Source organism: Anarhichas minor, unplaced genomic scaffold (genome assembly GCF_050575085.1).
Source record: "Anarhichas minor isolate MPS153535 unplaced genomic scaffold, ASM5057508v1 ptg000028l, whole genome shotgun sequence".
In the NCBI taxonomy this organism is placed as follows: domain Eukaryota; kingdom Metazoa; phylum Chordata; class Actinopteri; order Perciformes; family Anarhichadidae; genus Anarhichas; species Anarhichas minor.
In genome coordinates this window covers 2514708-2580282 of record NW_027466474.1, presented here as the reverse complement: position 1 = coordinate 2580282, position 65575 = coordinate 2514708, and the positions used below count along the sequence as shown (strand labels likewise).

Sequence of the window (65575 nt, the reverse complement as noted above, 5' to 3'; positions counted from 1 at the left end):
AATGCATGGACAAGTTTTTCCAAATCCTGTTGAGACATAAATCCTCTAATCCTTGATATATTCTTCAGATGATAGTAGGCTGATTTTGTAATTGTCTTGATATGGCTGTTCAGGTTGAGGTCTGAATCCATAACTACACCCAGATTTCTGGCTTGGTTTGTGGGTTTTAACGTCAGTGATTGAAGCTGAGCGGTGATTTTCAATCGTTCGTCCTTGGTACCAAAAACAATTACTTCTGTTTTGTCTTTGTTTAATTGAAGAAAATTCTGGCACATCCAGTTGTTGATTTGTTCAATGCATTTACCCAGCCCTTTTATGAGATTATAGTCCCCTGGTGACATAGTTATGTAGATTTGTGTGTCGTCTGCATAATTATGATAACACACTTTGTTGTTTTCCATAATCTGAGCTAGTGGAAGCATGTAGATGTTGAACAGAAGAGGCCCCAGTATTGAACCTTGGGGAACACCACATGTCATTTTAGTCAGCTCTGATGTGTAATTTGCTACAGACACAAAGTATTCTCGGTCCTTCAAGTAGGATTCAAACCAGTTAAGTGCTGTGCTAGAAGGTCCCACCCAGATTTTTAGTCTTTCTAGGAGTATGGCATGGTCGACCATGTCGAATGCAGCACTGAGATCCAGTAATACTAAGACTGAGCTTCTGCCATTGTCTGTGTTTAAGTGGATGTCGTTGAAAACCTTAACAATAGCAGTTTCAGTACTGTGGTGCTGTCGAAAGCCTGACTGGAAAACATCAAAGCAGTTATTTACAGCCAAGAAGTTGTTCAGCTGTTGGAAAACCGCTTTTTCAATTATTTTACTTAAAAATGGGAGGTTTGATATTGGCCTATAATTTTTCATTGTTGCGGAGTCTAAACTAGCCTTCTTTCGGAGTGGTTTAATAACTGCAGTTTTTAGGGCTTGTGGGAAGACACCTGAGAGAAGGGCTGTGTTTACAATTTGTAAAAGATCAGTGGACATGCAGTTTGAAATATTTTTGAAAAAGTGTGTTGGTAGAATATCCAAGCAGCAGGAGGATGACTTCAGATGTTGTATAATGTCTTCCAGGCTTCTACGGTCGATTGAATGAAATTGTGTCATGACATTTGAATGGATGTTATTTAGAGAAGGGGACAACACATATCCTGTGGTTGGTGTGGAGGCACTGACTGCTTGTCTAATTTTCTGAATTTTGTCAGTAAAAAAGGAGGCAAATTGATTGCATGCCCAGGTGGATTGGAGCTCAGCAGCTACCGACACTGGAGGGTTTGTTAGCCTGTCGACGGTAGCAAATAAGGCGCGTGTATTGTTATTGTTTTTGGTTATGATGTCAAAGAAGAAGGACTGCCTTGCATTTCTAAGTTCCAAATTATAATTGCGAAGTCTCTCTTTATAGATGTCACAGTGAACCTGGAGATTAGTTTTTCACCACCTGCGCTCAGCTTTCCGACACTCTCGTTTCTCTATTTTGACCAGCGTAGCATTTCTCTAAGGAGATCTTTGCTTACCCGAGACAACCTTCACTTTAGTGGGTGCAACGGCATCAATAATATTTTTAACTTTAAAATTGAAGCCATCTACAAGCTCATTGACTGAGATGCAAGAGAGGGCTGGTGTGGAGGAGAACTTCTGAATAAATAGTTCACTGGTGTTTTCAGAGATGTAACGCTTCGTCACAACCTTGGTTTGGACATTTGTGTGCAAGGAGATTGCACTCTCAAAGAAAACACAGAAATGATCAGAGAGTGCAACATCAGTCACAGCGACCTTGGAAATGTTTACACCTTTGGTGATGATTAGGTCCAGAGTGTGACCCCTGTTGTGGGTGGGTCCTGTCACATGCTGAGTCAGATCATAGTTATCAAGGACACCACATAGTTCTATAGACCCTCTGTCCTGGGGATTATCAACATGGATATTAAAATCACCAACAATAACAACACAGTCAAAATCAATACAGATTATAGACAGCAGTTCAGTAAACTCATCAAAGAAGGTTGCACAGTATTTAGGCGGTCTGTAAATGTTTAGGAATAAAGCTTGAGTGGAATTCAGAGCCACATATTCAAAAGAACTAAAATGACCAAAGGACATCTGCTTGCATTGAAGAGAATCATTAAATAAAATAGCAACTCCACCTCCTTTCTTATGCGCTCTTGTTTCACTCATGAAACTGAAGTTGTGAGGTGTTGATTCAATAAGCATTGTTATCTTGATTTAACCATGTTTCAGTTAAAAACAAAATGTCCAGTTTGTGCCTAACAATAAAATCATTGATTAAAAATGTTTTTCCTGACAGAGACCTGACATTTAATAAAGCTAAGTTTAATGTGGTTAAAGCTTTCTTTGCCCAATTTATTTGGACAGGCTGACGAGGAATGTATGTTAAGTTTGCCGGTTTACTATTGTTTCTTCGCAGCCTCACCTTTCTTTTTCTATGAACTATCAGGACAGGAATTGAGAAGGCTAGCTGCATACAGGGCCCCGACTTTTCCTGGAGAGAGTCATTGGTGTCATTAGCCTTGTAGCCTGGACCCAGAAGATATCAATCATAGCATCCAAGATAGTGGATCACATCACTCCAGCTCTGAGTCCTCCGCACCGGCCTGCCCTGCCTTGCCCTGCCTTTATCAGGTAGGGGAGACAGAGGATGGTTGTGGAGCCGAGGTGGAGGTGGGGGAAGGGCAGGGTGCTTTAACTTTGCCGATTGTGTCAAAACTGGCTGAGGACTAGGAGCCAGTTTCGGGGGTGGGGCTGGAGCTGTACGTCGAGGAGTGGGGCGAGGAGTGTGTTTGGTTCCAGCAATGACCAGCTCTTTCATGTGGTCAGTGAACTCCAGGTGGGGGGAGGATGGGGAGAGTGTGAGAGAGGAAAGGGACCTGGATGGAGTTTGGGGGGTGGAAGTAGGTGCTGGGGAGGGAGGTAAAGACTCCTCGTCTCGGAAGGGTGGGGAAAGTGGGAGATCGGAGGCGGTCCGTGATGATGAGGTTGGAGACTCCTCCTTTTGGCTGTCGCTAGGCGGGGGCATCCTTCCCGTAAGGTCTCCATGGCGATGCTGTGTGGTTATCTCTTGTTTAGACTCCTCTTGTGTCTTGTCCTTGGCAGTAGGAACAGACGGATGACGCAGAGAGAAAAATAGGTTAGAGGTAAACAGTTTTACCCCTAACTTGTTCAAGCAAACTCCATGTGCCTTAAAAAGATGTCTGCGCTCCCAGAAAAGGTAGAAATTGTTGATAAAATGTACTGAATGGTCAGTACATACAGTTGACAGCCATTTGTTCAGTGCATTCAGTTCATTTTGTCTCTCATGTTAGAGACCATATCTTTCGGAAAGCAGAGTATTTTGGTATTCTTGCTGCACAGTGTTCTGACATCTTTTACAGCATAGTCACCAACAATCAGAGTCTCAGGCCCAGTCATTAGCTTTGCCTGCGGCCTTTTACTCTCACATTTACTCTCAGTTCTTACCCTGCTTTGAGGAGATAGCTGCTTATCCAGGTCATCAGATGGAGATTTAGGATCCTGCGACAATGGAGCAAATCTGTTTTGAAGTTGTAGGCTTGGTTGTTGTGGAGGTTTTTTGCAGGTTTTACTTTTCTCAGCTGTCCTTAGCTTTGTCCGTCTGAGTGCAGGGGTTGAGGAGGAGTTCTGCCTGTGTGGTAGTGCAGGCCAGCCAGTCGCATCACAAATCTCAGGGTGCTGGGCTCTGCCTGTTAGTCATCCTCCCACATCCTGAGGGTATAATTTTCTCTTCGGCTTTGCACCGAGAGAGTTCCAGGGAGGACTACCATTTGAAGATTCATTATCTGCTCTCTCCTCCTGTTTCTTGGTAGGCCTGGTGGTGCTAGTTAGCTGTGTCTTAGCTTGCGTTTGTCCAGTGTTTTGAGTCCATGGTAAAGTGGTATCATTCCCACACAGTCCATTTACCTCCACATTTACTTCTAGTCAGTGGATTTTTGTTTCCAAGACTGCAATCTTCTGTAGGAGTTTGTAGTAGTCATCCGTGGAGAAGGGAGGCTTCTTGCTGCTACTTAGCTTTAGTTTAGCTGCTAGTTAGCATTAGCTAACAACCCAAATAACTCGACGATTTTCTGGATTTGTCTTCACTCAAACGTTGAAGAGTGATATATGTGATATATCTGGCAAGATATATGTGATATATCTGGCAAATTGAAGCAAGAAAATGCAAGCAGAGGCTAGCAGATGCAAGAGCAAGCGCTACAGAGCACTTAACGCTAAAACCACCAGACACAGGAACAGCTTCTTTCCACTGGCCGTCACTCTCATGAACAATTAATCAGACATACTGCAGTATTATCTCCATTTGCACTATTACCACCATTCTGCACTAATATCCCAAGTCCATTGCCATTGTTGTTGTTCTTTATGTTCATATATATTCTTGGATATATATTTATATTTATATTGTACATAGTAGTTGAATGTTAAAGCTTAGTTTCTCTGTTCTACTTTGTTGTCTTTAATGTCCTTGTTTCTATATTTTTCTTGTTTATTTGTATATTCCATGTATGTACGTTGAGAGCAATGTGTAAACCGGAGTCAATAAAGCTGATTCTCATTCTCATTCTGAGTAAGAAGAACAAAGAACAGCACTGAAGGCTTTATTTTTCTGTTGACCAGTAAAGAACCATGGAAACCAGAAGAAACTGTCAAAGAAGGTGTATTGTGTCACCTGTGTGCATGTGATTAAAATCAAAATATTGCTGCACATCGCGACCTTAAAATACACACATGCAGTCAATAAGACCGATCTCTTTTCTTCAGATCGGATTCAAACTTCAAAATGTACTGGTACAAGCAGTATCTTGGATATATGGTCCAACCATCGTTGCAATAGTTTTTGGGAGAATGACAGTTTGTGAGCAATTTAACAACTCATGGTTCACAGCAAAGACGACAGAGTAAAGGACTAGAAGTATCACATTTGACAAAGACAAAATGTGTGTGACAGTAAAATATCAGTGGGACGGTCTAAAACAAAACATTTAATCCAGATATGCATGAAATGCTAAATATTACATAATAGCCACATAGAACAGCCTTTAACTTTAAAAATAATAACATCAGCACACATACGGTACCAACTGATCTCAAACAGTCCACTTAACATGCTAATCCAACCCAAAAGCCTTAACAGCAGCATAGATCTTCTCTCTCTCCGCTGCTTTTGCGTTCCTCGTTCCACCACTGCCAGATTTCATCACGGTAAAGACGACAGTAGAATAAATCCATGTGTCTTCATTTCTCTGAAGAAATACATAGCATGTTATGTAAGATGACAAATACCAATAAAATACCAATAGTGATTTTGGATAAGTTGATCTTACCTTTAAATTCCTTTTTGCAACATTTTCAAGCAGGGAAACAGCAGCTACAATATGAAATAAACAAAAAGAATATAAAGAGATAAAAATGGATACGGATGCACTACTTTGTTACAACACTAATGATAATAACTAACTGTTAGAAACATATATTACCGTTGCAACGATCACACGTTTTCCTCATGATGGTATAAATCAGGAAGGCAATAACAATCAGACTCACAGCCAGAGCTGCAAATAGCAGAATCAGAACTGTGTTGGCCTTCTGCAAATCCCACATGTTGAGTTCTGAAACAATATGAAAATGAGCAAAAAATTGAAGTTAACAACTATTTTGACAAGATGATATAAGGCATATGGTACAATTGCTTTGTGATACATGATCTAAATTAATCTTGATTTATATGGAAATGTTCTGCCGTTACCTTCAATTTCCAGTTCTGTTCCGCTTCCAAATAATATCTCTCCACATGTGGCCACAGCGCAGTAATAAGTCCCGGCATCAGAGTAGCTGACGTTCTTAGAGAAGCTGTAGACACATTTCTGTAGAGAGTGAGGCTCAGGACTCTTCTCACATCCATCACTGGTTCCATGTGCATAAATGACACTAGGATAAGATTCATCTAATCCGGCTCTGAACCAGTACACACTCTGTGTTCCTTTCAAAAGTATCACATCAAGTTGGTTCACTCTTAAACAGTAGTAAACTCCAGTATCGCTTAGCTTTGCTTCATGAATATGCAGGAGAAATGTTCCAGGTCCTTGTTTTAATGTAATGCGAGGAGTCGTATTAACACCATCATTATCAAAATTATGTGTTCCTTTAAATAATTCAGGTAAGTTTCCAGAAACAAGCCTGATCCAAAACAAGGTTGCTATTTCCACAGATGTATCGCGAGCACAAGTCAAAGTCACATTTTCTCCAACACTCTTTGTCTCAATGATCAGATCATCTGTGCATCCTGAAAATATGAAGAGAAACATGGTTCAGTGATTATTAACAGAGAAATAATCAGGTATGTCCTGCTAAATTACTGTAAGAACATGACAATGATATAAATATATATCTGAAGTAAATCTGACATTGCTACATGTACTTACGCCCCACTCTGAGAATCAGCAGTAAATAAAATACAATCATCATTTTCTTGTTAATCCACTTGAGACTGCAGTTAAATTAGATCAAATTAGAAGATGATGCGTCTTAATGTAATCATATCATGTGGGAGGGAACAGTTTCAGAGCAATCTGATTGGCCTGTCATTATTTTCCAACCTAAAAATATGAAACAACACCAACAGCGCACTTTTGTTTCATGGTGGGTTTCTACAACTGACACTGACGAAATATGACATGATTTGATTTGATACTAATGTGAACCACAATTATCCAGAAACAATTTGGTTAAAAGAAAACTATTTTTCATTCACTCGTGTACTACCATATTTATGAGGGATGTAGCCTGGTTTCCAGAAACCCTAAACTAGATTGCTGGTGCATTTTTTTGTGATTCATGGGGTGAGATGTTATCCCTGTCCAGGATGCACGAAACCATTTCCTCCCTGAAAGATTAAGGTGTGGTTAAAGTTAGGCAACAATAAAGACTTTAAGGTTAAGATCATTGGAATGGCAAATTACCAAGATTAGAGGGGGAATGACACTCCCAAAAAGTTGGAGAACTTACAAGAGACGGATACAATTCTAAACAAAGAGTGACTTGACTCAAAGTTCCTACTTTGAGTCGAGCTCCAAAAACACTGGATCCTACGTTTCCTTTAGTGCAACTCAAAAGCGTCTTTCATTAGAGCTTCACTGACTAATCTAATTTAACTTAAAAGCTCCAGTTTTCAGTGCAGAATTTTAATGATATATTTCTCTCTAAACCCACTGATGGATGTAAATGACGAATTGCAAACAAGTCCAATATGAATGTTTCTCCAAAAGAGAACCAGACTGAATTACTGCCACTCATTATGTTTGTGTGTTAGCTTACACATTTAAGGATTGTAGCATTTATGCATCAAAACTGAGATCCAGTTGCTTTGTGCCTAACTCATGGCTCTAACATGTCCAGCTTTAGGATTCGATTCCAAGTGTGTAAAACATGCAAAACTATTTAATTCAAAATACTAACAGTTTGTCGGGATGCTGTCTAAAGAAGAGTGCCAAACTCTAAGTGCTTTACAATCCAGCGTCCCTGCCAATTTAAGCCTTTGTTTGTGTTTTCTTCACACAGTTGAGTGCTTGTATTTGTGCACATATTCAGCATATTACATGTCCTCTCTTTTCTGCAGTAAATGGCTCCTCTGTGTTAGACTGTTCCAACTCCTCCCCTCTGGTAGGCGCTACAGAGCACTGTACGCCAAAACCACCAGACACAGGAACAGCTTCTTTCCACTGGCCGTCACTCTCATGAACAATTAATCAGACATACTGCACTATTATCTGCACTAATACCCCAAATCCATTGTCCATTGTCATTGTTGTTGTTCTTTATGTTCACATATATTCTTGGATATATATTTATATTGTACATAGTAGGTAAATGTTAAATGTTAAAGCTTAGTTTCTCTGTTGTACTTTGTTGTCTTTAATGTCCTTGTTTTCATATTTTTCTTGTTTATTTGTATATTCTATGTATGTACGTTGAGAGCAATGTGAAAACCGGAGTCAAATTCCATATATGACTATGCAAATTCTACAACATTGTCTGCAGCACTCAGTTAATCAGGAATGTATTGATCAGTTTGATTTGTGTGCAGAAAAGAAGCATTCATCCATTTGCCATCACGATACACAGAGATAGAGACATGTTAAATGTTATGCACGCTAGAAAATTCAGACTGAAACTTCCATCACATTTGTTAGACCAGCTCGTTGTGGTTTGTGGCCTTCATCAGGTTCAACGTATTGTTGACAACGAGCCAAAACATGCTTTGTACTTTCACACACAAACGGACAGAAATAGACACACATTCACAGTCACCGCTGACAAACAAATGACGGATGGAAACTTAAGCATTGCTGTAGCCGGTGTTCGGGTTAGAACAAAGGATGAAGAGCTGCAAGGCCGCAGGACTTCTCTCTGCTGCGAACGTCTTACTGCGCACGCGCAGCAGAAAAAATGAGCTGGATCCGGTTCAAAATTAAAAACAATATTTAATGTACTACACAAAGTTCACTTACAAACTGAATTAACTATCAATAGTGATGTTCTCGAGAGCAGAGACCACATACACGCATCTCCTCACAGTCCGGCGCGGCCAGTTAGCTGAAAATGAGAGCTGCAGTGATCTGAGGTAAACTCCCTAAAACATTGTCTTTTGTATCCCCTGAGAGTCGGAAAGTGTCCGATACTGTCATAAAACGTCTGAATGATCCTCCGTGGCGATTAGTGATTGGCTCCATTTGAATCCTGTCCCCTCCCATTATCGATCCTTTAGCTAAACATCTTGGCTCCTCGCAAAACATCTTGGCTCCACCTCTCCGTCGTGGTCAGCTTTGGCATTTGACCGTCCCACTGGCCCCATCCTCCATCGATGAGGTCGCCTCCATTTGCTGCTGCATGTCTGTGTAGCCTCACTCAGAATCCCTATCTGACCCTCAAGACTTACAGTGTTTTAATACCTACAGTGACTATACTTCTATGATCTAATACATTCAATGAGTTAATATACTGTAACATATAATATCCTCTATAAGTGAGGATATTATAAACATAATACATTCCATATGGAAACATATTGTTTATATTTATTATTGTGACACTTCTACTGACCACTAGGGGTGTTATTTAATCCTACTAATAATGCGTTTCTAATACTGAAATTCTCCACACCGGGCCTCAAACTATTGTGTCAATCTAAACCTACCTTTCTCTGTTTTAGCCTCAGGAAGCTCGGCTTGAACGATGTTTTACCTTTTAATAACACACTTGTTTTGATGATTGTTATTAATATCACATCAACTTACAGGAGTAGGTTAAGGGTTCAGGAGGGTCGGACAAACGCACCCAGTCACGCTATGTCATGACTCAGGTGGTGAATAAATCTGCAGATTAAAACACAACATATTATATGCATCTGTGATATTTTAAGACTGCACATGCATACGGTCGTAGATGGTTGCATCTTAAAAACATGAAGGATAGACAGTATCTATAGTTTAAATGAACACAGTAACAAGTAAAAATAAAACAATAAGTTTGCTTGCTGAAGCTTATTGTAGCTCTTCCCTCACTACACATCCTGTTGAATAGTCTGTTGACAGTAAACAGTCTTGAAGGTGGTCAAAGTGTGCAAAAGTGGCCCACCACAGCTTCTGTCTGTCAGTGTAGCTGTTGCATGTTGCATTGCTTGCTCCTCTCGCTTCATGCAGAAGGGATTTACAAAGTGCTGTGAGACCAGACAGATTGACGTGTTTATTCAATTGAGTAGTTGTCCCCTTACATTTTTTACATTGTATATGTTTTAAAATGGAAACTAATTGTGTCTACAACATATAATGCTCAGTATGTGTTTTTGTTGGCCATACTTTGCTCTACAGTTGAGGGAAGTTGTGGTGGACAGCTACACAGCAGTTCACTGGTGAAAAACACTGACAGTCTATTTGATCCCTCTCACTTTGTGTCTTAATGTGCATTTCAAAGCAGACATTTAGACTTGTGAAACACACAAGTGTAACTAGTAACATCATTCATTAAATGGGCCTGTCCTTAATGTTATTGGTTTTACTAGTGCTTTTTGTGCTAAAACAAATCAAAGTATCTGTTATTAAAAAAGAGGAAATGATAAGCAAACTGTCACGAATTCCCCTTCATATTAGTTTGTTTTCATCCTGTCTGCTTGTTTTATTAACTCTCCTGTCATTTCAGATCCTACCATTCACACCCGATCAGCTCTCATTCCCCTCACCTGGTCCTCCACACCCATCTCACCTGCAGCCCATTCCCTCATTAGCCCTCACTATGTAGGTCCCCTCACTTGCACTTGTTCTCTGCCAGATTGTCTTGTGTGTTATTGCCAAGTTCTCCAGCGTACCTTTATATTGTTCATGATCTGCCTGTTCCGACCCTGCCTGCCTGCCTGTTTTTCGACCCTGGATTTTTGCCTGCCCCTTATTGGATTTGTTTGGATCTCTTTCTCCCTCTTTAACCAGTGACATTTTCTTTGTGGCTTTGGCCACATTTCGTCTCACCTTTCTCCACAACTGTCATTAAAGCCTGCAGGCTATGCTGTAGCTAATGCTATTTCAAAAGTCCTCCTTTTCACCTCTTGGTGTTGATTGGACGTCCAAATTTAGACAATTATCAAACCATTGGAATCCAGTTCCAGGATGAGTTTAGCCTAGCTTAGCACAAACACAGGAAGTAAAACATCTAGTCTACATTGAAAGAGGAAAACGCTGTCTCATTTACATGTCAGATGTCATTAGCCAACAAGCTGGCAATATACAATATATCCAAAAATTAATTCAGTCTTAGTTCAGTTACAGAAGTGTGTGAGGCCAGCAGGATCACTGTAAAACTGGACTTCAGCCAAGTTAGGCCAAGCAGTGTGTCAGCCACGGGCGTGTTTTAGGTCTTTGTGACACGACAAAAGCTGCTACAGCATCAGTTATATTAGTGTAATTCTGAATAGGGGCTTGGCCCCGTTTCATCAGATCTGGAGAGTATTTCTTCAGTGAAAGAACAAAGTACAGTGATGAAGACTTTTCTCGAAGGAGAGGGTGTTTGTTCCTGACTGACGGTGATACACAGATGGTTCATCCAATCACCTGCTGAGCACTTTGTTTTTGTTCTGTGTAACAAACCATCTGCCACTCCAAGTTAATTTGAAGTTATGGAATTGTCTTGCAAAAAACAAATATAAAATGTGTATTGTGTCACCTGTGTGCATGTGCATGCGATTAAAATCAAAAATATTTCTCCACATTGTGACCGATGAGACCGATTTTGCTGCTGTTGAAAAACTTTCAGTACTTGCTCTTAAATAGGCCAAAACACACAAAATGGTTATCACAGAAACAATAAATGTAGTCATGCAGTCTGAATAAAGACACTGCTTTGAAAATACAACAAATACTCAGAACATGTAGATTTCCTATCTCATGAAAATAGACCAAAGGTTGAAAAAATGAAGGGGGACGGTCATTTTCTATGTTTCAGCCAATCATTCTACTTTGTAAACCTTGATCACCTTGTGACTACATCTTCCACTTGGTTGTGTGACATCAGTAGTGCAAGACACGAGTGCTGTACCACAATGATCGGAGGACTGGTTGCTTTGATTCTACTTTGTACAGTGTGTAAGTGCAACTCTTAACTACTTTGAGAAAGACACGACCATGTATTAATCTTTGGAAGGGTTCATACTTTACCTGTTTACTTATCTTGTGCTTTAACTTTGTTACATTCTGTCTCTTTTCTTCAGATCTGATTCAAACTGCAGAGGATCCTCACCAGCTCTCTTTGACTTTGACTGAACTTGGTGGAAATGTTACTTTGCAGTGTTCAGTTTCTGAAACGGAATCATTTTACTGGTACAAGCAGCCTCTTGGATATATGGTCCAACAGGTAGTTACTGTTATTGTTGGCAAAATGACACTTAGTGTGCAATTTAACAACCCACGTTTCGAAGTCACAGAGCGGAACGCTCAGTATTTTCTAACCATCAGAAATATCAGCAAAGAGGACGAAGCGACATACTTCTGTGTCCATAGAGCAAGATATTCACAGAGTTTTGTTAATGGCACCTTCTTGGTTGTGAAAGGTAAAATACATTTTTCTTTTGCCACATTTAGTAATTGTAATTATTCATTCTTATTAATGTATTTTTACCTGAATCATGCAGATCGTAATCATCAGAAATCTATCTACGTGAAACAAAGTCCGGAGACTGAGTCGGTCCGGCCGGGCGACTCAGTGACTCTCCAGTGTTCACTTCTCTCCAAGAACAAAGAAAACAGAGTCCAGTGTCCAGGTGAACGCAGTGTGCACTGGTTCAGATCTGGATCAGGAGAATCTCATCCAGGCATCATTTACACTCACAGTGATGAACAAGAAGAAAGAAGTTGTGTCTACAGTCTGTACAGAACTATACAGACCTCCTCTGATGCTGGGACTTACTACTGTGCTGTGGCCACATGTGGAGAGATCCTGTTTGGTGAAGGAACCAAAGTGGAGACAAGTAGGTTTTTACAGTTGAACTAAAAGTATTGTATTTTCATATATTGTATTTAAATATTTAAAAAAAGTCATTAAAACGTCACAGCTAGCTAATGTGATGGCACAGACCTGTTACTCAAAGAGGCCACGCACTCAACTATGAAGAACATTTAGCCTTAAATAATATAAACCGCTAAGTTGTACAATGATTTAACACACCCACACCTCCGCACAACCCTGCAGAGGTGTGCGTTGCCGGATTTGTGGACGCTCCATCCTGTCGGCCCTGTGTGTTACTCGCTGCTGCTCTCAGTCAGACACAGATAACATCACTCTGCACACAGCAAGGAGAGAGAGAGGAGCAGGGGCAACACTGAAGCACATAAAAACACAGCGATGTAACAACCCGTTCTCATCCCAGGTTGTCAGAAATGGCCGCTTTGTATCACACAGTCGCTAAAGGGGGGCTTGTGCCTCTGTATCGTGACAAAGCGGTGGTTTTTGACAACCCGACATGGGGCTCAAAGGCTCTTTAATGACGCCCAACAACGTCGCAAACACAGCAAGATAAGAAGCAAAGAGAAAATCCAGGCAGAGGGCAGAGTCTCTGCAGAGACACCACCACACACTAGTGGGTCATAGTGATGATTGAAAGGGATTAATGTTCAACAGTCTACACATTGTTCTTGAGGAAAATGGTGCAAATTATAACTTTAAATTCATGAATCATCTCACAACTTATTGTTCCCTTCACACGTTTACCTGAAAGGTGCCCAACATTTAGACTTGAAAACCAATAAAGGTCTTCACTCATATGACATCATCTCAACTATGTCATGAAATTCAATAATTAAAATAATTGTTACGAATTATGATAAATTACAAATTACTAATCGGCAGTATTTAAGCTATTTACCAATGAGTCACCTAAAAGTCATGGATGACTTCATGGAAACAAGGAGTAAAGAGTTAAATGACATTTTTAAATTACTTTCAGGAACAATTCAGGATTGGGATCCAGTTAACATCATCCTTGGGGCGCTGTTGGCTCTCTGTGTGATTGTGATTGCCATCCTTGTTTTCTCAAGGAACTGAAGGTGAGTTTAGTAAACTGCAAAGACGGAGAACATAACTGGAATCAACAGATATTCTTGTTTATAAAAAAATCCAGGATGTTACAGGAAGCCTCTCTGATACCATTTACTCTTTGTCTTGTTGTCACAGCTCTGACTATTAAAACTATTATTTTTAGGATGGTGACACAGAGGCACTGAACTACTCCATCACTGGATCTATCTACAATGAAAAGGAAGAAGAAGGAGAAAAACAAGTCAAAGGAATCAACGATCGGCACTGATTTCTGTTTGAGTGAAATCCACTGATTGTAAAAAAAAAGACAGTTCAGCTCTTTGTTAGATTTTGGAAAGCCAACATGTATTATATGGATAAAGTGTGTGTGAATGATTTTATCTTTACATGACATTAGATACACAGAAATATTATACTCAAAATCCATGTGAGTACAAAAGACATGTGATGTGTGTTCAGAGGTGTCTGTGTGGCCTGAGTAGCGAGCTCCAGCCTTAACTTGTGTTTACTAATGTTGCTTTGTTGAAAGAAGAATGAATATATCTGTTGAGGCTTGGAATATTGACTGCATCATGAAACATTAATCAAAATTTAAATAAAAAAGGATTACGTCAGAAATCTTCCAGAGTCATTCTTGAGAAAATCCATGTTGCTAAAAGAATATCCTGTGTGCACAATAAAGTAAGCTGTTTGCATCATACAATGTGAGCAAGTGGGACGTATCCTGCTTTTAGCACTTAACCACGTATTACATTAGTTTAATATTGATCTGCTGCCGTATCGACATATGGGCGTTCTAATTTGACAACTGATAGTTTGAAAGCTGCTTTGCTACATTTTCAATGAGGCAAGTGGAATGCTAATTATACATTTCACAATAAAAGCGTGCAGGAGTACTGCAGATAAAGGTGCAGGAGGAGTTTGGACACAGAAAGGTGATACTAAGGTTATGGACTGTTGGTCACAGATTGATCTGACTGCACTTGTCTGGGGTTAGCAGCTTTTCTTTAGGGGTTGTTGGTGAGAGAAGGGAAGTGCACCCAGATATCTGGAGCAAGAGAAGAACATTTAGTTAACTTTCCCACATATACGAGACTCTCTTGAAAATGGGATTTTTAATCTCAATGGCACTATCCTGGATAATTAAAGGTTAAACAAATACTCATGTGTACGTAGAACAGATAACTGATATGATTCATAGAATTTGTGTAAAAATCATTCACTTTGGGCTTAATTAAGGTAAATTCAGCTTTTGTAATCTTAGCGTGGCATACAAGGACAACTCGAATGTGAAATGAGAAGCAACAAGACAAATAACTTTTGCCTCCTCATGATTATTGTAAATAGATCCGACAGATTTTGGTGACGTGTTGAATTTTAATTTGGCAAAATTAAAAAAGAACCTTCTGTTTTCGCAGCACAGCACGCTGACATTTAACGATTCTAAAACGGCAGATTATTCAATGATAACATTTTGATCATGGAGTGAGATAAAGGATGGTTAATATCTGGAAATTAGTTTTATGGGAAATACTATCGTCATTGTTACTAAAATATTTACATTAATCGTAGGTCTGAGATGATCTCTCTAGAATGGAAGTCAGACGCTGTGCACAGACATCGTGACTGATGTCTTGTTTCCATTGTGTTCCTTCAACATACACAATACTACAAAAACATACAATACACTATTGCTCAATGTAACATTTTCACAACAACCCTCAAGGTTGTGATAAACCACCTGAACTTATAGGTACAATCCTAAAATCATTTTTATAGGAATCACAACACATTACTTATTCAAATACTGTCTTTATTTGCAAATATATTTAGACATACAGTATAGTTTTGTTGAGAGGCTTGATAGTGTGGAATGTAATCGTTTTTTTATTTTGCCCTGATTATTTAAAACTGTTTTAATATTTAGATGTCAAGTTAATTTAGGGTTAAGACAGACTGTATGTCACATTGCTTTTCACTTGTGGGAATTATGAAAAATATATTTAATCATTTTTACATTTTTTACATTATACTAGAATATCAACAAAAGCCATTAAAACATGTAAAAATGAAACGTAAAATATTTTTCAAGGTTATCAAAGTAAAAGACTGTAACCGATATCAGATGTGAAGCAGCATATTAACAACAGTTTATACTAGCTTTAATTAGCAAATCCAGTAGATTGTTAATCTTTCACTAAAGTCCTGACATCAGTGTAGACGGTCTCTCCCTCTGCTGTTTTTACATTCTTTCTCTCTGCTCTGCCAGTTTTCCTCTTGGTGAAGGTTGGTGCAGAATAAACCAACATGTCCTCATTTCTCTGAATAAATATGAAAAAACATATTTTAATTTCTATATATGTAGAGTGGAAAATGCCAATAACTTTTCCATAGTGATCTTTTCTTTATAAACCTTACCTGCTGACCTTGGTGGTCACCGCTGGCTGTTGCAGCATTTGTTTGCCGAGCTGTGTTATAAAATAAAAACAGAGATTTAGGATGAAAGACCCTGAAGGTTAATTTACACATATCAGTTGTGTTAATTCTGGAAAGTTAGCTTTTGTAAGATACTGTTAGAAACTTATATTACCGTTGCAACGATCACACATTTTCATCTTGATGGTATGAATCAGGAAGGCAATAACAATCAGACTCACAGCCAGAGCTGCAACTAGCAGAATCAGAACTGTGTTGGCCTTCTGCAAATCCCACATGTTGAGTTCTGAAACTATATGAAAATGAGCAAATAATTGAAGTTAACAACTATTTTAACAAGATGATATAAGGCATACGGTACAATTGCTTTGTGATCCATGATCTAAATTAATCTTGATTTATATGGAAATGTTCTGCCGTTACCTTCAATGTCCAGTTTGGTTCCATTTCCAAATAATATCTCTCCACATGTGGCCACAGCGCAGTAATAAGTCCCGGCATCAGAGAAGCTGACGTTCTTAGAGAAGCTGTAGACACATTTCTGTGGAGAGTGAGGCTCAGGACTCTTCTCACATCCATCACTGGTTCCATGTGCATAAATGACACTAGGATAAGATTCATCTGATCCGGCTCTGAACCAGAACACACTCTGTTCTTCTGGACACGTTTTCTCCTCAGAGTCAGAGAGGACTGAACACTGCAGAGTCACGGAGCCTCCTGGACGGACTGGATCAGATGTACGCTCTTGTATGACGGCAGTGATATTAGGTTCTGGTCCTGAGAAATACAAACATGATAATAATGCTTTAGTGAGCATTGAAGTACTTAAACAATGTTTTTATATATAATGGCACACACTTTCCTATTGATAATGGAAACATGTACTATCTTTATACATACATGTTGGATAATTAAATTATGTAAACTACTTTTATAAATGTTTACCTCCAATTCTCAGAAATGTTCCTTTCAAAAGTACCATATCAAGTTGGTTCACTCTTAAACAGTAGTAAACTCCAGTATCGCTTAGCTTTGCTTCATGAATATGCAGGAGAAATGTTCCAGGTTCTTGTTTTGTTGTAATGCGAGGAGTCGTATTAACACCATCATAATTAAAAGTGAATGTTCCTTTAAAGAATTCAGGTAAGTTTCCAGAAACAAGCCTGATCCAAAACAAGGTTGATGTTTTCAGAGATGTATTGCGAGCACAAGTCAAAGTCACATCTTGTCCAACACTCTTTGTCTCAATGATCAGATCATCTGTGCATCCTGAAAATATGAAGAGAAACACGGTTCAGTGATTATTGACAGAGAAAGAATCAGGTATGTTCTGCTAAATTACTGTAAGAACATGACAATGACATAAATATACATCTGAAGTAAATCTGACATTGCTACATGTACTTACGCCCCACTCTGAGAATCAGCAGTAAATAAAATACGATCATCATTTTCTTGTTAATCCACATGAGACTGCAGTTAAATTAGATCAAATTAGAAGATGATGTGTCTTAATGTAATCATATCATGTGGGAGGGAACAGTTTCAGAGCAATCTGATTGGCCTGTCATTATTTTCCAACCTAAAAATATGAAACAACACCAACAGCGCACTTTTGTTTCATGGTGGGTTTCTACAACTGACACTGACTAAATATGACATGATTTGATTTGATACTAATGTGAACCACAGTTATACAAAAACAATCTGGTTGAAAAAAATATATATTTCATTCACTCGTGTACTACCATATTTATGAGGGATGTAGCCTGGTTTCTAGAAACAATAAAGAGTGACTTGAGTCAAGCTCCAAAAACACTGGATCCTACGTTTCCTTTAGTGTGACTCCAAAGCATCTTTCATTAGAGCTTCACTGACTCGTATAAGTCTCTTAAACTTAAACGCTCCAGTTTGCAGTGTAGAATTTTAGTTATACATTTCTCTCCAAACCCACTGATGGATGTAAATGACAAATTGCAAACAAACCAGACTGAATTACTGCCACTCATTATGTTTGTGTGTTAGCTTACACATTTAAGGATTGTAGCATTTATGCATCAAAACTGAGATCCAGTTGCTTTGTGCTAACTCATGGCTCTAACATGTCCAGCTTTAGGATTTGATTAGATTCCAAGTGTGTAAAACATGCAAAACTATTTAATTCAAAATGCTAACAGTTTGTCGGGATGCTGTCTAAAGAAGAGTGCCAAACTCTAAGTGCTTTACAATCCAGCGTCCCTGCCAATTTAAGCCTTTGTTTGTGTTTTCTTCACATTATTGAGTGCTTGTATTTGTGCACATATTCAGCATATTACATGTCCTCTCTTTTCTGCAGTAAATGGCTCCTCTGTGTTAGACTGTTCCAACTCCTCCCCTCTGGTAGGCGCTACAGAGCACTGTACGCCAAAACCACCAGACACAGGAACAGCTTCTTTCCACTGGCCGTCACTCTCATGAACAATTAATCAGACATACTGCACTATTATCTGCACTAATACCCCAAATCCATTGTCCATTGTCATTGTTGTTGTTCTTTATGTTCATATATATTCTTGGATATATATTTATATTGTACATAGTAGGTAAATGTTAAAGTTTAGTTTCTCTGTTCTACTTTGTTGTCTCTAATGTCCTTGTTTTTATATTTTTCTTGTTTATTTGTATATTCTATGTATGTACGTTGAGAGCAATGTGAAAACCGGAATCAAATTCCATGCCTATACAAACGGTAGATTAACAATGAACTTTTTTAAACTGTCCTGTCCCTTTGAATATAAATGCATGACATGTAATTTATCTGTAAACATGTAGGTCTATGTTTCTGGGCCAAACAGAAAATTCTACAACATTGTCTGCAGCACTCAGTTAATCAGGAATGTATTGATCAGTTTGATTTGTGTGCAGAAAAGAAGCATTCAGCCATTTGCCATCACGATACACAGAGATAGAGACATGTTAAATGTTATGCACAATAGCCAATTCAGATGCTCCACATCATGAATGATGACCCGCCCACTCCTGCCTGTCAGTCATATCAGCAGGAAGAGCACAGCGTACAGAGGAGGGCGGTTAAACCATCCCTCCTCTATACTCACATCACTTCTTTTCAGGGGGCTGGTGAGAGGCCGCAGCAGAGCGCCACTCTCACAGTATCACATTCACCTGGAGGCGATTTAAAGTTTCTGACCCGTATTTACATTAACATTAAAATGCAGCCCAGTACAACACCACAAACTCCAGCGTTAAATAATTATCAAAACAGCGTTAAGGTTTCCTGACAACTTGAAGGTTGTATGGAGAAAGAAATTAGAAAGACAACCTATCTATCTACAGTTTAGGACCGAAACTTCCGTCACACTTGTTAGACCAGCTCGTTGTGGTTTGTGGCCTTCATCAGGTTCAACGTAGCGTTGACAACGAGCCAAAACACGCTTTGTACTTTCACACACAAACGGACAGAAATAGACACACATTCACAGTCACCACTGACAAACAAATGATGCGTGGAAACTTAAGCATTGCTGTAGCCGGGCCTCAAACTAATGTGTCAATATAAACCCACCTTTCTCTGTTTTAGCCTCAGGAAGCTCTGCTTGAACAATGTTTTACCTTTTAATAACACACTTGTTTTGATGATTGTTATTAATATCACATCAACTTACAGGAGTAGGTTAAGGGTTCAGGAGGGTCGGACAAACGCACCCAGTCACACTATGTCCTGACCATTTCTCATCACACTCCTCTGCAGTGTTGTGCTGTTCATTTGTAATTGCTGTCAGAGGGGGAGGTGCTCATCCTTCACTGGACCCACTCTGGTCTATTTGTCTATGCAGAATTTTTAACCTTGATCTTAAGTTAAGTTTGCCTGATTATCTGCAAATAGGTGAGCCAGCCTTGCTTAAGTCTGTGGTGCAGTGACAGACTCAGGTGGTGAATAAATCTGCAGATTAAAACAAAACATATTATATGCATCTGTGATATTTTAAGACTGCACATGCATACGGTCGTAGATGGTTGCATCTTAAAAACATGAAGGATAGACAGTATCTATACTTTAAATGAACACAGCAACAAGTAAAAATAAAACAATAAGTTTGCCTGCTGAAGCTTATTGTAGCTCTTCCCTCACTACACATCCTGTTGAATAGTCTGTTGATAGCAAACAGCCTTGAAGGTGGTCAAAGGGTGTAAAAGTGGCCCACCACAGCTTCTGTCTGTCAGTGCAGCTGTTGCATGTGGCATTGCTTGCTCCTCTCGCTACATGCAGAAGGGATTTACAAAGTGCTGTGAGACCAGACAGATTGACGGGTTTATTCAATTGAGTAGTTGTCCCCTTACATTTTTTACATTGTATATGTTTTAAAACGGAAATTAATTGTGTCTACAACATATAATGCTCAGTATGTGTTTTTGTTGGCCATACTTTGCTCTACAGTTGAGGGAAGTTGTGGTGGACAGCTACACAGCAGTTCACTGGTGAAAACCACTGACAGTCTATTTGATCCCTCTCACTTTGTGTCTTAATGTGCATTTCAAAGCAGACATTCAGACTTGTGAAACACACAAGTGTAACTAGTAACATCATTCATTAAATGGGCCTGTCCTTAATGTTATTGGTTTTACTAGTGCTTTTTGTGCTAAAACAAATCAAAGTATCTGTTATTAAAAAAAGAGGAAATGATAAACAAACAAAACTCTTTCAGAGTGCTTGCAAGATCATCAAGATTTAGATCAGTTTGAATAAGTCCATTGTCCATTATGAGTTGATAAAACTGCAATGCTTTATCATAATTACAAATTGTACATTCACATGAGCCCTCTTTCTCCCACTTTAACCAGTGACATTTTCTTTGTGGCTTTGGCCACATTTCGTCTCACCTTTCCCCACAACTGTCATTAAAACCTGCAGGCTATGCGGTAGCTAATGCTATTCCAAAAGTCCTCCTTTTCACTTCTTAGTGTTGAATGGACGTCCAAATTTAGACATTACACTACATTACAGTCATTTAGCAGACGCTTTTATCCAAAGCGACTTACAATTCAGTATCTATCTATACACTGTAGGCACAGCTACGGGAGCAATTTGGGGTTAAGTGTCTTGCTCAAGGACACATTGACATGTGGCTAGTGGAGCCAGATCCTCTGATTGAAGGACGGCCCTGCTCTCCACTTAGCCACGGTCAACCCTGTGGCTTAGTAGACAATTATCAAAACATTGGAATCCAGCTCCAGGATGAGTTTAGCCTAGCTTAGCACAAACACAGGAAGCAAAACAGCTTGCCTATATTGAAAGAGGAAAATACTGTCTCATTTACATGTCGGATGTCATTAGCCAACAATACATCTAAAAAATCATATAGGATTAGTTTAGTTACAAAAGTGCGTGAATCCAGCAGGATCACTGTAAAACTGGACTTCAGCCGTTGGGCCGAGCAGTTGTTGGTCAATAAATGGCTCCAGTGTGTAAAAACTGCTCATTAAGCAACTGATTTTTTCAAGAATTCACCTTGTCAGGCTTCAAGTTATGCGTTGGTGTCCAAACCGATCTGGTTCGGACCAATCAGCATCCTGAGAGGATCTAGTGGCAGCAACAGGTATGTTTTAGGTGTGTGTAACGCAGTGGTGGGCCGTCAGGGCCAGCAATGCCTTCTCTGCTGGCCTCGACAGAATCACAGTTATAGCTATTTTATAATTTAATTATTTTTCATAAATATACTACATGTATTCTAAATATTTTTTCCCATTAGCTTATTATCTCATTGCACAGCTACTGTCTTCCTCAGTTGCGCTACGTCCAGCACAGCTTGTTTTAAGTAGAGCTTTTATCCAATCAGATTTGGCCCCTATGCTGTCTCTAAGCAAAAAAAGCTGCCCGGAGGCCTTCAGAATTACAAGTGAATCCTTTTGCAGTTTAAGTAAATGGGGTCGATATTGTTGATTGTCATAGTCTTCAACCAATCAGATTTTTACTTTGACATGTTGGGCGTATTCTTTGACATGTCAGATCCTTCTACCTGGCCTACAAGTACGTGATTGGTCAGTGGGCTAGCGTGACAGGTTGGGCGGTGACAATCCCAATATCTACTGCTTCTGATGAGCGGACATTTTCAACCCTCAAACGCATAAAAAGATATTCAAGAAATACAACTGGGGAGGCTCAACTGTCATCACTGGTGTCCATGGCAATCGAGAAGGACCTCTTGCTGGAACTGAAAAGATGTTCTGTACAACTGTGTCATTAAACTCTTTGTTAACAAAGAATGGAGGATGAACTATGTCTGCATTAAATAGTGAACAGCAGCTTTGGTAAGTGAACTGCCTTTGTTATTTTTTACATCTGCAGTAGCGTTACTACTGTGTTAATTTGTCTATCGTGTCGTTTTTATGATATGGTTAATATTGTTCTCTCTGATGTGAATAATATTTGAATGGCTCGTGCTCTTGAGTGTGTGGCGGAATGCGTTTTAGCGCTGCAGTTTGGCTGGATTGATTTGTCATTCTTTGTTGTCATATAAATATATGTGACTGGTTCTTGTGAGTTTGTTCTTGTCATTGTGTTAATGAAGTTGATTTTGACTATATGTATTGTCCGTTAATGACAAAGCATCCTGTCATGCGCGTATTCATGTATCTGCACTCTGCAGTTAGTGTATTTGTAGGTGTTGAGCTTCATTTTTACATGAAACAAATAACCAGTAGGGGTTAGGGTTCGGACATTTGATTCTCTGTTTGGGCTTTTGTTTTCTTTTACAAAGCAGGAATTATGGTCTAGAGAAATGGGGGTTGTGTGGCGATTACTTTAGCCATGTTTGAATCGGTAGGGAACAGCTACCTAAACCCTGCTGGGAGTTTGTAGCGTGTGTGCTGCTGTTAGTTTTCCTGCTAAGCTAGTTTAGTATAGTGGGCCTCCCAGAACACACGTGCCTCACCCGAGTACAATGTCGTTCTTCTGTGGTGGGCGTGTCAGACAGCACGTTGCCTGTTACATCGGGTGGGAACATTATATTTCCCACAATTTAAGCTTCTGCATTTTCCAAATGCAATATTCAAACGTATTGTTCGGTTCGTAATGCGTACCGAACCGTGAGCCTCGTACCGAACGGTTCAATACGATTACGTGTATTGTTACACCACTAGAAACAAATACTAACCTGTAGCTGTGGCGTCATAATGTGGTTATTGGGAGATGGCTCAACTGTGGTAGGACAGCACTGAAGGCCCAGGTATAAAATACACGGCCCGCCACACAGCTCAATGTAACTTTTTCACAACAACCCTCAAGGTTGTGATATACCACCTGAACTTCAATACTAAAATATTTTTTATAGGAATCACATCAACACATTACTTATTTAATTACTGTCTTTATTTGCAAATAGATTTAGACACACAGTATCGTTTTGTTGAGAGGCTTGATAGGGTGGAATGTAATTGTTTTTTCTTTTGCCCTGATCTCAAGTTCATTTAGGGTTAAGACATACTGTATGTCACATTGCTTTTCACTTGCAGGAATTATGAAAAATGTATGCAATCCTTATTTAATTTTTTTCCATTATACTAGATGTGGATTTTATTCATGCAAATTATATTTTCAAAGTAATCTGTACATTTTTTTGTCCAGGAGCAAATGTGAGCACATTGCTCTGAGAAGTCTTCAAAACAATGAAAATTGTTAAAATCAATGGAATTTAAGAGTGGTAAGAGATCAGCATGAGCAAAAACAATAAGCAATAAAAAAGGATTATGCTGTTTGAGCCTCCTGGTTTATTTCTGTAAAAGTATTGAACTAGTTTCTACTGCGCTGCAAACATTTAATAAGAAAATCAATCAATCTCCCTGTCTTATACAAGATCAACTAACTAAAGTTATTTCAAAATCAACAAATTATGACTAAACATTATCAATGAAATTATGCCATTATAAAAGAAAAGAGAAAACTTTTGAACAGACTGAAAACGGTACATCTTAGCATTGATACATATAGGAGAAGTTTACAGCCTTAAAACTGCACATCAGACGAAACACACAGATGGAAACTTTCCTCAATCCTCTGACACTTTTAAGGTCGGTAGTAGAATATGGTCAAATATTTGAACTAATTTCGCCAAAGATTTAATAAACAATGCATGAAATTAAACAAGAATTAAGAGATATGAGATGCTGTAGAATATCAACAAAAGTCCTGAAAACATTTTTCAAGGTTATCAAAGTAAAAGACCGTAACCGATATCAGATGTGAAGCAGCATATTAACAACAGTTTATACTAGCTTTAATTAGCAAATCCAGTAGATTGTTAATCTTTCACTAAAGTCCTGACATCATTGTAGACGGTCTCTCCCTCTGCTGTTGTTACATTCTTTCTCTCTGCTCTGCCAGTTTTCCTCTTGGTGAAGGTTGGTGCAGAATAAACCAACATGTCCTCATTTCTCTGAATAAATATGAAAAAAGCATATTTTAATTTCAATATATGTAGAGTGGAAAAAAAAAAAAGTCCAATAACTTTTCCATAGTGATCTTTTCTTTATAAACCTTACCTGCTGACCTTGGTGGTCACCGCTGGCTGTTGCAGCATTTGTTTGCCGAGCTGTGTTATAAAATAAAAACAGAGATTTAGGATGAAAGACCCTGAAGGTTAATTTACACATATCAGTTGTGTTAATTCTGGAAAGTTAGCTTTTGCAAGATACTGTTAGAAACTTATATTACCGTTGCAACGATCACACGTTTTCCTCTTGATGGTGTAAATCAGGAAGGCAATAACAATCAGACTCATAGCCAGAGCTGCAACTAGCAGAACCAGAACTGTGTTGGTCTTCAGCATATCCCACATGTTGAGTTCTGAAAGTATATGAAAATGAACAAATAATTGAAGTTAACAACTATTTTGACAAGATGATATAAGGCATACTGTACAATTGCTTTGTGATACATGATCTAAATTAATCTTGATTTATATGGAACTGTTCTGCCGTTACCTTCAATTTCCCGTTTTGTTCCGTTTCCAAATAATATCTCTCCACATGTGGCCACAGCGCAGTAATAAGTCCCGGCATCAGAGGAGCTGACGTTCTTAGAGAAGCTGTAGACACATTTCTGTGGAGAGTGAGACTCAGGACTCTTCTCACATCCATCACTGGTTCCATGTGCATAGATGACACTAGGATAAGATTCATCTGATCCGGCTCTGAACCAGAACACACTCTGTTCTTCTGGACACGTTTTCCTCTCAGAGTCAGAGAGGACTGAACACTGCAGAGTCACGGAGCCTCCTGGACGGACTGGATCAGATGTACGCTCTTGTATGACGGCAGTGATATCAGGTTCTGGTCCTGAGAAATACAAACATGATAATAATGCTTTAGTGAGCATTGAAGTACTTAAACAATGTTTGTATATATAATGGCACACACTTTCCTATTGATAATGGAAACATGTACTATCTTTATACATACATGTTGGATAATTAAATTATGTAAACTACTTTTATAAATGTTTACCTCCAATTCTCAGAAATGTTCCTTTCAAAAGTACCACATCAAGTTGGTTCACTCTTAAACAGTAGTAAACTCCAGTATCGCTTAGCTTTGCTTGATTAATATGCAGGAGAAATGTTCCAGGTCCTTGTTTTGTTGTAATGCGAGGAGTCGTATTAACACCATCATAATTAAAAGTGAATGTTCCTTTAAAGAATTCAGGTAAGTTTCCAGAAACAAGCCTGATCCAAAACAAGGTTGTTCCTTCCAGAGATGTATTGCGAACACAAGTCAAAGTCACATCTTGTCCAACACTCTTTGTCTCAATGATCAGATCATCTGTGCATCCTGAAAATATGAAGAGAAACACGGTTCAGTGATTATTGACAGAGAAAGAATCAGGTATGTCCTGCTAAATTACTGTAAGAACATGACAATGATATAAATATACATCTGAAGTAAATCTGACATTGCTACATGTACTTACGCCCCACTCTGAGAATCAGCAGTAAATAAAATACGATCATCATTTTCTTGTTAATCCACTTGAGACTGCAGTTAAATTAGATCAAATTAGAAGATGATGTGTCTTAATGTAATCATATCATGTGGGAGGGAACAGTTTCAGAGCAATCTGATTGGCCTGTCATTATTTTCCAACCTAAAAATATGAAACAACACCAACAGCGCACTTTTGTTTCATGGTGGGTTTCTACAACTGACACTGACTAAATATGACATGATTTGATTTGATACTAATGTGAACCACAGTTATACAAAAACAATCTGGTTGAAAATATTTCATTCACTCTTGTACTACCATATTTATGAGGGATGTAGCCTGGTTTCTAGAAACCCTAAACTAGATTGCTGGTACATTCTTTTGTGATTCATGGGGTGAGATATTATCCCTGTCCAGGATGCACTAAGCCATTTCCTCCTCTCATGATTAAGGTGCAGTTAAAGTTAGGCAAAAATAAAGACTTTGTTAGGTTATGATCATTGGAATGGCAAATTAACAAGATTAGAGGGGGAATGACATTTCCAAAAAGTTGGAGAATTTACAAGAGACGGATTAAATTTGTGGTCAAAATTGAAGCAGCAGAGGCAAAGACATCCTGATTCTTTGTTTCTACAATGAGTCAAGCTCCAAAAACACTGGATCCTACGTTTCCTTTAGTGCAACTCAAAAGCGTCTTTCATTAGAGCTTCACTGACTAGTATAAGTCTCTTAAACTTAAACGCTCCAGTTTGCAGTGTAGAATTTTAGTTATACATTTCTCTCTAAACCCACTGATTGATGTAAATGACAAATTGCAAACAAGTCCAATATGAATGTTTCTCCAAAAGAGAACCAGACTGAATTACTGCCACTCATTATGTTTGTGTGTTAGCTTACACATTTAAGGATTGTAGCATTTATGCATCAAAACTGAGATCCAGTTGCTTTGTGCTGACTCATGGCTCTAACATGTCCAGCTTTAGGATTCGATTCCAAGCGTGTAAAACATGCAAAACAATTACCGGTAAATTCAAAATGCTAACAGTTTGTCGGGATGCTGTCTAAAGAAGAGTGCCAAACTCTAAATGCTTTACAATCCAGCGTCCCTGCCAATTTAAACCTTTGTTTGTGTTTTCTTCACACTATTGAGTGCTTGTATTTGTGCACATATTCAGCATATTACATGTCCTCTCTTTTCTGCAGTAAATGGCTCCTCTGTGTTAGAATGTTCCAACTCCTCCCCTCTGGTAGGCGCTACAGAGCACTGTACGCCAAAACCACCAGACACAGGAACAGCTTCTTTCCACTGGCCGTCACTCTCATGAACAATTAATCAGACATGCTGCACTATTATCTGCACTAATATCCCAAATCCATTGTCCATTGTCATTGTTGTTGTTCTTTATGTTCATATATATTCTTGGATATATATTTTTATTTATATTGTACATAATAGGTAAATGTTAAAGCTTAGTTTCTCTGTTCTACTTTGTTGTCTTTAATGTCCTTGTTTTTATATTTTTCTTTTTTATTTGTATATTCTATGTATGTACGTTGAGAGCAATGTGAAAACCGGAGTCAAATTCAATGTATGACTACGCAAATTCTACAACATTGTCTGCAGCACTCAGTTAATCAGGAATGTATTGATCAGTTTGATTTGTGTGCAGAAAAGAAGCATTCATCCATTTGCCATCACGATACACAGAGATAGAGACATGTTAAATGTTATGCACGCTAGCCAATTCAGATGCTCCACATCATCAATGATGACCCGCCCACTCCTGCCTGTCAGTCATATCAGCAGGAAGAGCACAGCGTACAGAGGAGGGCGGTTAAACCATCCCTCCTCTATACTCACATCACTTCTTTTCAGGGGGCTGGTGAGAGGCCGCAGCAGAGCTCCACTCTCACAGTATCACATTCACCTGGAGGCGATTTAAAGTTTCTGACTCGTATATATTTATCTGTCCAGTGTGAACGAGGGACAAAACCCCAAATAAAACAATACAATCAATAACAAGGTGATTATCAATAAACAATCCTGGGTCACTTTATTTACAGTTGACATCCTCACACTAACATTAAAATGCAGCCCAGTACAACACCACAAACTCCAGCGTTAAATAATTATCAAAACAGCGTTAAGGTTTCCTGACAACTTGAAGGTTGTATGGAGAAAGAAATTAGAAAGACAACCTATCTATCTACAGTTTAGGACCGAAACTTCCGTCACACTTGTTAGACCGGCTCGTTGTGGTTTGTGGCCTTCATCAGGTTCAACGTAGCGTTGACAACGAGCCAAAACACGCTTTGTACTTTCACACACAAACGGACAGAAATAGACACACATTCACAGTCACCACTGACAAACAAATGATGCGTGGAAACTTAAGCATTGCTGTAGCCGGGCCTCAAACTAAGGTGTCAATACAAACCTACTTTTCTCTGTTTTAGCCTCAGGAAGCTCTGCTTGAACGATGTTTTACCTTTTAATAACACACTTGTTTTTATGATTGTTATTAATATCACATCAACTTACAGGAGTAGGTTAAGGGTTCAGGAGGGTCGGACAAACGCACCCAGTCATGCTATGTCCTGACCATTTCTCATCACACTCCTCTGCAGTGTTGTGCTGTTCATTTGTAATTGCTGTCAGAGGGGGAGGTGCTCATCCTTCACTGGACCCACTCTGGTCTATTTGTCTATGCAGAATTTTTAACCTTGATCTTAAGTTAAGTTTGCCTGATTATCTGCAAATAGGTGAGCCAGCCTTGCTTAAGTCTGTGGTGCAGTGACAGACTCAGGTGGTGAATAAATCTGCAGATTAAAACAAAACACGCAAATATGCATCTGTGATATTTTAAGACTGCACATGCATACGGTCGTAGATGGTTGCATCTTAAAAACATGAAGGATAGACAGTATCTATACTTTAAATGAACACAGCAACAAGTAAACATAAAACAATAAGTTTGCCTGCTGAAGCTTATTGTAGCTCTTCCCTCACTACACATCCTGTTGAATAGTCTGTTGACAGTAAACAGCCTTGAAGGTGGTCAAAGGGTGCAAAAGTGGCCCACCACAGCTTCAGTCTGTCAGTGCAGCTGTTGCATGTGGCATTGCTTGCTCCTCTCGCTACATGCAGAAGGGATTTACAAAGTGCTGTGAGACCAGACAGATTGACGGGTTTATTCAATTGAGTAGTTGTCCCCTTACATTTTTTACATTGTATATGTTTTAAAATGGAAACTAATTGTGTCTACAACATATAATGCTCAGTATGTGTTTTTGTTGGCCATACTTTGCTCTACAGTTGAGGGAAGTTGTGGTGGACAGCTACACAGCAGTTCACTGGTGAAAAACACTGACAGTCTATTTGATCCCTCTCACTTTGTGTCTTAATGTGCATTTCAAAGCAGACATTTAGACTTGTGAAACATACAAGTGTAACTAGTAACATCATTCATTAAATGGGCCTGTCCTTAATGTTATTGGTTTTACTAGTGCTTTTTGTGCTAAAACAAATCAAAGTATCTGTTATTAAAAAAGAGGAAATGATAAGCAAACTGTCACGAATTCCCCTTCATATTAGTTTGTTTTCATCCTGTCTGCTTGTTTTATTAACTCTCCTGTCATTTCAGATCCTACCATTCACACCCGATCAGCTCTCATTCCCCTCACCTGGTCCTCCACACCCATCTCACCTGCAGCCCATTCCCTCATTAGCCCTCACTATGTAGGTCCCCTCACTTGCACTTGTTCCCTGCCAGATTGTCTTGTGTGTTATTGCCAAGTTCTCCAGCGTACCTTTATATTGTTCATGATCTGCCTGTTTTCGACCTTGGATTTCTGCCTGCCCCTTATTAGATTTGTTCGCCTGTTTGACTGACCTCCCGGTTTTGACCCTGCCTGAACTCTAGTAAAAGAACTGAACTTGTATCTTGTCTCTGAGTTGTGCTTTTGGGTTTCTAGTGTCTGTAATCCTTACACAAACAGCTATTTAAGAGTGCTTGCAAGACCATCAAGATTCAGATCAGTTTGAATAAGTCCATTGTCCATTATGAGTTGATAAAACTGCAATGCTTTATCATAATTACAAATTGTACATTTACATGAGCCCTCTTTCTCCCTCTTTAACCAGTGACATTTTCTTTGTGGCTTTGGCCACATTTCGTCTCACCTTTCTCCGCAACTGTCATTAAAGCCTGCAGGCTATGCTGTAGCTAATGCTATTTCAAAAGTCCTCCTTTTCACCTCTTAGTGTTGATTGGACGTCCAAATTTAGACAATTATCAAAACATTGGAATCCAGCTCCAGGATGAGTTTAGCCTAGCTTAGCACAAACACAGGAAGTAAAACATCTAGCCTACATTGAAAGAGGAAAATGCTGTCTCATTTACATGTCGGATGTCATTAGCAAACAAGCTAGCCAACAATATATCCAAAAATTCATTGAGGCTTAGTTCAGTTACAAAAGTGCGTGAGGCAGCAGGATCACTGTAAAACTGGACTTCAGCCGTGAGGCCGAGAATAGGGGCTTGGCCCCGTTACATCAGATCTGGAGCGTATTTCTTCAGTGAAAGAACAAAGTACAGCGCTGAAGACTTTTCTCGAAGGAGAGGGTGTCTGTTCCTGACTGACGGTGATACACAGATGGTTCATCCAATCACCTGCTGAGTACTTTCTTTTTTGTTCTGTGTAACAAACCATCTGCCACTCCAAGTTAATTTGAAGTTATGGAATTGTCTTGCAAAAAACAAATGTAAAATGTGTATTGTGTCACCTGTGTGCATGTGCATGTGATTAAAATCAAAAATATTTCTCCACATCGTGACCGATAAGACTGATTTTGCTGTTGTTGAAAGACTTTCAGTACTTGCTCTTAAATAGGCCAAAAAAAACACAAAAAATGGTTATCACAGAAACAATACATTTAGTCATGCAGTCTGAATAAAGACACCGCTTTGAAAATACAACAAATACTCAGAACATGTAGATTTCCTATCTAATGAAAATAGATCAAAGGTTGAAGAAATGAAGGGGGACGGTCATTTTCTATGTTTCAGCCAATCATTCTACTTTGTAAACCTTGATCACCTTGTGACTACATCTTCCACTTGGTTGTGTGACATCAGTAGTGCAAGACACGAGTGCTGTACCACAATGATCGGAGGACTGGCTGCTTTGATTCTACTTTGTACAGTGTGTAAGTGCAACTCTTAACTACTTTGAGAAAGACACGACCATGTATTAATCTTTGGAAGGGTTCATACTTTACCTGTTTACTTATCTTGTGCTTTAACTTTGTTACATTCTGTCTCTTTTCTTCAGATCTGATTCAAACTGCAGAGGATCCTCACCAGCTCTCTTTGACTTTGACTGAACTTGGTGGAAATGTTACTTTGCAGTGTTCAGTTTCTGAAACGGAATCATTTTACTGGTACAAGCAGCCTCTTGGATATATGGTCCAACAGGTAGTTACTGTTATTGTTGGCAAAATGACACTAAGTGAGCAATTTATCAACCCACGTTTCGAAGTCACAGAGCGGAACGCTCAGTATTTTCTAACCATCAGAAATATCAGCAAAGAGGACGAAGCGACATACTTCTGTGTCCATGGAGCAAGATATTCATACAGTTTTGTTAATGGCACCTTCTTGGTTGTGAAAGGTAAAATACATTTTTCTTTTGCCACATTTAATAATTTTAATTATTCATTCTTATTAATGCATTTTTACCTGAATCATGCAGATCGTAATCATCAGAAATCTTTATACGTGAAACAAAGTCCGGAGACTGAGTCGGTCCGGCCGGGCGACTCAGTGACTCTCCAGTGTTCACTTCTCTCCAAGAACAAAGAAAACAGAGTCCAGTGTCCAGGTGAACGCAGTGTGCACTGGTTCAGATCTGGATCAGGAGAATCTCATCCAGGCATCATTTACACTCACAGTGATAAACAAGAAGAAAGAAGTTGTGTCTACAGTCTGTCCAAAACTATACAGACCTCCTCTGATGCTGGGACTTACTACTGTGCTGTGGCCACATGTGGAGAGATCCTGTTTGGTGAAGGAACCAAAGTGGAGACAAGTACGTTTTTACAGTTGTACTAAAAGTATTTTATTTTTATATATTGTATTTAAATATTTAAAAAAAGTCATTAAAACGTCACAGCTAGCTAATGTGATGGCACAGACCTGTTACTCAAAGAGGCCACGCACTCAACTATGCAGAACATTTAGCCTTAAATAATATAAACCGCTAAGTTGTACAATGATTTAACACACCCACACCTCCGCACAACCCTGCAGAGGTGTGCGTTGCCGGATTTGTGGACGCTCCATCCTGTCGGCCCTGTGTGTTACTCGCTGCTGCTCTCAGTCAGACACACAGATAACATCACTCTGCACACAGCAAGGAGAGAGAGAGGAGCAGGGGCAACACTGAAGCACATAAAAACACAGCGATGTAACAACCCGTTCTCATCCCAGGTTGTCAGAAATGGCCGCTTTGTATCACACAGTCGCTAAAGGGGGGCTTGTGCCTCTGTATCGTGACAAAGCGGTGGTTTTTGACAACCCGACATGGGGCTCAAAGGCTCTTTAATGACGCCCAACAACGTCGCAAACACAGCAAGATAAGAAGCAAAGAGGAAATCCAGGCAGAGGGCAGAGTCTCTGTAGAGACACCACCACACACTAGTGGGTCATAGTGATGATTGAAAGGGATTAATGTTCAACAGTCTACACATTGTTCTTGAGGAAAATGGTGCAAATTATAACTTTAAATTCATGAGTCATCTCACAACTTATTGTTCCCTTCACACGTTTACCGGAAAGGTGCCCAACATTTAGACTTGAAAACCAATAAAGGTCTTCACTCATATGACATCATCTCAACTATTTCATGAAATTCAATAATTAAAATAATTGTTACGAATTATGATAAATTACAAATTACTAATAGGCAGTATTTAAGCTATTTACCAATGAGTCACCTAAAAGTCATGGATGACTTCATGGAAACAAGGAGTAAAGAGTTAAATGACATTTTTAAATTACTTTCAGGAACAATTCAGGATTGGGATCCAGTTAACATCATCCTTGGGGCGCTGTTGGCTCTCTGTGTGATTGTGATTGCCATCCTTGTTTTCTCAAGGAACTGAAGGTGAGTTTAGTAAACTGCAAAGACGGAGAACATAACTGGAATCAACAGATATTCTTGTTTATAAAAAATCCAGGACGTTACAGGAAGCCTCTCTGATACCATTTACTCTTTGTCTTGTTGTCACAGCTCTGACTATTAAAACTATTATTTTTAGGATGGTGACACAGAGGCACTGAACTACTCCATCACTGGATCTATCTAATGAAAAGGAAGAAGAAGGAGAAAAACAAGTCAAAGGAATCAACGATCGGCACTGATTTCTGTTTGGGTGAAATCCACTGATTGTAAAAAAAAAAGACAGTTCAGCTCTTTGTTAGATTTTGGAAAGCCAACATGTATTATATGGATAAAGTGTGTGTGAATGATTTTATCTTTACATGACATTAGATACACAGAAATATTGTACTCAAAATCCATGTGAGTACAAAAGACATGTGATGTGTGTTCAGAGATGTCTGCGTGGCCTGAGTAGCGAGCTCCAGCCTTAACTTGTGTTTACTAATGTTGCTTTGTTGAAAGAAGAATGAATATATCTGTTGAGGCTTGGAATATTGACTGCATCATGAAACATTAATCAAAATTTAAATAAAAAAGGATTACGTCAGAAATCTTCCAGAGTCATTCTTGAGAAAATCCATGTTGCTAAAACAATATCCTGTGTGCACAATAAAGTAAGCTGTTTGCATCATACAATGTGAGCAAGTGGGTCTTATCCTGCTTTTAGCACTTAACCACGTATTAAATTAGTTTAATATTGATCTGCTGCCGTATCGACATATGGGCGTTCTAATTTGACAACTGATATTTTGAAAGCTGCTTTGCTACATTTTCAATGAGGCAAGTGGAATGCTAATTATTAATTTCACAATAAAAGCGTACAGGAGTACTGCAGATAAAGGTGCAGGAGGAGTTTGGACACAGAAAGGTGATACTAAGGTTATGGACTGTTGGTCACAGATTGATCTGACTGCACTTGTCTGGGGTTAGCAGCTTTTCTTTAGGGGTCGTTGGTGAGAGAAGGGAAGTGCACCCAGATATCTGGAGCAAGAGAAGAACATTTAGTTAACTTTCCCACATATACGAGACTCTCTTGAAAATGGGATTTTTAATCTCAATGGCACTATCCTGGATAATTAAAGGTTAAAAAAATACTCATGTGTACGTAGAACAGATAACTGATATGATTCATAGAATTTGTGTAAAAATCATTCACTTTGGGCTTAGTTAAGGTAAATTCAGGTTTTGTAATCTTAGCGTGGCATACAAGGACAACTCAAATGTGAAATGAGAAGCAACAAGACAAATAAGTTTTGCCTCCTCATGATTATTGTAAATAGATCCAACAGATTTTGGTGACGTGTTGAATTTTAATTTGGCAAAATTAAAAAATAACCTTCTGTTTTCGCAGCACAGCACGTTGACATTTGACGATTCTAAAACGGCAGATTATTCAATGATAACATTTTGATCATGGAGTGAGATAAAGGATGGTTAATATCTGAAAATTAGTTTTACGGAAATACTATCGTCATTGTTACTAAAATATTTACATTAATCGTAGGTCTGAGATGATCTCTCTAGAATGGAAGTCAGACGCTGTGCACAGACATCGTGACTGATGTCTTGTTTCCATTGTGTTCCTTCAACATACACAATACTACAAAAACATACAATACACTATAGCTCAATGTAACATTTTCACAACAACCCTCAAGGTTGTGATAAACCACCTGAACTTATAGGTACAATCCTAAAATCATTTTTATAGGAATCACAACACATTACTTATTCAAATACTGTCTTTATTTGCAAATAGGTTTCCACATACAGTATAGTTTTGTTGAGAGGCTTGATAGTGTGGAATGTAATCGTTTTTTTATTTTGCCATGATTATTTAAAACAGTTTTAATATTTAGATCTCAAGTTAATTTAGGGTTAAGACATACTGTATGTCACATTGCTTTTCACTTGCGGGAATTATGAAAAATATATTTAATCATTTTTACATTTTTTACATTATACTAGAATATCAACAAAAACCATTAAAACATGTCAAAATTAAACATAAAACATTTTTCAAGGTTATCAAAGTAAAAGACTGTAACCGATATCAGATGTGAAGCAGCATATTAACAACAGTTTATACTAGCTTTAATTAGCAAATCCAGTAGATTGTTAATCTTTCACTAAAGTCCTGACATCATTGTAGACGGTCTCTCCCTCTGCTGTTTTTACATTCTTTCTCTCTGCTCTGCCAGTTTTCCTCTTGGTGAAGGTTGGTGCAGAATAAACCAACATGTCCTCATTTCTCTGAATAAATATGAAAAGATATTATAAAACAGCATCTTTTAATTTCTATATATGTAGAGTGGAAAAAAAAGTCCAATAACTTTTCCATAGTGATCTTTTCTTTATAAACCTTACCTGCTGACCTTGGTGGTCACCGCTGGCTGTTGCAGCATTTGTTTGCCGAGCTGTGTTATAAAATAAAAACAGAGATTTAGGATGAAAGACCCTGAAGGTTAATTTACACATATCAGTTGTGTTAATTCTGGAAAGTTAGCTTTTGCAAGATACTGTTAGAAACTTATATTACCGTTGCAACAATCACACGTTTTCCTCTTGATGGTGTAAATCAGGAAGGCAATAACAATCAGACTCATAGCCAGAGCTGCAACTAGCAGAATCAGAACTGTGTTGGTCTTCTGCAAATCCCACATGGTGAGTGCTGAAAGTATATGAAAATGAGCAAATAATTGAAGTTAACAACTATTTTAACAAAATGATATAAGGCATATGGTACAATTGCTTTGTGATACATGATCTAAATTAATCTTGATTTATATGGAAATGTTCTGCCGTTACCTTCAATTTCCAGTTTTGTTCCGCTTCCAAATAATATCTCTCCACATGTGGCCACAGCGCAGTAGTAAGTCCCGGCATCAGAGGAGCTGACGTTCTTAGAGAAGCTGTAGACACATTTCTGTGGAGAGTGAGGCTCAGGACTCTTCTCACATCCATCACTGGTTCCATGTGCATAAATGACACTAGGATAAGATTCATCTGATCCGGCTCTGAACCAGAACACACTGTGTTCTTCTGGACACGTTTTCTCCTCAGAGTCAGAGAGGACTGAACACTGCAGAGTCACGGAGCCTCCTGGACGGACTGGATCAGATGTACGCTCTTGTATGACGGCAGTGATATCAGGTTCTGGTCCTGAGAAATACAAACATGATAATAATGCTTTAGTGAGCATTGAAGTACTTCAAAAATGTTTGTATATATAAGGGCACACACTTTTCTATAAATTATGGAAACATGTACTCTCTTTATACATACATGTTGGATAATTAAATTATGTAAACTACTTTTTATAAATGTTTACCTCCGATTCTCAGAAATGTTCCTTTCAAAAGTATCACATCAAGTCGGTTCACTCTTAAACAGTAGTAAACTCCAGTATCGCTTAGCTTTGCTTCATGAATATGCAGGAGAAATGTTCCAGGTTCTTGTTTTGTTGTAATGCGAGGAGTCGTATTAACAACATCATCATCAAAAATGTGTGTTCCTTTAAAGAATTCAGGTAAGTTTCCAGAAACAAGCCTGATCCAAAACAAGGTTGCTATGTCCAGAGATTTATTGCGAGGACAAGTCAAAGTCACATCTTGTCCAACACTCTTTGTCTCAATGATCAGATCATCTGTGCATCCTGAAAATATGAAGAGAAACATGGTTCAGTGATTATTGACAGAGAAAGAATCAGGTATGTTCTGCTAAATTACTGTAAGAACATGACAATGATATAAATATACATCTGAAGTAAATCTGACATTGCTACATGTACTTACGCCCCACTCTGAGAATCAGCAGTAAATAAAATACGATCATCATTTTCTTGTTAATCCACTTGAGACTGCAGTTAAATTAGATCAAATTAGAAGATGGTGCGTCTTAATGTAATCATATCATGTGGGAGGGAACAGTTTCAGAGCAATCTGATTGGCCTGTCATTATTTTCCAACCTAAACTAATGAAACAACACCAACAGCGCACTTTTGTTTCATGGTGGGTTTCTACAACTGACACTGACTAAATATGACATGATTTGATTTGATACTAATGTGAACCACAGATATCCAGAAACAATTTAGTTTTAAAAAAAGTATATTTCATTCACTCTTACTACCATATTTATGAGGGATGTAGCCTGGTTTCTAGAAACCCTAAACTAGATTGCTGGTGCATTCTTTTGTGGTTTATGGTGTGAGATGTTATCCCTGTCCAGGATGCACTAAGCCATTTCCTCCTCTCAAGATTAAGGTGCAGTTAAAGTTAGGCAACAATAAAGACTTTAAGGTTATGATCATTGAAATGGCAAATTAACAAGATTTAAGGGGGAATCCAGCAATTATGTATTACACTCACAAAAAGTTGGAGAACTTAAAAGAGACGGATTAAATTTGTGGTCAAAATTGAAGCAGCAGTTTAAACTTAAACTTAAACTTAAACGCTCCAGTTTGCAGTGCAGAATTTCAGTTATACATTCATCTCCAAACCCACTGATGGATGCAAATGACAAATTGCAAACAAACCAGACTGAATTACTGCCACTCATTATGTTTGTGTGTTAGCTTACACATTTAAGGATTGTAGCATTTATGCATCAAAACTGAGATCCAGTTGCTTTGTGCTAACTCATGGCTCTAACATGTCCAGCTTTAGGATTCGATTCAAATTGATTCCAAGTGTGTAAAAATTCGAAATGCTAACAGTTTGTCGGGATGCTGTCTAAAGAAGAGTGCCAAACTCTAAATGCTTTACAATCCAGCGTCCCTGCCAATTTAAGCCTTTGTTTGTGTTTTCTTCACACTATTGAGTGCTTGTATTTGTGCACATATTCAGCATATTGCATGTCCTCTCTTTTCTGCAGTAAATGGCTCCTCTGTGTTAGACTGTTCCAACTCCTCCCCTCTGGTAGGCGCTACAGAGCACTGTACGCCAAAACCACCAGACACAGGAACAGCTTCTTTCCACTGGCCGTCACTCTCATGAACAATTAATCAGACATACTGCACTATTATCTGCACTAATATCCCAAATCCATTGTCCATTGTCATTGTTGTTGTTCTTTATGTTCATATATATTCTTGGATATATATTTATATTGTACATAGTAGTTAAATGTTAAAGTTTAGTTTCTCTGTTCTACTTTGTTGTCTTTAATGTCCTTGTTTTTATATTTTTCTTGTTTATTTGTATATTCTATGTATGTACGTTGAGAGCAATGTGAAAACCGGAATCAAATTCCATGCCTATACAAACGGTAGATTAACAATGAACTTTTTTAAACTGGCCTGTCCCTTTGAATATAAATGCATGACATGTAATTTATCTGTAAACATGTAGGTCTATGTTTCTGGGCCAAACAGAAAATTCTACAACATTGTCTGCAGCACTCAGTTAAACAGGAATGTATTGATCAGTTTGATTTGTGTGCAGAAAAGAAGCATTCAGCCATTTGCCATCACGATACACAGAGATAGAGACATGTTAAATGATATGCATGCTAGCCAATTCAGATGCTCCACATCATCAATGATGACCCGCCCACTCCTGCCTGTCAGTCATATCAGCAGGAAGAGCACAGCGTACAGAGGAGGGCGGTTAAACCATCCCTCCTCTATACTCACATCACTTCTTTTCAGGGGGCTGGTGAGAGGCCGCAGCAGAGCTCCACTCTCACAGTATCACATTCACCTGGAGGTGATTTAAAGTTTCTGACCCGTATATATTTATCTGTCCAGTGTGAACGAGGGACAAAACCCCAAATAAAACAATATAATCAATAACAAGGTGATTATCAATAAACAATCCTGGGTCACTTTATTTATAGTGGTTGACATCCTCACACTAACATTAAAATGCAGCCCAGTACAACACCACAAACTCCAGCGTTAAATAATTATCAAAACAGCGTTAAGGTTTCCTGACAACTTGAAGGTTGTACGGAAGAAATTAGAAAGACAACCTATCTATCTACAGTTTAGGACCGAAACTTCCGTCACATTTGTTAGACCAGCTCGTTGTGGTTTGTGGCCTTCATCGGGTTCAACGTATCGTTGACAACGAGCCAAAACACGCTTTGTACTTTCACACACAAACGGACAGAAATAGACACACATTCACAGTCACCACTGACAAACAAATGATGCGTGGAAACTTAAGCATTGCTGTAGCCGGGCCTCAAACTAAGGTGTCAATACAAACCTACCTTTCTCTGTTTTAGCCTCAGGAAGCTCTGCTTGAACAATGTTTTACCTTTTAATAACACACTTGTTTTGATGATTGTTATTAATATCACATCAACTTACAGGAGTAGGTTAAGGGTTCAGGAGGGTCGGACAAACGCACCCAGTCACACTATGTCCTGACCATTTCTCATCACACTCCTCTGCAGTGTTGTGCTGTTCATTTGTAATGGCTGTCAGAGGGGGAGGTGCTAATCCTTCACTGGACCCACTCTGGTCTATTTGTCTATGCAGAATTTTTAACCTTGATCTTAAGTTAAGTTTGCCTGATTATCTGCAAATAGGTGAGCCAGCCTTGCTTAAGTCTGTGGTGCAGTGACAGACTCAGGTGGTGAATAAATCTGCAGATTAAAACAAAACATATTATATGCATCTGTGATATTTTGACATGAAAACATGAAGGATAGACATGAAAACATGAAGGATAGACAGTATCTATACTTTAAATGAACACAGCAACAAGTAAACATAAAACAATAAGTTTGCCTGCTGAAGCTTATTGTAGCTCTTCCCTCACTACACATCCTGTTGAATAGTCTGTTGACAGTAAACAGCCTTGAAGGTGGTCAAAGGGTGTAAAAGTGGCCCACCACAGCTTCTGTCTGTCAGTGTAGCTGTTGCATGTTGCATTGCTTGCTCCTCTCGCTTCATGCAGAAGGGATTTACAAAGTGCTGTGAGACCAGACAGATTGACGGGTTTATTCAATTGAGTAGTTGTCCCCTTACATTTTTTACATTGTATATGTTTTAAAATGGAAACTAATTGTATCTACAACATATAATGCTCAGTATGTGTTTTTGTTGGCCATACTTTGCTCTACAGTTGAGGGAAGTTGTGGTGGACAGCTACACAGCAGTTCACTGGTGAAAACCCCTGACAGTCTATTTGATCCCTCTCACTTTGTGTCTTAATGTGCATTTCAAAGCAGACATTTAGACTTGTGAAACACACAAGTGTAACTAGTAACATCATTAATTAAATGGGCCTGTCCTTAATGTTATTGGTTTTACTCGTGTTTTCTGTGCTAAAACAAATCAAAGTATCTGTTATTAAAAAAAGAGGAAATGATAAACAAACAAAACTCTTTCAGAGTGCTTGCAAGATCATCAAGATTTAGATCAGTTTGAATAAGTCCATTGTCCATTATGAGTTGATAAAACTGCAATGCTTTATCATAATTACAAATTGTACATTCACATGAGCCCTCTTTCTCCCACTTTAACCAGTGACATTTTCTTTGTGGCTTTGGCCACATTTCGTCTCACCTTTCCCCACAACTGTCATTATTAATCTCGGAGCCGATTTTGAGGTCTCTGAGCGAAAAAGCATAGCCCTACAAAACTGACCATAGTTCTGTAACTACAAGGTCGATTGTAATAATTTTTGTTGATATAATCAGATCACAACACCTGTGACATAGTTTACATAGGTAATATTGTGTATATGTTGCTGGTTAATATAGTAAAATAAGACATTACACAGCTGAAATTGAAAATATTCAGCTTCGCCTGGAAAAAATGCACTTTCATTGATAAAAGGTTATTGAAATAATGCAGCTAGCTCCCTGAAACTTTCCCAAGTCATAGTATAACTGATCAGTAGTTATTAAATAAAGGTTAAAGTGGAATAAAGTGGAATAAAGTGGAATAAAGTGGAATAAAGTGAAGAATAAGAGGCTTTAGTATAAAGAGGTCATCATTTTCGAACCAGCTGTTGCAGCTCTTACATTGTACTTTTATACACTATATAACTATATATTTCACTTTCTTTATCACTCATATGATTCAATACATCCAAATACAGATAATAGGAATCATATTCATATTCATAACATCATCAGAGCCAATTTTGGCTGTCATCTGTAGGATTTTCTCAGTTCATGTGTGTGTATGTGGCTGGATCTCAGCCTATCCTCGGTCGATTTCAAAAAAATAACCCCTCCTTCGACGCGTCAGAGTCTCAGGAAGACCTGTGTCGAGTTTGGTGGTGATCGGCAAAAGTTTCAACAATAAAGTTGCCAGAAGTGACGTGTGTACCCCAGCGTAAATTTCCGGTCGCAGGCAGTCTGACCACTCGCCCAAGCCTGCTTGAAGTCGGAAGTCAACAGTATGCAGTTGGCAACAATGACTACAGCTTTGGAACGGAAATTCTGCGACGTTATTATCCATATTTTTCATAAAACTTGGGCGCATACCTACGATTTTTTTCGGCGGAGGGCAGCACGAAGGTACGTTTGACCACTCACAACTGTCCGGTGTTCACACGGATCGGAAAACAGAAGTTAGTTACGTGTTTAGCCACGTGTGCTAATGCTATTACATGCATTGCATGACTTGGTAGCCGCTAGCATTAGGGTACAAACATTGATTTGCGGTACTCATAACGCCGATTTCTGGCCAGGATTTGGTGCTTTTATGCCACGATATTTTTATGCTTATGTGAGTAGCCTATAGTTGTGTTTGGAGTGTGTAAGAAGTGACTCATATGATGTTGTTGTCCATACGTTGCTGTTTCATCCAAAAAAAAAAGTAGCCACGTACATGCTATTTTCCGCATTTGAGTTTGAGGGGTTCTGAGCCCGAGTGCCCCCAAATTTGGGGGCGGCGAGATTAAGAGGTTTAAAACATGCAGGCTATGCTGTAGCTAATGCTATTTCAAAAGTCCTCCTTTTCACCTTAGTGTTGATTGGACGTCCAAATTTAGACATTACACTACATTACAGTCATTTAGCAGACACTTTTATCCAAAGCGACTTACAATTCAGTATCTATCTATACACTGTAGGCACAGCTACGGGAGCAATTTGGGGTTAAGTGTCTTGCTCAAGGACACATTGACATGTGGCTAGTGGAGCCAGATCCTCTGATTGAAGGACGGCCCTGCTCTCCACTTAGCCACGGTCAACCCTGTGGCTTAGTAGACAATTATCAAAACATTGGAATCCAGCTCCAGGATGAGTTTAGCCTAGCTTAGCACAAACACAGGAAGCAAAACAGCTTGCCTATACTGAAAGAGGAAAATACTGTCTCATTTACATGTCGGATGTCATTAGCCAACAATACATCTAAAAAATCATATAGGATTAGTTTAGTTACAAAAGTGCGTGAATCCAGCAGGATCACTGTAAAACTGGACTTCAGCCGTTGGGCCGAGCAGTTGTTGGTCAGTAAATGGCTCCAGTGTGTAAAAACTGCTCATTAAGCAACTGATTTTTTCAAGAATCCACCTTGTCAGGCTTCAAGTTATGCGTTGGTGTCCAAACCGATCTGGTTCGGACCAATCAACATCCTGAAAGGATCTAGTGGCAGCAACAGGTATGTTTTAGGTGTGTGTAACGCAGTGGTGGGCCGTCAGGGCAAGCAAAGCCTTCTCTGCTGGCCTCGACAGAATCACAGTTATAGCTATTTTATAATTTAATTATTTTTCATAAATATACTACATGTATTTTAAATATTTTTTCCCATTAGCTTATTATCTCATTGCACAGCTACTGTCTTCCTCAGTTGCGCTACGTCCAGCACATCTTGTTTTAAGTAGAGCTTTTATCCAATCAGATTTGGCCCCTATGCTGTCTCTAAGCAAAAAAAGCTGCCCGGAGGCCTTCAGAGTTACAAGTGAATCCTTTTGCAGTTTAAGTGAATGGGGTCGATATTGTTGATTGTCATAGTCTTCAACCAATCAGATTTTTAGTTTGACATGTTGGGCGTATTCTTTGACATGTCAGAGCCGTCTAGCTGGCCTACAAGTACATGATTGGTCAGTGGGCTAGCGTGACATGTTGGGCGGTGACAATCTCAATATCTACTGCCTCTGATGAGCGGACATTTTCAACCCTCAAACGCATAAAAAGATATTCAAGAAATACAACTGGGGAGGCTCAACTGTCATCACTGGTGTCCATGGCAATCGAGAAGGACCTCTTGCTGGAACTGAAACGATGTTCTGTACAACTGTGTCATTAAACTCTTTGTTAACAAAGAATGGAGGATGAACTATGTCTGTATTAAATAGTGAACAGCAGCTTTGGTAAGTGAACTGCCTTTGTTTTTTTACATCTGCAGTCGCGTTACTACTGTGTTAATTTGTCTATCTTGTCGTTTTTATCATATGGTTAATATTGTTCTCTCTGATGTGAATAATATTTGAATGGCTCGTGCTCTTGAGTGTGTGGCGGAATGCGTTTTAGCACCGCAGTTTGGCTGGATTGATTTGTCATGCTTTGTTGTCATATAAATATATGTGACTGGTTCTTGTGAGTTTGTTCTTGTCATTGTGTTAATGAAGTTGATTTTGACTATATGTATTGTCCGTTAATGACAAAGCATCCTGTCATGTGCGTATTCATGTATCTGCACTCTGCAGTTAGTGTATTTGTAGGTGTTGAGCTTCATTTTTACATGAAACAAATAACCAGTAGGGGTTAGGGTTCGGACATTTGATTCTCTGTTTGGGCTTTTGTTTTCTTTTACAAAGCAGGAATTATGGTCTAGAGAAATGGGGGTTGTGTGGCGATTACTTTAGCCATGTTTGAATCGGTAGGGAACAGCTACCTAAACCCTGCTGGGAGTTTGTAGCGTGTGTGCTGCTGTTAGTTTTCCTGCTAAGCTAGTTTAGCATAGCGGGCCTCCCAGAACACACGTGCCTCACCCGAGTATAATGTCGTTCTTCTGTGGTGGGCGTGTCAGACAGCACGTTGCCTGTTATATCGGGTGGGAACATTATATTTCCCACAATTTAAGCTTCTGCATTTTCCAAATGCAATATTCAAACGTATTGTTCGGTTAGTAATGTGTACCGAACCGTGAGCCTCGTACTGAATGGTTCAATACGAATATGTGTATTGTTACACCACTAGAAACAAATACTAACCTGTAGCTGTGGCGTCATAATGAGGTTATTAGGAGATGGCTCAACTGTGGTAGGACAGCACTGAAGGCCCAGGTATAAAATACACGGACCGCCACACAGCTCAATGTAACTTTTTCACAACAACCCTCAAGGTTGTGATAAACCACCTGAACTTCAATACTAAAATAGTTTTTATAGGAATCACATCAACACATTACTTATTCAATTACTGTCTTTATTTGCAAATAGATTTAGACACACAGTATAGTTTTGTTGAGAGGCTTGATAGGGTGGAATGTAATTGTTTTTTCTTTTGCCCTGATTATTTAAAACAGTTTTAATATTTAGATCTCAAGTTCATTTAGGGTTAAGACATACTGTATGTCACATTGCTTTTCACTTGCAGGAATTATGAAAAATGTATGCAATCCTTATTTAATTGTTTTCATTATACTAGATGAACCCTGTGGATTTTATTCATGCAAATTCTATTTTCAAAGTAGTCTGTACATTTTTTTGTCCAGGAGCAAATGTGAGCACATTGCTCTGAGAAGTCTTCAAAAGAATGAAAATTGTTAAAATCAATGGATTTTAAGAGTGGTAAGAGATCAGCATGAGCAAAAACATTAAGCAATAAAAAAGGATTATGCTGTTTGAGCCTCCTGGTTTATTTCTGTAAAAGTATTGAACTAGTTTCTACTGCGCTGCAAACATTTAATAAAAAAATCAATCAATCTCCCTGTCTTGTACAAGATCAACTAACTAACGTTATTTACAAAATAAACCAATTATGACTAAACATTATCAATGAAATTATGCCATTATAAAAGAAAAGAGAAAACTTTTGAACAGACTGAAAACGGTACATCTTAGCATTGATACATATAGGAGAAGTTTACAGCCTTAAAACTGCACATCAGACGAAACACACAGATGGAAACCTTCCTCAACCCTCTGACTTTTTTAAGGTTGGTATATCAGATGTGAAGCAGCATATTAACAACAGTTTATACTAGCTTTAATTAGCAAATCCAGTAGATTGTTAATCTTTCACTAAAGTCCTGACATCAGTGTAGACGGTCTCTCCCTCTGCTGGTTTTACATTCTTTCTCTCTGCTCTGCCAGTTTTCCTCTTGGTGACGGTTGGTGCAGAATAAACCAACATGTCCTCATTTCTCTGAATAAATATGAAAAAAGCATATTTTAATTTCTATATATGTAGAGTGGAAAATGCCAATAACTTTTCCATTGTGATCTTTTCTTTATAAACCTTACCTGCTGACCTTGGTGGTCACCGCTGGCTGTTGCAGCATTTGTTTGCCGAGCTGTGTTATAAAATAAAAACAGAGATTTAGGATGAAAGACCCTGAAGGTTAATTTACACATATCAGTTGTGTTAATTCTGTAAAGTTAGCTTTTGCAAGATACTGTTAGAAACTTATATTACCGTTGCAACGATCACACGTTTTCCTCTTGATGGTGTAAATCAGGAAGGCAATAACAATCAGACTCATAGCCAGAGCTGCAACTAGCAGAATCAGAACTGTGTTGGTCTTCTGCAAATCCCACATGTTGAGTTCTGAAAGTATATGAAAATTAGCAAATAATTGAAGTTAACAACTATTTTGACAAGATGATATAAGGCATATGGTACAATTGCTTTGTGATACATGATCTAAATTAATCTTGATTTATATGGAAATGTTCTGCCGTTACCTTCAATTTCCAGTTTTGTTCCGCTTCCAAATAATATCTCTCCACATGTGGCCACAGCGCAGTAATACGTCTCGGCATCAGAGGAGCTGACGTTCTTAGAGAAGCTGTAGACACATTTCTGTGGAGAGTGAGGCTCAGGACTCTTCTCACATCCATCACTGGTTCCATGTGCATAGATGACACTAGGATAAGATTCATCTGATCCGGCTCTGAACCAGAACACACTCTGTTCTTCTGGACACGTTTTCTTCTCAGAGTCAGAGAGGACTGAACACTGCAGAGTCACGGAGCCTCCTGGACGGACTGGATCAGATGTACGCTCTTGTATGACGGCAGTGATATCAGGTTCTGGTCCTGAGAAATACAAACATGATAATAATGCTTTAGTGAGCATTGAAGTACTTAAACAATGTTTGTATATATAATGGCACACACTTTCCTATAAATTATGGAAACATGTACTATCTTTATACATACATGTAGGATAATTAAATTATGTAAACTACTTCTTATAAATGTTTACCTCCGATTCTCAGAAATGTTCCTTTCAAAAGTATCACATCAAGTCGGTTCACTCTTAAACAGTAGTAAACTCCAGTATCGCTTAGCTTTGCTTGATTAATATGCAGGAGAAATGTTCCAGGTCCTTGTTTTGTTGTAATGCGATGAGTCGTATTATCCTCAATATAATCAAAAGTGAATGTTCCTTTAAAGAATTCAGGTAAGTTTCCAGAAACAAGCCTGATCCAAAACAAGGTTGCTGTTTTCAGAGATGTATTGCGAACACAAGTCAAAGTCACATCTTGTCCAACACTCTTTGTCTCAATGATCAGATCATCTGTGCATCCTGAAAATATGAAGAGAAACACGGTTCAGTGATTATTAACAGAGAAAGAATCAGGTATGTTCTGCTAAATTACTGTAAGAACATGACAATGATATAAATATACATCTGAAGTAAATCTGACATTGCTACATGTACTTACGCCCCACTCTGAGAATCAGCAGTAAATAAAATACGATCATCATTTTCTTGTTAATCCACTTGAGACTGCAGTTAAATTAGATCAAATTAGAAGATGATGCGTCTTAATGTAATCATATCATGTGGGAGGGAACAGTTTCAGAGCAATCTGATTGGTCTGTCATTATTTTCCAACCTAAACAAATGAAACAACACCAACAGCGCACTTTTGTTTCATGGTGGGTTTCTACAACTGACACTGACTAAATATACCATGATTTGATTTAATACTAATGTGAACCACAGTTATACAAAAACAATCTGGTTAAAAAATAATTCATTCACTCGTGTACTACCATATTTATGAGGGATGTAGCCTGGTTTCCAGAAACCCTAAACTAGATTGCTGGTGCATTCTTTTGTGATTCATGGTGTGAGATGTTATCCCTGTCCAGGATGCACTAAGCCATTTCCTCCTCTCATGATTAAGGTGCAGTTAAAGTTAGGCAACAATAAAGACTTTGTTAAGGTTATGATCATTGGAATGGCAAATTAACAAGATTCAAGGGGGAATCCAGCTATTAAGTATTACACTCACAAAAAGTTGGAGAACTTACAAGAGACGGATACGATTCTTAACAAAGAGTGACTTGACTCAAAGTAGGAACTTTGAGTCAAGTCAAGCTCCAAAAACACTGGATCCTACGTTTCCTTTAGTGCAACTCAAAAGCGTCTTTCATTAGAGCTTCACTGACTAGTATAAGTCTCTTAAACTTAAACGCTCCAGTTTGCAGTGCAGCATTTTAGTTATACATTTCTCTCCAAACCCACTGATGGATGTAAATGACAAATTGCAAACAAACCAGACTGAATTACTGCCACTCATTATGTTTGTGTGTTAGCTTACACATTTAAGGATTGAAGCATTTATACAAATAACTGAGATCCAGTTGCTTTGTGGCTAACTCATGGCTCTAACATGTCCAGCTTCAGGATTCGATTCGATTCCAAGTGTGTAAAACATGCAAAACAATTTAATTCAAAATGCTAACAGTTTGTCGGGATGCTGTCGAAAGAAGAGTGCCAAACTCTAAATGCTTTACAATCCAGCGTCTCTGCCAATTTAAGCCTTTGTTTGTGTTTTCTTCACACAATTGAGTGCTTGTATTTGTGCACATATTCAGCATATTGCATGTCCTCTCTTTTCTGCAGTAAATGGCTCCTCTGTGTTAGACTGTTCCAACTCCTCCCCTCTGGTAGGCGCTACAGAGCACTGTACGCCAAAACCACCAGACACAGGAACAGCTTCTTTCCACTGGCCGTCTCTCTCATGAACAATTAATCAGACATACTGCACTATTATCTGCACTAATATCCCAAATCCATTGTCCATTGTCATTGTTGTTGTTCTTTATGTTAACATATATTCTTGGATATATATTTATATTTATATTGTACATAGTAGTTACATGTTAAAGCTTAGTTTCTCTGTTCTACTTTGTTGTCTTTAATGTCCTTGTTTCTATATTTTTCTTGTTTATTTGTATATTCTATGTATGTACGTTGAGAGCAATGTGAAAACCGGAGTCAATTCCATATATGCGTATACATCAGGGCCAATAAAGCTGATTCTGATTCTGATTCTGAGTAAGAAGAACAAAGAACAGCACTGAAGGCTTTATTTTTCTGTTGACCAGTAAAGGACCATGAAAACCAGAAGAAACTGTCAGAGAAGGTGTATTGTGTCACCTGTGTGCATGTGATTAAAATCAAAATATTGCTGCACATCGCGACCTTAAAATACACACATGCAGTCAGTAAGACCGATCTCTTTTCTTCAGATCGGATTCAAACTTCAAAATGTACTGGTACAAGCAGTATCTTGGATATATGGTCCAACCAGTCGCTGCAATAGTTTTTGGGAGAATGACAGTTTGTGAGCAATTTAACAACTCATGGTTCACAGCAACAACAGGGAACACTCAGTGTTTGTGCCATGTTTTTATTGCATGGAAATGATTTACATTATAACTCCTCTCCATTTATGTTTAACTGAATCATGCAGATCGTAATCAGTAGAAATCTTTCTCAGTGAAACAAAGTCAATGCTCATGTTTTATCACGGTAAAGACGACAGAGTAAAGGACTAGAAGTATCACATTTGACAAAGACAAAGTGTGTGTGACAGTAAAGTATCAGTGGGACGGTCTAAAACAAAATATTTAATCCAGATATACATGAAATACTAAATATTACATAATAGCCACATAGAACAGTCTTTAACTTTAAAAAGAATAACATCAGCACACATACGGTACCAACTGATCTCAAACATTGCACTTAACATGCTAATCCAACCCAAAAGCCTTAACAGCAGCATAGATCCTCTCTCTCTCCGCTGCTTTTGCGTTCCTCGTTCCACCAGTGCCAGATTCCATCACGGTAAAGACGACAGTAGAATAAATCCATGTGTCTTCATTTCTCTGAGGAAATGTATTGCACATTATGAAAGATGACAAATGCCAATAAAATACCAATAGTGATTTTGGATAAGTTGATCTTACCTTTAAATTCCTTTTTGCAACATTTTCAAGTAGAGAAACAGCTGCTACAATATGAAATAAACAAAAAGAATATAATGAGATAAAAATGGATACGGATGCACTAGTTTGTTACAACACTAATGATAATAACTAACTGTTAGAAACATATATTACCGTTGCAACGATCACACATTTTCATCTTGATGGTATGAATCAGGAAGGCAATAACAATCAGACTCACAGCCAGAGCTGCAACTAGCAGAATCAGAACTGTGTTGGTCTTCTGCAAATCCCACATGTTGAGTGCTGAAACAATATGAAAATGAGCAAAAAATTGAAGTTAACAACTATTTTGACAAGATGATATAAGGCATATGGTACAATTGCTTTGTGATACATGATCTAAATTAATCTTGATTTATATGGAAATGTTCTGCCGTTACCTTCAATTTCAAGTTGTCTTCCGTTTCCAAATAATATCTCTCCACATGTGGCCACAGCGCAGTAATAAGTCCCGGCATCAGAGGAGCTGACGTTCTTAGAGAAGCTGTAGACACATTTCTGTGGAGAGTGAGGCTCAGGACTCTTCTCACATCCATCACTGGTTCCATGTGCATAAATGACACTAGGATAAGATTCATCTGATCCGGCTCTGAACCAGAACACACTCTGTTCTTCTGGACACGTTTTCTCCTCAGAGTCAGAGAGGACTGAACACTGCAGAGTCACGGAGCCTCCTGGACGGACTGGATCAGATGTACGCTCTTGTATGACGGCAGTGATATCAGGTTCTGGTCCTGAGAAATACAAACATGATAATAATGCTTTAGTGAGCATTGAAGTACTTAAACAATGTTTTTATATATAATGGCACACACTTTCCTATAAATTATGGAAATATGTACTCTCTTTATACATACATGAAGGATAATTAAATGTTTACCTCCAATTCTCAGAAATGTTCCTTTCAAAAGTATCACATCAAGTTGGTTCACTCTTAAACAGTAGTAAACTCCAGTATCGCTTAGCTTTGCTTGATGAATATGCAGGAGAAATGTTCCAGGTCCTTGTTTTGTTGTAATGTGAGGAGTCGTATTAACACCATCATCATCAAAAATGTGTGTTCCTTTAAAGAATTCAGGTAAGTTTCCAGAAACAAGTCTGATCCAAAACAAGGTTGCTATGTCCAGAGTTGTAATGCGAGGACAAGTCAAAGTCACATCTTGTCCAACACTCTTTGTCTCAATGATCAGATCATCTGTGCATCCTGAAAATATGAAGAGAAACACGGTTCAGTGATTATTAACAGAGAAAGAATCAGGTATGTCCTGCTAAATTACTGTAAGAACATGACAATGATATAAATATATATCTGAAGTTAATCTGACATTGCTACATGTACTTACGCCCCACTCTGAGAATCAGCAGTAAATAAAATACGATCATCATTTTCTTGTTAATCCACTTGAGACTGCAGTTAAATTAGATCAAATTAGAAGATGATGTGTCTTAATGTAATCATATCATGTGGGAGGGAACAGTTTCAGAGCAATCTGATTGGCCTGTCATTATTTCCCAACCTAAACTAATGAAACAACACCAACAGCTCACTTTTGTTTCATGGTGGGTTTCTACAACTGACACTGACTAAATATGACATGATTTAATACTAATGTGAACCACAGTTATACAGAAACAATTTAGTTTAAAAAAAAGTATATTTCATTCACTCTTACTACCATATTTATGAGGGATGTAGCCTGGTTTCTAGAAACCCTAAACTAGATTGCTGGTGCATTCTTTTGTGGTTCATGGGGTGAGATGTTATCCCTGTCCAGGATGCACTAAGCCATTTCCTTCCTGAAAGATTAAGGTGCAGTTAAAGTTAGGCAACAATAAAGCCTTTGTTAAGGTTATGATCATTGAAATGGCAAATTAACAAGATTTAAGGGGGAATCCAGCAATTAAGTATTACACTCACAAAAAGTTGGAGAACTTAAAAGAGATGGATTAAATTTGTGGTCAAAATTGAAGCAGCAGAGGCAAAGACATCCTGATTCTTTGTTCCTACAATGAGTCAAGCTCCAAAAACACTGGATCCTACGTTTCCTTTTATGAAACTCAAAAGAGTCTTTCATTAGAGCTTCACTGACGAGTATAAGTCTCTTAAACTTAAACGCTCCAGTTTGCAGTGCAGAATTTTAGTTATAAATGTCTCTCCAAACCCACTGATGGATGCAAATGACAAATTGCAAACAAACCAGACTGAATTACTGCCACTCATCATGTTTGTGTGTTAGCTTACACATTTAAGGATTGTAGGATTTATGCATCAAAACTGAGATCCAGTTGCTTTGTGCTAACTCATGGCTCTAACATGTCCAGCTTTAGGATTCGATTCAAATTGATTCCAAGTGTGTAAAAATTCGAAATGCTAAGAGTTTGTCGGGATGCTGTCTAAAGAAGAGTGCCAAGCTCTAAGTGCTTTACAATCCAGCGTCCCTGCCAATTTAAGCCTTTGTTTGTGTTTTCTTCACACAGTTGAGTGCTTGTATTTGTGCACATATTCAGCATATTACATGTCCTCTCTTTTCTGCAGTAAATGGCTCCTCTGTGTTAGACTGTTCCAACTCCTCCCCTCTGGTAGGCGCTACAGAGCACTGTACGCCAAAACCACCAGACACAGGAACAGCTTCTTTCCACTGGCCGTCTCTCTCATGAACAATTAATCAGACATACTGCACTATTATCTGCACTAATATCCCAAATCCATTGTCCATTACCATTGTTGTTGTTCTTTATGTTCATATATATTCTTGGATATATATTTATATTGTACATAATAGGTAAATGTTAAAGCTTAGTTTCTCTGTTCTACTTTGTTGTCTTTAATGTCCTTGTTTTTATATTTTTCTTGTTTATTTGTATATTCTATGTATGTACGTTGAGAGCAATGTGAAAACCGGAATCAAATTCCATGCCTATACAAACGGTAGATTAACAATGAACTTTTTTAAACTGGCTTGTCCCTTTGAATATAAATGCATGACATGTAATTTATCTGTAAATATGTAGGTCTATGTTTCTGGGCCAAACAGAAAATTCTACAACATTGTCTGCAGCACTCAGTTAATCAGGAATGTATTGATCAGTTTGATTTGTGTGCAGAAAAGAAGCATTCATCCATTTGCCATCACGATACACAGAGATAGAGACATGTTAAATGTTATGCACGCTAGCCAATTCAGATGCTCCACATCATCAATGATGACCCGCCCACTCCTGCCTGTCAGTCATATCAGCAGGAAGAGCACAGCGTACAGAGGAGGGCGGTTAAACCATCCCTCCTCTATACTCACATCACTTCTTTTCAGAGGGCTGGTGAGAGGCCGCAGCAGAGCGCCACTCTCACAGTATCACATTCACCTGGAGGCGATTTAAAGTTTCTGACCCGTATATATTTATCTGTCCAGTGTGAACGAGGGACAAAACCCCAAATAAAACAATATAATCAATAACAAGGTGATTATCATGAAACAATCCTGGGTCACTTTATTTGCAGCGGTTGACATCCTCACACTAACATTAAAATGCAGCCCAGTACAACACCACAAACTCCAGCGTTAAAATAATTATCAAAACAGCGTTAAGGTTTCCTGACAACTTGAAGGTTGTATGGAGACAGAAATTAGAAAGACAACCTATCTATCTACAGTTTAGGACCGAAACTTCCGTCACACTTGTTAGACCGGCTCGTTGTGGTTTGTGGCCTTCATCAGGTTCAACGTATCGTTGACAACGAGCCAAAACACGCTTTGTACTTTCACACACAAACGGACAGAAATAGACACACATTCACAGTCACCACTGACAAACAAATGATGCGTGGAAACTTAAGCATTGCTGTAGCCGGGCCTCAAACTAATGTGTCAATACAAACCTACCTTTCTCTGTTTTAGCCTCAGGAAGCTCGGCTTGAACAATGTTTTACCTTTTAATAACACACTTGTTTTGATGATTGTTATTCATATCACATCAACTTACAGGAGTAGGTTAAGGGTTCAGGAGGGTCGGACAAACGCACCCAGTCACGCTATGTCCTGACCATTTCTCATCACGCTCCTCTGCAGTGTTGTGCTGTTCATTTGTAATTGCTGTCAGAGGGGGAGGTGCTCATCCTTCACTGGACCCACTCTGGTCTATTTGTCTATGCAGAATTTTTAACCTTGATCTTAAGTTAAGTTTGCCTGATTATCTACAAATAGGTGAGCCAGCCTTGCTTAAGTCTGTGGTGCAGTGACAGACTCAGGTGGTGAATAAATCTGCAGATTAAAACACAACATATTATATGCATCTGTGATATTTTAAGACTGCACATGCATACGGTCGTAGATGGTTGCATCTTAAAAACATGAAGGATAGACAGTATCTATACTTTAAATGAACACAGCAACAAGTAAAAATAAAACAATAAGTTTGCCTGCTGAAGCTTATTGTAGCTCTTCCCTCACTACACATCCTGTTGAATAGTCTGTTGACAGTAAACAGCCTTGAAGGTGGTCAAAGGGTGTAAAAGTGGCCCACCACAGCTTCAGTCTGTCAGTGCAGCTGTTGCATGTGGCATTGCTTGCTCCTCTCGCTACATGCAGAAGGGATTTACAAAGTGCTGTGAGACCAGACAGATTGACGGGTTTATTCAATTGAGTAGTTGTCCCCTTACATTTTTTACATTGTATATGTTTTAAAATGGAAACTAATTGTATCTACAACATATAATGCTCAGTATGTGTTTTTGTTGGCCATACTTTGCTCTACAGTTGAGGGAAGTTGTGGTGGACAGCTACACAGCAGTTCACTGGTGAAAAACACTGACAGTCTATTTGATCCCTCTCACTTTGTGTCTTAATGTGCATTTCAAAGCAGACATTTAGACTTGTGAAACACACAAGTGTAACTAGTAACATCATTCATTAAATGGGCCTGTCCTTAATGTTATTGGTTTTACTAGTGCTTTTTGTGCTAAAACAAATCAAAGTATCTGTTATTAAAAAAGAGGAAATGATAAGCAAACTGTCACGAATTCCCCTTCATATTAGTTTGTTTTCATCCTGTCTGCTTGTTTTATTAACTCTCCTGTCATTTCAGATCCTACCATTCACACCCGATCAGCTCTCATTCCCCTCACCTGGTCCTCCACACCCATCTCACCTGCAGCCCATTCCCTCATTAGCCCTCACTATGTAGGTCCCCTCACTTGCACTTGTTCCCTGCCAGATTGTCTTGTGTGTTATTGCCAAGTTCTCCAGCGTACCTTTATATTGTTCATGATCTGCCTGTTTTCGACCTTCGATTTTTGCCTGCCCCTTATTAGATTTGTTCGCCTGTTTGACTGACCTCCCGGTTTTGACCCTGCCTGAACTCTAGTAAAAGAACTGAACTTGTATCTTGTCTCTGAGTTGTGCTTTTGGGTTTCTAGTGTCTGTAATCCTTACACAAACAGCTATTTAAGAGTGCTTGCAAGACCATCAAGATTCAGATCAGTTTGAATAAGTCCATTGTCCATTATGAGTTGATAAAACTGCAATGCTTTATCATAATTACAAATTGTACATTTACATGAGCTCTCTTTCTCCCACTTTAACCAGTGACATTTTCTTTGTGGCTTTGGCCACATTTCGTCTCACCTTTCTCCGCAACTGTCATTAAAGCCTGCAGGCTATGCTGTAGCTAATGCTATTTCAAAAGTCCTCCTTTTCACCTCTTAGTGTTGATTGGACGTCCAAATTTAGACAATTATCAAAACATTGGAATCCAGCTCCAGGATGAGTTTAGCCTAGCTTAGCACAAACACAGGAAGTAAAACATCTAGCCTACATTGAAAGAGGAAAATGCTGTCTCATTTACATGTCAGATGTCATTAGCAAACAAGCTAACCAACAATATATCCAAAAATTCATTGAGGCTTAGTTCAGTTACAAAAGTGCGTGAGGCAGCAGGATCACTGTAAAACTGGACTTCAGCCGTGAGGCCGAGAATAGGGGCTTGGCCCCGTTACATCAGATCTGGAGCGTATTTCTTCAGTGAAAGAACAAAGTACAGCGCTGAAGACTTTTCTCGAAGGAGAGGGTGTCTGTTCCTGACTGACGGTGATACACAGATGGTTCATCCAATCACCTGCTGAGTACTTTCTTTTTTGTTCTGTGTAACAAACCATCTGCCACTCCAAGTTAATTTGAAGTTATGGAATTGTCTTGCAAAAAACAAATGTAAAATGTGTATTGTGTCACCTGTGTGCATGTGCATGTGATTAAAATCAAAAATATTTCTCCACATCGTGACCGATAAGACTGATTTTGCTGTTGTTGAAAGACTTTCAGTACTTGCTCTTAAATAGGCCAAAAAAAACACAAAAAATGGTTATCACAGAAACAATACATTTAGTCATGCAGTCTGAATAAAGACACCGCTTTGAAAATACAACAAATACTCAGAATATGTAGATTTCCTATCTAATGAAAATAGATCAAAGGTTGAAGAAATGAAGGGGGACGGTCATTTTCTATGTTTCAGCCAATCATTCTACTTTGTAAACCTTGATCACCTTGTGACTACATCTTCCACTTGGTTGTGTGACATCAGTAGTGCAAGACACGAGTGCTGTACCACAATGATCGGAGGACTGGCTGCTTTGATTCTACTTTGTACAGTGTGTAAGTGCAACTCTTAACTACTTTGAGAAAGACACGACCATGTATTAATCTTTGGAAGGGTTCATACTTTACCTGTTTACTTATCTTGTGCTTTAACTTTGTTACATTCTGTCTCTTTTCTTCAGATCTGATTCAAACTGCAGAGGATCCTCACCAGCTCTCTTTGACTTTGACTGAACTTGGTGGAAATGTTACTTTGCAGTGTTCAGTTTCTGAAACGGAAGACAAATCATTTTACTGGTACAAGCAGCCTCTTGGATATATGGTCCAACAGGTAGTTACTGTTATTGTTGGCAGTGTGACACGAAGTGAGCAATTTAACAACCCACGTTTCGAAGTCACAGAGCGGAACGCTCAGTATTTTCTAACCATTAGAAATATCAGCAAAGAGGACGAAGCGACATACTTCTGTGTCCATAGAGCAAGATATTCACAGAGTTTTGTTAATGGCACCTTCTTGGTTGTGAAAGGTAAAATACATTTTTCTTTTGCCACATTTAATAATTTTAATTATTCATTCTTATTAATGCATTTTTACCTGAATCATGCAGATCTTAATCAGCAGAAATCTTTCTACGTGAAACAAAGTCCGGAGACTGAGTCGGTCCAGCCGGGTGACTCAGTGACTCTCCAGTGTTCACTTCTCTCCAAGAACAAAGAAAACAGAGTCCAGTGTCCAGGTGAACACAGTGTGCACTGGTTCAGATCTGGATCAGGAGAATCTCATCCAGGCATCATTTACACTCACAGTGATAAACAAGAAGAAAGAAGTTGTGTCTACAGTCTGTCCAAAACTATACAGACCTCCTCTGATGCTGGGACTTACTACTGTGCTGTGGCCACATGTGGAGAGATCCTGTTTGGTGAAGGAACCAAAGTGGAGACAAGTACGTTTTTACAGTTGTATTTAAATCATATTTGTTTTATTTAAAATCAATGTAATTATTATTAGTGGTAGTTTATTTTTAAGTTTAAGAGGATAACTAAGAGTTTCTAAAAAATTTGAAGCCTTAGTTATCAACTAAATTTAATAATTATTTCATAGAGACAGTAAGTTATTAAGTTATAACAGAAATTATAAATGAATGAGCCTATGAGGACCTATGAGCCTTGGTTTTTCAAGTTGCATTTATAAATCAGTGTTCATTACTTTCTTCAGCTCAAATAAAAGAGTATTTTTGACGAAACGCTTTATGAAACATAGGCTTACCAATTGTGCCTCCTAATAGTTTTCTAAATGTCACTGTGTTTCCAATAACATAAGGTTACTCCCAAGAGTCCATAATTACATAATGCTTACTCTCTTCGTGATTCAGGATCAGAACAGGACCCAGTTGTCCTTGTGCTTGGAGTGCTGTTGGCCTGCTGTGTGATTGTGATAGTCGTCCTTATTTTCTTCAGAAATCAAAGGAAAGTTTGCAAAAATTGCAAAGGTAGGTTCACCGTATTTTACTTTAGTTTCTGTTTGCTTTTTGAGATTGTACCATAAAGCTCTGAATGAAGGAAAATACTTTGCAGTTAAAACAGAACATGTGTGTTTCAGTTCATACTATCTCTGAAATATAATGGAATGATGGACAATCCATCAAATAAGTCTTCTTTAGGTCAACATACTGTCCATTTGTGTGTCTATTCAACAGAATATGAGGATTGTTCAAACCAGCGAGTCATTTTCATTGTCCCTCTGAGACATGTCCGACCACACTATCCTGTTACAGCAGGAAAATATTGAACATCCAATTTCAGAAGTCAGTCATTACAAACTATCATCCGTCCCTCGAGTAAATCACGTCTCCCTGACTGCAGAAAGCTTAGTGGAGCTCTTCAGTGCTTATCATTGGGCTTATTACAGAAGTAAATATGTTGAAGTGTGAAGCCAAAACTGAAAATGTGATCCACATAATGACAAAATTCACAGCGATATGTGTACACGCATTATGAAGTCTTTGTTTTTATATCAACAGGAGCAGAGAGTGCTTCCCATCATCTTGGACATGACAGGTCAACTGTGGATCAGTCAAATGATCTGGTAAATATGTGGCAGCGTGCTGTCTGATTTACACCGGCTAGCGATCTAGATGTGGATGTGTGATAAATATACTGCCACTAATCCTCTGGACAAAACACACATAATATTATACTCATAACATACAAGACAAATCTAATTAACTGTTGAGTAGCTACGTACAACATAATATCTGTTACTATATGACGAATGAGGTAAAAGTCAAGAGGATTAAATATAGTACTGATGACTGAGAAAATACATAAAAAAAGTATGTTAAGATCGATGTAAAGTCGCTGTAAAATAATCTTTACTCTAGATTTTGTGTTGAGCAGCCCAAATCTATGAAATATTCATCATTAACACAAATATTTCTTGCAGGATGCTGAAGCAAAGGGAATAAACTATGCAGCACTGGATTTCTCCAAACGGAAAGTGAAAAGAGAGAAGAGGAAGAAGAGAGAGTCGCCACAAGAGTGTGAGTACTCTGTTGTTAGAGCAGATTACCACAACCAGCAACACCCTTCTCCATAGAAAGAGCAGGGCCCGTGCAGAGGCCCCAAAGTCTCCACAGAGAGCTTCAGCATTGGTCTGCTCGTACAGAACTTTTTATTCCCAACTGATATTCGATAGTGACAGAAGGAAGTTGTGTATCAGAATGTGTACATCTTCTAAAAAAATGTTGCATGCTGATTTTGTGAAAGAGCACCAGATTTTCAGTTGCTTTGTGAATTCGTAGCCACAGAAAGTGTAGTTGTATAACATCAAGGTCATCATGTCTGTGGCCTTGTTTACTTTAGTTATTTTGTTGACATAAAGATGGATATTTATATTGTCTCTTCATATGAAATAACCACATCTTCACTCATCACAAATAGTACAAAAAGGATCCTTTCAGTTTACTGGGGTAAATTTCGCCAAAGGCTTCTCCGTATGTCAGTTTTTCACTTCAGGTCTGCTTCCACTTTTATCCCTTTTTAAGAGGTAATTTTTTTGGTATGAAAAAAGATGGCTGAAATATGTTACATCCTTTTACCACTGTATCAGGAACTACCACAGAAGCAATTTTGAGTACTTTGTATGTTTCTGTGGACGGAGTTAGTCACCGTGAACCGTGCAAGAGTCAGTCACAAAACTTGCAGATCTGTAGTTGAGCTCAAAATGAAGGTTGGGTTTAGAGATGGGTGTGGTTCGAGCAAGGCGCTAGAATTAGGTGGTTAGGAAGTCGGCAAGGGGCCATTGGCCCTTCCTTTTTGAACCCCTGGCCCAATTGGAAGTTGCGGCTGTTGTGATCTCGTGGCAAGATGGTCTCAAGTTTTCTTATTTTTCTTTTTTATCTGCACATTGGTTGGAGCACCTTTCACAAATTGGAAAATAAATACTTATAGATTCAATAAATCACCCTGAACATCCATCTTAGAATGCTTCCTTATTTTTGATTTCAACTTCACACGTCACTGTGAAGTTTCACCCAATCGGGCCAGGAGTGTGAGTGTTTGTGTGTGTGAGCTTCGCTGTCGGGGCTGGTAATGAATAAAGATTAAAACAAACTTTCTCTACCTCCATCTAACTTTCACACACTCACATACCAGGCAAATAAACACCAACATCTCTCAGAAACTAACAGTTTATATACAGAGACAGGAAGCAACTCACTGTCACTCTCCATCATGTGATTATCAATCTCTAAAACTGAAAATGTAACCACCATGAACCTCAAAGTGGTGTCAGCTGAACTTACAGGTTACACAGCAGTCATAAATATTCCATGTGGAGTGCTGATGGCGATGAAGAAAGTTGATTTGTGGTGAATTCTGACATTTGAATATAATGTGTTAACAGACTTTGTACATTAAGATGCATCCTGCAGTGATTACAAATAAAAGTATTTTCAAAATGAACACACTGTACACATATTGACCTTGAAGTAAACAGGTGTTCATTTTTATTTAAATTTCATTGTGGTATCTTTTGTCATACATTTGTGTACTAAGAAAGGAAACAACACATGCACACAAATATGATATATCATATATATTTTAGTACAATCATGCTTAACAGATAAAAAACATAAAGTGAAAGAGAGACAACCCTTCTCACGCACTTTCAAAATGAATATTCCAAAAAGCAAACTTGGGTAGATGCATCATTTGAGTAGAAACATTTAATAGTAAAACGCACAAAAATGTAACAAAATTACAAGGATGGAATGTACAATGCTACACGTACATGCTATTACCAAAAACGTTACTGTTAAATGTTCAGACTTTGGATCGTTTATCCATCACAAAAGTCCTGACATCTGTGTAGATCGTCTCTTCTCTTTGATTCCTTCTCTCTGCTTTGCCAGCTTTCCTCCTGGTAAAGTTTGGTGTACAATAAACCAAAGAGTCCTCATCTCTCTGAGTGAAAAAATGTAACATGAGAAAGCAGATTCTAATACGTGCACATACAGATACATAACCATTGCAGGTATCTTTTATTTAGTAACAACATCTTTATATACCTTACCTGCTGATTTTGCTGATTGTTACTGGCTGTTGCAGCATTTGTTTGCAGAGTGGCAGCAGCTGTTTTATTAAAAGAAATATTGAAAAAAAATAAACCGTTAAAGATGGATTTAACTTTATAGAAGATGCCTGATACTGTATGTTCTCACACACAGCACACATGTAAATCAAATGTTAGCTTTGGGGAAACACTATTAGGTCGAGTAACGTCTCTTACCTTTGCAACAATCGCAGGATTTGTTCCTGACGGCATAAACAAGGACGGCTATAACAATCAGACTTATAGCCAGAGCAAAACACGCCACAAAGAGAATTGTGTTGTCGTTCTTTGAATCACAGGTTCTGTCAACTGAAACATTAAATCAACATATAATTAACATTAAGAGTAATAAACATTTTAGATTATTAGATAACATGATCATATACATACCTCCAATGTTCATATTGACAAGATATCATTGACAAGATGATATAATGCATGTGGTACAATTGCTTTGTGATGCATGATCTAAATGGATTCAAAGTGAATCTGTATTAATGATTTGTATTGAAATGTTCTGCCGTTACCTTCAATGTCCAGTTTTGTTCCATTTCCAAATAATATCTCTCCACATGTGGCCACAGCGCAGTAATAAGTCCCGGCATCAGAGGAGCTGACTGTCTTAGAGAAGCTGTAGACACATTTCTGTGGAGAGTGAGGCTCAGGACTCTTCTCACATCCAGCACTGTTGTTTCTTTGTGCATAAATGACACTGGGACGAGATTCATCTGATCCAGCTTTAAACCAGTACACACTGTGTTCTCCTGGACACGTTTTCTTCTCAGAGTCTGAGAGGACTGAACACTGCAGAGTCACTGAGTCTCCTGGACGGACTGGATCAGATGGAGAGTCTTGAGTGACGGCAGTGATATCAGGTTCTGGTCCTGAGACATCAAAACAACAATAGTTAAGATGTCATACTCAATTCAATGCAATTCAATTCAATTTCAGAGGGCTTTACAATCTCTACAATATACAACGTCCTCTGTCCTTGGACCCACGCATCGGATAAGTAAATAGATTATAGACGGGTTGCTTAGGTTACAATGATCTATTCTTTAACAAAAGTCTGGTGACTTCTACATTAATATGAATATGCAGTGTTACAAAACATTCAAATACGTAACATTGCTGTTATACAACATGAATCATTTCTGTTGCTGTTTTTACCTTTAATCCTCAGAAATATTCCTTTTGTAAATGTCATGGTGCTGTATCTCACTTTCATACAGTAGTAGACTGCAGTATCGCTGAACTGGGTTTTGTTAATATGCAGGACAAACTTTCCAGGTTCTTGTTTTGCTGTAATGCGACGAGTCTCCTTAACAACGTCGTGATTATTGGCTAATGTTTCTCCTAATATTTCAGGGAAGGTTTCAGAAACAAGCCTGATCCAGAATAAGTACGTTGAATGCCAAGAATGCTGGCGGGCACATGTTAGAGTGACATTTTGTCCAACACCAACAGTCTTTGTCTCAAAGATCCGATCTTCGGTGCATCCTGAAGATAAAATTAAAACAGAGTGATTAATAACAGAGATCATTCATATATCTTCTCTATATTATTGCATGAAAATGTAATTTTCAAATACTTATCTGGAGTAAATGTGACTTGAATACTTACGTCCCATTTTCAGCACGAGCAGTATAAAATATATGTTCATCATTTTCTCTTCTTTTCACATGAAGGACTGTAGTTAATTTAGATTGTATCCGAAGATGATTCACCTTAATAGAATCATATAAAGTGGGAGGGAATAATGTCAGAGCAATCTGATTGGCCTCTCGTGATGTTGGCTCTTCACTGTACTACCACAGCGGAAATATATCAACCAAAACCTTCCAACAAGTGTTGCTCGTGTTGTTTCATGTGTTTGCCATCTCACGTTACACATATTTTGTGTACATTTCTGCTGTGAAGAAAATCAACAACAACAAAGGCACATTTCTCATGGCCCTGATGCAATTTGATCTCAAAGGGAACTCTTTTCCCACGCTCCACATTACCATCGTTCAATGTAATTTAAGGATTTCCACCTGCAGATTGGTCCATAGCACTAAACCAACAATCTCAGGACGGAATTATTTATCTCACCAATATCTTTGCTTGGCAACTACAGTATGATTAAGTAATTAAAACACATTGTTGATGTTTGGGAATATTGTGGTTAGGGTTACAAATAAAGACAAAGACAATTTTTACACCATGACGAGATGTAAGCTTCATTTAATTTCCCCAACGGCACAATAATATGAACTCAATTCAATCCTAAGACAATTCATGGGGTTCAAAATGTTGTTTTTGGCAATAACAGCATGTAAGTTACTGAATGTTAAGATATATAATATCCCTAACTCAAACATGGCATAGCTTTGTAGCTAATCTGCAGCTGAGGTGTACCTCCTCCAAAATGTACATGTCGTGGTGATGGCAGCAACACAGATGTACCACATCATGACATGTGATTGGTCAGCGTGGGCTGCTCGTGTTTTATCCCAAAACGTTTTCAGTGCTGGTCAAGATTGTTAATAGCAAAGACAACATTTAGGAAGTTACAAGTCCCAGTGAAACAGAACAGAAGTTGGAGCGTCTGTAGCTTCTTTACTGTGACATACTCCTCAGTGAAACGCAATATTTGAGCCATGTACAGCTACAAGAAGGATTTAAATCAAATCCTCCACGTTTGATTGGACCACTAAAAAGTGGGTGGGCTTAGAATGAAGTATGTCACAGAGCTACAGAGGACTGTGGCTCTACACACACACAGATGCAGTGGCTAAGAGTTGCAGATTGAATGATGAATGGATGTAAAATTATTGGTTGGAATTGTTTGGTACTAGCATACGTAAGCAAACTTGACATTTTGTTTTACAGGAAGAAAAGACGATTGGTAAAAAAATAGTGATTTTTTTTTTTTAAGATATTATTAAATTGGTGCACAATATAACTGGGATGCGATCTAAAAGGGCTAAAAAGGCATTTCCCCCATTTCATTTCAACTTTAAAGATGGTTTTCTACTCCTGTTCTACTCACACACATTAATTAAAGCCATTACACCACAAACCTTCTGCATGGGAGTACTTTCATATAAAGTACGAGAGCAGGCAAAATACAAGTTACTCCCGTTCTCTAGGTGTGTGTGCAGCTCACTGTTACCGTACACAGTTTCTGAGAGGAATATAGTTAAAACTCAACACGTGCGATACATCTCTTGAGTATTACTGCGGTGCTATGAATGGGTGAAATCCAGCTGAACTAGAAATAAAAACCTAATCTCAAATTCAGTGGTTGCATTAAGTGACATTTAAAACCCTTAACCAGCCCTTGTCTGTTTTTTGTGGTCTTTCACATTTAGTGTTTATCTATTAAGACTTTACAGCAATGGATGGTGCTACAAATTATCTTCACATCACTGCCATCTGTTGGTAAAAACCACATGAGTCATCAAACAGCAGACAAACTCTTTGTTCATTAGCTCAAGTAATATCAATATGTTTGTTTATTTAATCAATTCTCAAAATGAATCAGATCAATCAAAAATCACTTTAAGTTTGTGGTATACATAAAGATATTAGATTCAAAATAGTCATAAAGGAGACTGGAAGACAGAAGAGACGTTTCAAATAACCCAGGACAAATTCAGATACTCCACTTCATCAGTTATGACCCGCCCACTCTTTCTGACATCTTTAGTGAAACACATCAGCAGCAAGAGTTCAGCAGACAGAGAGCTGTTACACCATCCTCTATGTTGACACATGTTGTATAGTTTAAAGTTTCAGAGTCACCTGACACACGTGTGTTCCTGGGGTGATACAATAGTAGGGATACTTCACAATTGAACACAATCCCGTACAAATACATCTCAAACTCATCAAAACAATGGCAGAGGAGTCTGTAGACACTGTCTTGTGTTTGTTCCTACATGCATTGCTGATGGTGGGAACGGTAGTGGGAATTTAGTGTTGTTCTTTTGTTACTGAAAGAACAATACTAAATTTGGGGTGAACTGGGTGGTTATTTTTGGTGCTTTATTGTGTCTGTTTTCCTTTCACAATGTGTAAGGTTTTGATTTACCACAACTAATCTTGTATCTCTGTAACCTGTAATGTGCATTGTACCTGCTGAATAAAAAAAAAAATACCAGAATACATTTGTATGCTGCCCTGTACTTTCTTGTGTGTGTGTGTGTGTGTGTGTGTGTGTGTGTGTGTGTGTGTGTGTGTGTAAAAATAGGCATTAACGATCACCACTGACAAACAAATGACGCGTGGAAAGTTGAGCATGGTTGTGGTTTGGCTGCCGAAAGGAGGTGTGATTTCAAACCCCTTTTACTTCCTTTCATTCTCACCATTTTAGTCTGAGTGAGGGGGGTTATGAAGCAAACAAAGTGCAGTAGACAAAGTACAGTTTCATGGTGCAGCAGGCTTTTATAAAACCACACCTGGTCAGTGATCCAGTATTTAACTCATGCATTGTCAGTGAGTGATTGTCCGGGTTTTTATTTTATTTGGTGGTTGTTGTTGAGGGACAGAGGAGTGCTACACACTCACTGATCCAACCCAGATCTCGGTGAAGATCCATGTTTTCTTCTACTGCTGCAAAATCTTACTCTCCATCAGTTATTCCTGCCACAAACACTCCCAAATATATAATGCGTCTGTTTCGGACACACACACATGCACGCACACACATCACACACACACACACACACACACACACACAGACACACACTCACGAGTGAAA

The 65575-nt window shown here is 38.5% G+C and overlaps 7 protein-coding genes across 7 annotated transcripts; 3 read left to right on the top strand and 4 right to left on the bottom strand.

The window, feature by feature from the left end:
* Positions 1–11610: 11610 nt before the first annotated feature.
* On the top strand, positions 11611–13607 carry LOC142962917 (immunoglobulin kappa light chain-like). Its single transcript, XM_076103600.1, has 4 exons — positions 11611–11653; positions 11779–12117; positions 12199–12534; positions 13510–13607. The coding sequence occupies exons 1-4, from the start codon at positions 11611–11613 to the stop codon at positions 13605–13607; spliced, it is 816 nt and encodes a 271-aa protein (XP_075959715.1).
* Positions 13608–14608: 1001 nt separating this feature from the next.
* On the bottom strand, positions 14609–26973 carry LOC142962916 (uncharacterized). Its single transcript, XM_076103599.1, has 9 exons — positions 26970–26973; positions 25014–25367; positions 24745–24876; positions 24581–24622; positions 16983–17306; positions 16461–16814; positions 16192–16329; positions 16028–16069; positions 14609–14649 (listed from the first exon to the last, which is right to left on the bottom strand). The coding sequence occupies exons 1-9, from the start codon at positions 26971–26973 to the stop codon at positions 14609–14611; spliced, it is 1431 nt and encodes a 476-aa protein (XP_075959714.1).
* Positions 26974–27763: 790 nt separating this feature from the next.
* Positions 27764–33178, top strand: LOC142962915 (immunoglobulin kappa light chain-like). The gene is made up of 4 exons (XM_076103598.1): positions 27764–27896; positions 31348–31686; positions 31768–32103; positions 33081–33178. Exons 1-4 carry the CDS (start codon positions 27764–27766, stop codon positions 33176–33178), a joined length of 906 nt encoding a protein of 301 aa, XP_075959713.1.
* A 999-nt stretch (positions 33179–34177) lies between these two features.
* On the bottom strand, positions 34178–40776 carry LOC142962914 (signal-regulatory protein beta-2-like). Its single transcript, XM_076103597.1, has 6 exons — positions 40758–40776; positions 36569–36892; positions 36046–36399; positions 35777–35908; positions 35613–35654; positions 34178–34218 (listed from the first exon to the last, which is right to left on the bottom strand). The coding sequence occupies exons 1-6, from the start codon at positions 40774–40776 to the stop codon at positions 34178–34180; spliced, it is 912 nt and encodes a 303-aa protein (XP_075959712.1).
* Positions 40777–45382: 4606 nt separating this feature from the next.
* On the bottom strand, positions 45383–47085 carry LOC142962913 (uncharacterized). The gene is made up of 6 exons (XM_076103595.1): positions 47043–47085; positions 46580–46903; positions 46057–46410; positions 45788–45919; positions 45616–45665; positions 45383–45517 (listed from the first exon to the last, which is right to left on the bottom strand). Exons 1-6 carry the CDS (start codon positions 47083–47085, stop codon positions 45383–45385), a joined length of 1038 nt encoding a protein of 345 aa, XP_075959710.1.
* A 2635-nt stretch (positions 47086–49720) lies between these two features.
* LOC142962912 (signal-regulatory protein beta-2-like) lies at positions 49721–51012 on the bottom strand. Its single transcript, XM_076103594.1, has 4 exons — positions 50970–51012; positions 50507–50830; positions 50007–50360; positions 49721–49869 (listed from the first exon to the last, which is right to left on the bottom strand). Exons 1-4 carry the CDS (start codon positions 51010–51012, stop codon positions 49721–49723), a joined length of 870 nt encoding a protein of 289 aa, XP_075959709.1.
* Positions 51013–52811: 1799 nt separating this feature from the next.
* Positions 52812–58812, top strand: LOC142962911 (immunoglobulin kappa light chain-like). Its single transcript, XM_076103593.1, has 5 exons — positions 52812–52944; positions 56399–56743; positions 56825–57160; positions 57675–57706; positions 58660–58812. The coding sequence occupies exons 1-5, from the start codon at positions 52812–52814 to the stop codon at positions 58810–58812; spliced, it is 999 nt and encodes a 332-aa protein (XP_075959708.1).
* The last annotated feature ends 6763 nt before the right edge of the window (positions 58813–65575 follow it).

Excerpts from the sequence above, each read along its gene's own strand:
- LOC142962917 (XM_076103600.1), top strand. The coding sequence starts at position 11,611 with ATGATCGGAGGACTGGTTGCTTTGATTCTACTTTGTACAGTGT. Across the intron at positions 12,118-12,198 it reads CACCTTCTTGGTTGTGAAAG|ATCGTAATCATCAGAAATCT; the intron begins GTAAAATACATT and ends TGAATCATGCAG. Across the intron at positions 12,535-13,509 it reads AGGAACCAAAGTGGAGACAA|GAACAATTCAGGATTGGGAT; the intron begins GTAGGTTTTTAC and ends AATTACTTTCAG.
- LOC142962916 (XM_076103599.1), bottom strand. Across the intron at positions 17,307-24,580 it reads AGCCAGCGGTGACCACCAAG|GATGCACAGATGATCTGATC; the intron begins GTCAGCAGGTAA and ends TCATATTTTCAG. Across the intron at positions 16,815-16,982 it reads AACATTTCTGAGAATTGGAG|GACCAGAACCTAATATCACT; the intron begins GTAAACATTTAT and ends TGTATTTCTCAG.
- LOC142962915 (XM_076103598.1), top strand. The coding sequence starts at position 27,764 with ATGCTCCACATCATCAATGATGACCCGCCCACTCCTGCCTGTCAGTCA. Across the intron at positions 27,897-31,347 it reads CACTTCTTTTCAGGGGGCTG|ATCTGATTCAAACTGCAGAG; the intron begins GTGAGAGGCCGC and ends TCTTTTCTTCAG. Across the intron at positions 32,104-33,080 it reads AGGAACCAAAGTGGAGACAA|GAACAATTCAGGATTGGGAT; the intron begins GTACGTTTTTAC and ends AATTACTTTCAG.
- LOC142962914 (XM_076103597.1), bottom strand. Across the intron at positions 36,400-36,568 it reads AACATTTCTGAGAATCGGAG|GACCAGAACCTGATATCACT; the intron begins GTAAACATTTAT and ends TGTATTTCTCAG. Across the intron at positions 35,909-36,045 it reads AACAAAACTGGAAATTGAAG|CACTCACCATGTGGGATTTG; the intron begins GTAACGGCAGAA and ends ATATACTTTCAG.
- LOC142962913 (XM_076103595.1), bottom strand. The coding sequence starts at position 47,085 with ATGATGATCGTATTTTATTTACTGCTGATTCTCAGAGTGGGGC. Across the intron at positions 46,411-46,579 it reads AACATTTCTGAGAATCGGAG|GACCAGAACCTGATATCACT; the intron begins GTAAACATTTAT and ends TGTATTTCTCAG. Across the intron at positions 45,666-45,787 it reads AACGTGTGATCGTTGCAACG|CTCGGCAAACAAATGCTGCA; the intron begins GTAATATAAGTT and ends TTTATAACACAG.
- LOC142962912 (XM_076103594.1), bottom strand. The coding sequence starts at position 51,012 with ATGATGATCGTATTTTATTTACTGCTGATTCTCAGAGTGGGGC. Across the intron at positions 50,361-50,506 it reads AACATTTCTGAGAATTGGAG|GACCAGAACCTGATATCACT; the intron begins GTAAACATTTAA and ends TGTATTTCTCAG. Across the intron at positions 49,870-50,006 it reads AAGACAACTTGAAATTGAAG|CACTCAACATGTGGGATTTG; the intron begins GTAACGGCAGAA and ends ATATTGTTTCAG.
- LOC142962911 (XM_076103593.1), top strand. The coding sequence starts at position 52,812 with ATGCTCCACATCATCAATGATGACCCGCCCACTCCTGCCTGTCAGTCA. Across the intron at positions 52,945-56,398 it reads CACTTCTTTTCAGAGGGCTG|ATCTGATTCAAACTGCAGAG; the intron begins GTGAGAGGCCGC and ends TCTTTTCTTCAG. Across the intron at positions 57,161-57,674 it reads AGGAACCAAAGTGGAGACAA|AAATCAAAGGAAAGTTTGCA; the intron begins GTACGTTTTTAC and ends TATTTTCTTCAG.